This window comes from Glycine max, chromosome 15 (genome assembly GCF_000004515.6).
Source record: "Glycine max cultivar Williams 82 chromosome 15, Glycine_max_v4.0, whole genome shotgun sequence".
In the NCBI taxonomy this organism is placed as follows: domain Eukaryota; kingdom Viridiplantae; phylum Streptophyta; class Magnoliopsida; order Fabales; family Fabaceae; genus Glycine; species Glycine max.
The window spans coordinates 12,361,787-12,423,846 of NC_038251.2; the positions used below are offsets into that span (position 1 = coordinate 12,361,787).

The 62,060-nt window shown below is 31.3% G+C and overlaps 5 protein-coding genes and 2 non-coding genes across 8 annotated transcripts; 4 read left to right on the forward strand and 3 right to left on the reverse strand.

Moving 5' to 3' along the window:
• Positions 1–1,347: 1,347 nt before the first annotated feature.
• Positions 1,348–5,105, reverse strand: SWEET40 (sugar efflux transporter SWEET40). The gene is made up of 6 exons (NM_001254171.2): positions 5,020–5,105; positions 4,881–4,917; positions 4,548–4,758; positions 4,131–4,292; positions 1,864–1,983; positions 1,348–1,710 (listed from the first exon to the last, which is right to left on the reverse strand). The coding sequence occupies exons 1-6, from the start codon at positions 5,051–5,053 to the stop codon at positions 1,537–1,539; spliced, it is 738 nt and encodes a 245-aa protein (NP_001241100.1). The 5' UTR covers positions 5,054–5,105; the 3' UTR covers positions 1,348–1,536.
• A 327-nt stretch (positions 5,106–5,432) lies between these two features.
• LOC102664029 (uncharacterized) lies at positions 5,433–8,141 on the forward strand. The gene is made up of 3 exons (XR_005888833.1): positions 5,433–6,041; positions 6,217–6,431; positions 6,616–8,141. It is a non-coding gene; the product is annotated as an uncharacterized protein (transcript).
• A 368-nt stretch (positions 8,142–8,509) lies between these two features.
• Positions 8,510–14,957, forward strand: LOC100777142 (dynein light chain 2, cytoplasmic). The gene is made up of 3 exons (XM_003546316.5): positions 8,510–8,854; positions 8,975–9,080; positions 14,735–14,957. Exons 1-3 carry the CDS (start codon positions 8,675–8,677, stop codon positions 14,815–14,817), a joined length of 369 nt encoding a protein of 122 aa, XP_003546364.1. The 5' UTR covers positions 8,510–8,674; the 3' UTR covers positions 14,818–14,957.
• Positions 14,958–16,945: 1,988 nt separating this feature from the next.
• LOC100527842 (uncharacterized) lies at positions 16,946–20,499 on the forward strand. Of its 2 annotated transcripts, XM_006596929.3 has the most exons (4): positions 16,946–17,379; positions 17,509–17,614; positions 19,317–19,379; positions 20,063–20,461. In XM_006596929.3, exons 1-4 carry the CDS (start codon positions 17,212–17,214, stop codon positions 20,143–20,145), a joined length of 420 nt encoding a protein of 139 aa, XP_006596992.1. In that variant the 5' UTR covers positions 16,946–17,211; the 3' UTR covers positions 20,146–20,461. The 2 variants fall into 2 exon arrangements, with proteins under 2 accessions (XP_006596992.1, NP_001238295.1); NM_001251366.2 differs by lacking the exon at positions 19,317–19,379 and having other exon boundaries at positions 17,194–17,379; positions 20,063–20,499.
• A 7,201-nt stretch (positions 20,500–27,700) lies between these two features.
• LOC102664284 (FCS-Like Zinc finger 15) lies at positions 27,701–28,837 on the reverse strand. The gene is made up of 2 exons (XM_006597669.4): positions 28,463–28,837; positions 27,701–28,152 (listed from the first exon to the last, which is right to left on the reverse strand). The coding sequence occupies exons 1-2, from the start codon at positions 28,720–28,722 to the stop codon at positions 28,029–28,031; spliced, it is 384 nt and encodes a 127-aa protein (XP_006597732.1). The 5' UTR covers positions 28,723–28,837; the 3' UTR covers positions 27,701–28,028.
• Positions 28,838–40,104: 11,267 nt separating this feature from the next.
• LOC112999708 (small nucleolar RNA R71) lies at positions 40,105–40,211 on the forward strand. Its single transcript, XR_003264916.1, has one exon. It is a non-coding gene; the product is annotated as a small nucleolar RNA R71 (small nucleolar RNA).
• A 5,354-nt stretch (positions 40,212–45,565) lies between these two features.
• LOC100785533 (protein DETOXIFICATION 55) lies at positions 45,566–48,083 on the reverse strand. Its single transcript, XM_003547336.5, has 2 exons — positions 47,700–48,083; positions 45,566–47,443 (listed from the first exon to the last, which is right to left on the reverse strand). Exons 1-2 carry the CDS (start codon positions 47,745–47,747, stop codon positions 45,941–45,943), a joined length of 1,551 nt encoding a protein of 516 aa, XP_003547384.1. The 5' UTR covers positions 47,748–48,083; the 3' UTR covers positions 45,566–45,940.
• Between the last annotated feature and the right edge of the window lie 13,977 nt (positions 48,084–62,060).

The following is a 62,060-nucleotide window of genomic DNA, read 5'->3' on the forward strand; positions in this document are numbered from 1 at the left end:
TTTAAAGGTTTGTCCGCAAATAATTTCTATATTTCTTATTTAAATATGATTGTTAGCTTTTTAATTAGTGAAGTGTGACCTCGTTCTTATTCATAATATATAGTCCCGTACATAATTTGTTCCCATTTTCTACTTTTACGTTATATTTTTAATTTATTCGAATATTTGGATAAGATAATTCATGATATGACAATTATATCTTATATTAAATTATAATATCTTTAAGGTTTGTCCGAAAATAAAATGAAAGTAACTTTTACTGCTACTGCAATTGAGACTCTATGATATTGTTATTTTGAGACTTAGCTGAGCAGAAACTTGTGACTTTTGAATAATAAATAGAGCCTTCAGCATCTTTCAGTAAGGAATTGAACATAAGTCTTACCAAGAATAAAAAACTCCTTGAAAAATTATTAAACCCAGACATAACAAATTAAGGCACACAGAAATGTGGACTTTGATACTCATATTGTCAATTAGATAATTGTAAACCATTTTTACCATCAAGGCTTATTTGATCTTGGATATAGCATGATAAATGAGGCAAAGAGTGCACTTAGATCTCAATTTTAGGAAATGCATCAGATTATCGGAGCTCTCACATGGGTCTCTACTCTCTACTAATCAAGATAAGCTTGTACAAATTTGTTCAATACAACATTTGGAGCTTTCTGGTTTTATATAAATATTCTGAAATATGTTTTAGATTTGACAAGACCAATGATTGAATAAAAATTGAAAGAACGTGTCTATATTCTATAAAAGGGGAGCTTTATCTACTCGACTCTTTTCTCTGTTTGAACAATTATACACAGGTGGTGCTTGTGCTTTCATGCGAGAACGATTTAAAAATAAAATAACTAAAATTTAAATTTTAGGCCGATTAACAAAAAATATTTGCCTTTAATTATTATAAAACAAAAAAGTCCTATTTATTAAAAAAAAAGGTCGATAAAAATGTCTAATATATAGTTCCATCAAAATCTATTTTAAGTTTCACTGTTGAGTCGATCCTACTTTCATGATCTCATTGTTATAAACTTGTATGATATGATGAATGATTGTTACGGCTATATTGGCTCTAATTTATAGTCTTCAATCCATTCAGTAAATTACTATAGGCGCCTATGAGGAACAAGAGCATATAATGTAGAGTAGATGTCCATATTTTTGACAGATTCGAAAAGCAATAACATCCATCATCAATTTATCATGAATATTTGAAGCATACTCTAATATTTATATATATCACAAGTATATTTTACAAGAAATAATCATACTTAAACCACATAATTAAAATTACTATAAACAACAAAACTTTTCTTATAAATATTTAATATAATTGTATGTCAAAATATAAACTTAAGATTTTTTATTAAGTTTAAACAATCTCACATCCATGTGCTCAAAATATACTATAATAATTGAATAAAGCAATCATTTGAGCTTCTAATTTACCTTTTCTTACATTGAAAATATGAAACAATGATGGTGGAGCTAGCATGCATATATGGAGCTTTAAAACATGAAGACAAACTAGATGGGCCTGTCTTCCCTTATCTGATGTGACTCCTTATTAGGCTGTGAGATGAGAGGCTCATGTTGCAATCCTTCTTCTAATCTGTTATTTGAACTAGGCTTCCCATTTCTGTAGATTGCGTATAGCACTAATTGCATCGCTCCCAGTAAAAATCCAGTACCGTTTGGCACCTTTTGTTTCAGTAATAAAATACTGATTTAAAATTCTATTTCAACTTTAATTCATGTATATAGATTTAAAATATATATGTATATATATTAATATATTAAAAATAGATATTAATGAACAAATACTATTAGGATTAGAGCAGAATGCAAACTTACCCCGAGGATAACATCACGAACAAGAACAGCATACAACAACCAAACGCCACCGTTTAAAAAGAAGAAAAAAGAAAGCAAGAATGGCATATACTCCACGCTTTTTGTCTTCACCACTGTTTTCTGAAAATTACGAGAATGTATATCAAGAATGTCAAAAAAAAAAAAAAAAAGTTGTAACTTAGAAATAAAAAGAATGAGAAGTAGGTTAACAACACATTTTTGAAGTTGTTTAAAAAAAAAAACACATTTTTTGAAGTATACTTCCTCCGGTCGTTTTTATTTTTTTAAAAAATAGTATAAAAAGGACCGCAGATAATACCATATTTCAATCATTTTTCACTTGATATATTTAGGGATGGACAACAAGTGTATTAAAGGGAGGATCAAAATGTTTTATTACATAATTATTTAAATATTTAACTTTTAATAAATAATAAGTTTAACAAAAATATTTATTATTAATTTTTTTTTGTAAAATTAGATATATAATCTATTACTAGAAGAAAATTAAACATATATCAATTTAAAAATCTATTTTTCTTATACATTTTTCTTTGTTTGTATTGTTATTTTTTTTAATTAAAAGTGTATTTACATTCTACGCAAAATGGATCTAAACCACATGATTTCAAGTCATGTAATCATTTCTCTAATTGAACACTTTTTTCAGCATGATAATGACGGGTATTCACATTATAGCCACAGGCTCCAGGGGATATTTGTTTGCATTGTGAGGTTAAGAAGGAAAAGAAGAATAAATTATTAGGTAGGACATACTACTTAATTTATGATTCCGATCGATCTCAACATATCATATAATTAATTAATATTATTAAAATTATTATTTTTAAATATATTTAAAAATTAAAATATGTATCATATAAAAATTTATTGAAACCATAAACGAATGAAGGTTCAAAGCCACCCAATAATTTTTTCAAAAGAAAAGAATTAATTTAATTTTGAGTTATAAAATAATGTATAAAATTAAATACTATTTTTTTCTTTTAATAATAATGTCTTGCTAATGATGGAAAGTTGCATAATAATTAGTGTCTTATTTTAAATTTTTTAAATAACATTATATATTTACTTAAGATAAAAATAAAAATTACACTCCCTTTTATCTTCTTCGAATTGTTGCTCCCAATAAATATTAAAAGATGGAGTTATTTTTTCTTGTTTTGAGATTTTTTTAAAATAAAAAAAATAACAAAAATCTTTATGGGTGTGCTTGGCTGGAGCTTAAGTTGTTACATGTAAGGTGTAAACAGGGATAAGTTAACTAAAAGACAATATATGTTAACTAAAAGGCCACATATTTTAATAAAAAAAGTTTAACATATAATTCTCGTATTTAAATAAAAAAAAATTCTTAAAATTTATTTTAAATCTTATTTATGGTTGACATAAATACAAATGTCCTGAATATAGACTTAATTTACGCACGTGCTGGATCTAATTCAACAACCCTATTATTGATGGACAAGTCGTCAAGCATGTCAACATGAAAGGACAAATACTTGAGAAAAAACCGTAGCCCCTGTGGGACACTAGTTCAGTGCCATAAAGATGAAAATGCAACAAAGAAATATGAGAACTACATATTTGAAACGACGTTTTGGAGGTTCAATTCCTTCCAAAAAAGATTGAAAAATTCATCTAAATAATTGAATCCGGGAATCAAATATGCAACACGAGGCTGCATTTATGCAACATCTTTGTTGCCTTTTTTTTTGTTATATTATATATCGGCTTAATTACTGCTCTCTTTTATAGTTTGTATTTATGTAGTTTAAAGAGACTGTACAGTGTTAGTTGGGTTTCGGGAGCACCTTAAACTTACCAAAAAACATATTAGGAGCACCTGATTTTTATCCACATCAATTTTTTATACCAACATTTATATCCTAATGTTTATGTTTAAAGTAGTAAAATTACATATCTAAGTTTAAATTTGTGTGTAAACTTATGGATATTAATTACTATCTATCTATAAATTCAATTGTATAAATATTATCAACAATGCTATATAGCACAAAAGTTTTATGCACGAACACTATAAGAAAATAAAAGCTGAAATGTGATTGGTTGAGTTTAGATGAACAATTTTGTAATCAAATCCTTTGACACAAATTAACGGTGGTGAGCGGTGGTAAAGCATTTTGTGCCAGAACGAATTCGTACTGATAAACATTTTCCAAATATTATATAGTGAGATAAAGGAACTTTGGAAATTAATGATAGCAAGCTATAGTGAAACTTACCATGGCAGAGAGAGGTGAGAAATACATAACAATGTTCAAGCCTGCTCCCATAACACCAACAGCACCACTACGAGCTTTTCCTTGAAATGCTAATTGAGTAATAACTACTGCTGCTGCCAAGATTGCCACATCCAAAATCACAGCCAAAATGGCAGTTCTACCCTGAAATCAGATTCAAATTAATCTATCACCACTTAATAATAATAATAAAGGAGATTTTGTAAGGTGAATTAATTAGAAACTGGCCTATATAGTTATAATATAATTAATTCATTAATATAATACATACAAGGTAAGTTGGATGGTTAAAAAAAAAAGAAGACAGGAAAAACAAATTTGATTTTCTCTTGCTAATAAAAACTATGAATACAAGTAATTAACATTTGTTGCTAAAAAAATGAAATATATACTACATACCCTTCTCCCTTTTGGAGCATATATGAGGAATAGAATAACATAGATTGTCTCCACCACAATGCCAAAGCCATTAACAGTAGCCACCAGATACTCTCTAGCGTTTATGATTCCATAGTAAGTCCACAGGGAACAATTAAGCAATGTGCAAATGTAAGGAAGGCTTGAGAAATCTTCGGTAGATCCTTGCTTCTTTATTTTCCAAAACGTAGGTCTGCATCGTTTTGTTTAATTTATGTATCATCTAATAGCAATAAATATGAGATATATTATAATCTAGAAAGCAAATTAAGCAATGAAAAGTGAACTTGAGTAGAGTGGATTAGGAGCGCTTACACAGGAGAAAGAAACATGAGAATTGAGATGATGTTGCCTGCATCAAATTAACAAAGAACAGTCATTATTTATATATGAAGCACCCCTTTTTGGGGCATTATTGGTCACCAACTTGGAAAAACCGTGAAAGAATGATCACCTATGACTCCAACAAAGAAACTTGCATCTGCCATGATATTTTGCAGACCAAGAAGCAATAAGGTTATTTTCCAAATGGGTTGGTTTAAAATTCCCTTTCTAGTGCATATATATTTATGGAGCAAGAGAGAGGTGAGAAAAGAGGGGAAACAATTTCTTGTATGTTGGACAGGAATTGAAACTTGACAACGAAAATATCAGTCCACAGTTGAGGTTAAAACAGTAAAATTTATACTTTATTATTAGTAGCAGGTGGTGTAGATAGGTTATCAGTTGAAAAAAAAAGGCTTTTTTATATAAAAAATAAAATAGAAAAGCTTTCTTATATCACGACTTCTCGCACCATGCTTGTTATGTGAGGTGTGCATTACTAAAAAAAATATAGATTTAACATCCACTAGTGAAAACTAATGTTAACAAAAATACATCGGTTGTTCTTATAACTGATGTTATAATTTTCCCTCAACATCTGTTAATTGATGTTATGAATGTGTTTCTAATTTAAGAACTTGATTCTATTTCTCCCTCATTAGGAACAAAAGAGTGGGGCTGCAATTCTTCTACTTGTTCTCCTGGACTCTTCATCTACTCCTTTTTGCCTTTTGGTGTCTCTCTTATTCACTACTTGCATTCTTCAGTCTCTTTTATTCTATTATAAATTTCGCATTGGACATGACATTCACATAGCTTATCCTTTCACCTTTTTCCTCCTCCTTAAACCCTATCACACTCTCCCTAAACCCTAAATCCCTAACCTCTTCGCCACAACAGCATTTCAATCTCAACATTCTCCAGCATTGGCGCCGAAGGCCTAATTCCACTCTGTGGTGCTCCACCTCCTCGTTCTCGGAGAAGCACCACACGAACTCCTCAAACTTTGATGTTCCCTCTCCCTTTGGTCCTCTTCTCGGGCACCATCCTCCCCTGATGCGCATGCTCCTCTACACCACCGGTGGAATCCTAAACTGTGGCCTCACTCACATGGTTGTCACTCCTCTTGACCTAGTCAAGTGTAATATGCAGGTCCTCTATCTCTCTCTCTCTCTGTATAGTTAAAAACCACAATACCTCGCAGCATTGCATGGTATATATTTTATCTCGGATGATGTTGAATAACTTATTTTGTTAACAAGTGATATTTATATCACTACAAAAATTTTCTAATAAACTGATTGGGTTGTTCTCCTGTTTGATGTAGAAAATGTTGGTTTATCTCTCTCTTATGGGTTGTCCTTAAATGGTCTCTTGTTCTGGCTTGTCTACATGAGTTGTTTAATCAAAAACAAAATGGTGTTTGTGGAAAAGATACAACAGCTCACAAATATTCCATCTGAACCAACATGGAATATCAGGCATCATCTTCCTCCTTCAAATTGGCCAGTTGAAGGCAATGTAGATATCAAAGACTTGCAGGTAACTTGAGTATGAACAAATTGATTATTTTACATTTGAAATCCACCTATATATGTGCACAATAATTCATTGATTTCTGTTGGTTTAAGCTACTATCCTTAGCATTATTTCCTAATGTCTAGTTTTCCATTATCAATATGCATTGAACATCAATGTTCTGATTATTTGAGCTTCTTGTGAATAGGTTAGATATCATCTAAACACTCCTCTGGTTCTTAAAGGCATTAGCATTAGTGGAGGTGAAAAGGTTGGTGTTGTTGGTCGAACTGGGAGCGAAAAGTCAACTTTAATTCAAGTATTCTTTAGGCTGGTGGAACCTTCAAGAGGGAAAATAACAATTGATGGTATTGAAATATTCGCTTTGGGGCTTCATGATCTTAGATCACGGTTTGGTATCATTCCTCAGGAGCTGATCCTTTTTGTGTATGGATGATTGTTTATCTTAATTCTGTAGGTCTTATAATATTGCATATATTTAAACACTCTACACAAAAATTCACTTGAATAGTCGAATGCTAAAGCTTACTTTTGTGCTTTATACAATACTTGAAAAATATGTTATTTTTGGTATAAATTAATGTTTTAAGCAACAATTGTTTATATAAACAACAATATTTTTCAAGCAATTCCATATCGTATATTCCAGCAAGAAAAAAGTTTAAACAATGTTACTTAAAATTAAGAAACTCATATAAGTACTTTCCATTAGAGGGACAAAAATCACCTATTCTGAACTCATGTCTCCAACTTTGTCCCCTAAATAAAAGGTGACATGTGTATTAAAAAATCTACCTCATCCATGATTAAATTTCACAAAAAACAAATTATGTTTATTCCTTTCTCTCTTCACCTTCTCTATTTTCCAATTCTTCCTCATGGTCTCCAGCCCATTCAGAGTTTTTGGTGGAAGCAAACGTCTTCTCTGGGTTATGTCAGCGTCGATCATTTTTGAGTTCTTAATTGAGGATCAATTGAGTGCAATATAATCTAGGTCAACAACAACGATTTCATAACAGCCCGCGTCAAGAGTTTTTTGTCAGAAAAGTGTCATTGATGAAGACATCAAGGCAGGGGAAGAACAACCAAGGGTTATGCTAATCGCCTTTGGAATCAGAACCCTATCCTTCTTGATCATGTACTCCTTCTTGAGCATGTTGATGCGATTCTTGCATTGCACATCAGTGTGATGGCATGGATGACCTCTTGGCAATGCTTCAAGTGAAGGTTGTTGCAATTGACTTTGTGATAACACTCTCCTTGTGTGTGATGAGTGTGAACTTGACTTAAACTTTGTTAGCTTTTTGTGAATCTTAATTAAAGATGAGGTGGATTTTTTAATACATGTGTCACATTTTTATTGGAGGGATAGGATTGCGACACAAGACTATAACAAAACAACTTAATATTAGAATTTAAAATTAATATTTTTTTTCTTTTAAATTTTGAGACCTTGTGGGAGCTACGAGAACCCAAGGGAATGGGGACATGAAAAAAAAATCCCCCATGATGGGATTTGGGAACACGAAGGGATGATGGGGATAGAAGATGCGAAGGGAAAGGTAGTTGGTGGATGGGGAGCGAGGGAGTAATTCCGGCTTCTGTCTTGCCCCATTGATATTCATAACAAGAAAAAGGTGATCTTCATCTCCAATGAAGATGCTTTTAAAAGTCCCAATAACCATGATTTTAATTGGATTGATAATGTAAAATTATTATGTAACCATTAAGCTCATAAAATATTTTGTGAAAAAAACTCATAAAATATTATTATTACTTTTTAGGTTTAAATATATTTTGTTTATACTTGTAATATAATATATTTCAATTTTACTACTCCTATTTCACTTTTTCTTTTTATCTTATTACCTAAAATTTATTTTATATTTGATGACATGATAACTAATAAAGTATTACTGACTAAATAATGATATGATATGCTAATAGAAAATATGTTATCACTTAACAAATTATAACTTAAAACAGAAACTAAAATTAAACATACAAAATATTTCAGTAAAATAAAAAAGTGAATTCTAACTAATAAAATCAAAATGAGATATATAAAAACATGTTTATACAATTTATTTATCAGCAAATATTATTATTCAAAATTCGATTTAAGCCTAAAAAAATGCTACTCAGACGCCGTCGCTTTGATAAAGCCACGCCACCTGCCACCGTCACTTCCCCAAAAGCTAACATCACAAAAGCTCATTCCGAGATAGAGAGATTAGAGAGAGAAAATGAGTGAAGACGCGAAAAAGAACATTGCCGGAGCTCTAACGGCGAGGCCCAACTCCGATGACCAGAAACTATCGCCGTTACCGTCACCGGCGCCGGCCGTTCCTCCGAAGAAGGTCATCATCAAGAGCGCCGACATGATCCCCGACATGCAGAAGGAGGCCGTCGATATCGCCGTCGCCGTTAGTTTCGACAACTTTCTCCTTTTTTTTTGTGGTTCCTCGTTTTGGATTCTGTTTCTGGGTTTGGTTGTGCTTGCTGCGTTGTGTCATAAAGTCTTGACCATTTTGCGGATTATTCAGGCGTTTGAGAAGTACAATGTGGAGAAAGATGTTGCGGAGCAGATAAAGAAGGAGTTCGATAAGAGGCATGGCCCCACTTGGCATTGCATCGTTGGTCGTAATTTTGGTAAGTCTCTCTTTTTTTTTTAATTACTTGTCAATCATTTTGGTACTTGGGTTCACTAGGATTTGGGGTTTATGTGATTGTTCTTTAGTAGAAATTGAGTAGATATAGATCTAAGCTAGTCCTTGTTTGCTTCTTTGCATGATTGGAATTTAGAAGTGATGCTGAAACCTAGGTTTTTGTTGTTCTTGTTGTTGTTGTTGTTGTTGTTGGTTACTTATGGTTGATTCTCTAGTTATGGAATAAGATTTAGAGGCTTTCTGCTTATCTCTATTCTCCAGCGGAAAATTCTGAGCTGAATGGTATATGATTATGTAGTTTAGTTGGTGTGGTTTGTTTTGTATTGATGAGTCACCATTACTTATGTATCGTGGTATGTGGTGGTGACTGACATTTTGTTCCACTATGCCCTGAACTCAACTCTTTGATTGTACCGCATAAGCTTCAGTGGATGAGTTTTCCCTTCTTTGTTGATTTGGGAAGTCTTTTTCTTGAATTAATGGTCACTGGAGGAGAACATGGTTGAATGTAACATTGATTATTTACATGTTGACATGAGGACAAATGCTCCATTATATTCCATGGGGGGCCTGTCATGTGGGATGAAATATTATTCACTGTGTTCTGTATTCATACAGAGAAAATATATGGTCTATTGTTGGATTAATGAGTTAATGACTATAGGGAGTGATGGAATATTCAAGTTATATCTAGTTGGAGATTATGAATTCAGGCTTGAAGAAATCATGACTGGATAAGTTATTTTGCTGTGAAAGAAGGGGCTATTTCTATTATATCTTCTTCCCCACAGTATGTGTCTGTCTTTCTTTTTCTGTAGATATCTCAATGTCAAGCCCTCCGCTTGTTAACAAGAACCTTTTGAAGATTAAAACATATTTACAATTGATGCTCTTTATTGAATCTTTGAAAATTATCTTGTGCAATTAATCTTTCAAGCATCATTCACAGTCTATAATCTCGGGGCTTTTGCTTGAATATGTATGTGATTGCACGATATTATGATTCAAGTTCAAGTTAATGAAACTTGTAATTTTTTTAATCCGGAAAAGTAGTTAATCTGTCAGTATGACAAAGCTTTAAGGTTTTGAGTAAGGCTATGAATTGGTCTCTTTGTTATAAAGCTTTAAGGTTACAAAAATGATGGTGAAAAGGGGTCTGTAAGCATCCCCGGGGAAGGGATTCCAGGGGGAGCCATGGTAAGAACTAAGAAGGGAGGAGAGGATGAAGAGGTGAAGAGGCTTGAGGTTCCCTATTTTAAAGGGGAAGATCCTTACATTGGATCTATAGGGTTGAAAAGTATTTTGAAATTAATCAAGTGCTCAAGAGAAGGTTCTGGTTGTGCCAATCTGCTTAGAGCGTAAGGCACTTAATTGGTTTCAGTGGTGGGAGGTGTGGACAGAGCGCATCGCATGGTTCATGTTCAAACGGGCATTGATGGGAGTTTGGATGATTCCAAAACACTTCATTGGAGAACCCACATCAGGCTCTTATAAGCCTTTGTCAGATCTCAGAAGCAATCACCAGAGGATTATAAAGAGATATCGCCCGCAAAGGGTGGAGGGCAGGAATCAACTATTGGAGATAGGGAAGATGGGCTTATTATGTGAAGAGGGTTGGTCCCGTCAACAATAGAACCACATTGGGAAACAAGTGGATAAGCCCCAATGACCTGAAAGAAATGAGCGGGACTAGATCATGTGGGTTGGTTATAGATCAATGAGTCAAACAGAGGGATCAGGGAGTGTGGGCTAGGGAAATAAAAAATTGGAAGGGAATTCTAATACAGGCAACTGCAGGAATTCATCATTTAAGAAGACGACTGACAAAGAATTAGAGGTCAAGAGGAGGAGAAGAGTGTGCTTTAGATTCAATGACCCTTTTTACCCAGGACATGTCTGCATAAACTAGCATCTGCATGTCTATGGAGGGGTAGATGTGGTTTTTGGATGAGTTGTTGGAGGGGTTGGGAGATATAAAGGCTAGTTTTAAGGTTCATGTAATAAGGATTAATGTGAATGGAGAAGAGGTAGAAATAAAGGGGGATCCATCATTATCTAGAACTGTGGCAAAGGCAACATTAAAGGAGCTGAAAAGAGGAAATGAGTCATACTATGTGGTGTTAGGAATGTTAACACTTTATGACTTGGATTTGCTAAGAACAGTGGAAGGACTGGAGGGAGTGAGTTGGAGGAATATGCAGAGCTTTTTCAAGAAGCCATTGAACTACCTCCTACTAGAAGATGTGATCATGCAATAGAGACAAAGGCTGGATCTCAAATACCATATATCAGGCCCTACAGGTATCCTCACCACCAAAAGGATGAATAGAGAAGTTTGTGAAGGACATGTTGACTGCAGGGCTGATCAAATCTGAGTGTAAGTTCCACTGCAGTCCTCTGCTTTTAGTTTAAAAAAAATACGAGTTGGAGACTTTGTACTGATTATAGAGCCATTAATAGCATTACTGCCCCCAATAAATTCCCAACCCAGGTTATAGAGAAGCTCCAAGATGAATTTTGTATGGTGCTGTCAAATTTTCAAAATTGGATTTAAATTTTGGATATCGCCAAATTAGAATGAGGGATAGTGACATTCATAAAATGACATTTAGAATACATGAGGTACATTATGAATACTTGGTTATGCTCTTTGGGCTAACCTATGCCCCAGCTCCCAACTACTTTTGAAGCCCTCATGAATGATATTTTCCATCTCTATTTGAGGAAGTTGGTGTGGGCATTATTTGACGATATTCTGATAAATAGTGCCACTCATGAGTCATGAAACTCATTTGGATCATCTGCGAATAGTGTTAGATGTATTGTGAACTCATGCCTTGAAGGTGAACTTCAAGAAGATGGAGCAATAGTCAGTTTCTAAATATATTTGGGGACTGAGGGTATTTTTAGGTTTGACTGTCCATTATAGGAGATTTGTCAAGGATTATGGAACTATTACAAGGCCTTTAACACAATTGCTAAAATGGAATAATTTTCAATGGGGAGAAGCTATGGAGGCTTTTCAGGTTCTCAAAAAAGCCATGACTGGACTGCTCACATTGAGCATGCCTAATTTTAGTATGCCATTTGAGATAGAAACCAATGCATTGGGATTTGGAATTGGTGCAGTTCTAATGCAACAGGGAAGATCCTTGGTTTTCTCTAGCCAAGCTGTATCGGAAAGGATGCAAATGAAATCTATGTATGAAAAGAAATTCATGGCTATTGTGTTTGCAGTGCAAAAATGGAGGCACTATTTGTTGGGGGGTGGGCCATTTTGTCATTAATAGTGATTAAAGAAGCTTAAAATATTTGTTGGAGCAGCGCATTTTAGATGTGGGAATCAACAGAAGGGGGTGTTCTCCTAATATAAATATTCATTCCAGTTTTGTTTCAATTTGATTTCTATCAGAATTCATATTATTGTGGAAGAGTCCAGGCCCCTCTAAAGTTGCTATAAGCGCTGCTTATACTTTCTCCATAATATTCATTCCCGGTCTTTTCTATTTGTGCAAGTCCATTCCTCTATCGCAACATTATCATTTTTTCGATACTTGTGTTCTTGGTACCTCGCTTTTCAACATTAATCACCATAAAGCATTGCTAATTGTATTAGTTTACAATGAAATTTTCCTTTAAGCTTGAGTGACACCTTTAAATCACAAAAAACACCTAATGTATTTCTCCATTTCATCCATATAGCTTGAATCCTATAATTTACATCTCCCTCTATCTCTTCACTATGTATGACAGATTCAAGTTACCCAAACTAGGTGCCCTGTTGTATGGATTATGGAATTGTAGCCATATTTGCATTACTTTGCCTATCCATATAATACAGGCTCTACAAAGTTTGTTGTTTACTGAATACTGTTTGAGTGCATGGCATAACTTCGTCTTTTATCTAGACTTAGGATTGGCTATGTAATGATTTGGAATAAGCACAACATAGGCAGAGTTAATTCTGAATTTAACTTCTTTAGTAAAATGGTGTCTAAACACACTGCACTCAATGGTAAACTAAGGGAATTCTTCTCCCATAATTTTTTAACTTTAAATACCTGCATAGGTGGTTCTTCTCCCATCATTTTAATTAAATCAGTTTCATGGTTAAGAACTACATTTAAAGAGAGAACACTGTGTTTGACTACATTTACATGGGAGTATCAAAGGGTTGAATTATTTATAAACTTTCCTGACTCTCCTGAGTTCGGCTGACAGATCCTTTCACAATACCAGGCTTTTATTAAGCTTAAATTGTCACTCATGCTATTGCATGCTTAAACATAGTCTCAGCCATGAACAGAATAAAAGAACAGATATACCATTCATACAACAATTTCCTACAATGTTACTTTTTCACTCTCTCTCTCTCAATCACTCATCTTATTTCACACTTCTCTTATCATATTTCTCTCATTATTAAAAAATTATAGGAAGTTGTATAAAATAAATTTCTCTAAGAAGAATCACTTTTTGAGTTTTCAAACTTGATGCATACCTACACACACAAACAAATACACATGCATAAGGAAGTACAAACACTTAAAAATAGTAGTAGACATACCTGTGTCAAATATGTATCAGTGGACACTTATTAAACACTGGATAATCCTAGTTGCAGTTTACTTGTTTTATTTTTAAATTTTTTTCAGCGACTAATGATAACATTTTAATTTTTTACAGTGACTAATGGAATGCCACTATAATTACATTAATTTTACAGTGACTAACTTCTGAATGCTTGTTTAGATGTCAGTTGGGAGATCACAAAAGTAATATTACTCTCAAAGAACAAATTCTTCCTTCTTCATTTTGTGCCTTAAAATTTGGGAATGACATTGGAATCCCCAAAAACACATTCCCAACTTTTATCCAAACATACCCTAAAACCTTGATTTCCTCTTTTGATTTAAAAATTGTGCTTTTATGTTAATTATATATGTTGTACCATGTTTGTGTCATGTTCTATAATTTTTAAAATTTGTCGTGTTTAGTATATCATCCATGTTCCGTGATGCTTTTTTTTATTATCAAAAACGTGTTAATGTAGGTCATAACCATAAAATTGAGTTACAATATGGTACATTTATGTTTGTTAAGTTAATTTTCTTGTCATTAACTATGGTCCTGGTTGTTTCATTTATGAGATTGTGCTTGACAAGATGTCTGGATCTGGACAGCTAAAACAGAAAGTAGAAATTGAATCTCATGACGTGGAAATTTATGCATATTAGTTGGGGTAAAATGGGATGGGGAAACCACAATGATTAGAACAAGAAAAGCTTAGTTTCAACTTTCAAATAAAATTTCCGTGATGTATTGTTACTGGCTTAGTTTATGATCTACTTCATTACATTTTCCTGTCATCACATCTCATAATGTTCTTGATGATGAGATCCAAAATTTTGGATACCGTGTGGAGTTCTTGATGCATTTACATTTTATGTGGTACAATCTAACCCCATCTTGTACCCAACACTATTCATTCTCTTTTTCAATGAAATTCAGACAATTAAAGCAAATAAGGACAAATTTGCTTGTTCTTGACTAGCCTACTTATATTCTTGCGGTAATGTTTAGAACGACACATTTTATTATTAAAGTGCATTTATGGATTTGTCTTCCTTTTTGCAGGCTCATATGTGACTCATGAAACAAACCACTTTGTTTATTTCTATTTGGATCAGAAAGCAGTTTTACTCTTTAAATCTGGCTAGAGAAGTTGACAACCATGGGAACTGTCTTGTGATTATGCCGATGTATTCCGTCCTCCATGTATTATTGTGCTTGTATATTTGATGTCATGTAAACTAGTTCTCGGTTTGGATATGAATTTAAGGATTACTTCATTCTGAAATCAGTTTTTTTTTTTCTTTTTCTTCTTAGGTGATTTTGAAAAAGAATATTATTTCTTAAAAAAAAAAAAGCTTTCTGATGCATGCAATAAAATTGTTAGGGTCTGTTTGCTTTTGAAAATATTTTCTTATGTTGATTGTCTTATTTTAAAAAAAATAACTTTAATTTACAACTTTTCATATTTTTAAGAAACATGTTTTCCCCTAAAAAAAAAAAGAAACGTGTTCGGTTTAAAAAGCTGAAAATCGTTTTGCAGCAAATGGAAACAATAAAGTATGTTTTAAAGTTGATTTTTTATTTGCTTAATATAATTATTATTTTTATTAAACAAACTTAAAAAAGAAAAGGTTAATTATGTTGTTTGTGTCAACTTTTTGCAAAATTTACTTTGTCTTTTAATAAAACTTTTAGCATTTTTTGTTTTCTTGACCTTTCTTTTGTTTATCATTTTAACTTTTGCTGTCAAGTATAACATTAATGAAGTGTCAACTACATTGGCAATTTCTTAGTTATTTCAAGTGCCTATCACGTCTTAAAAGTTGATGATGTGAGAATTCATGTGATTATCTTGATGGTAAATCATTCATCACATCATTATGTTGATTGAGAAGTTTTAGTAGAGGGACGATAGTCGCCAAATTTCAATAATGTGATGACTAACATGTTAGAGTTGTAAGCACCATTACAAACATACACATCAGCAGTGCAATGGGGCATTAACAATTTCACACTTCATGTGTGAGGGATTGTATTACCACTGTAATCATCTAATATCCTAATCGTTAAAGACACCACAATAAATAGGTGGCGTCCTTGTTATAACGAAGTCTACAATTGCTGAGATTTCTTGAGTTCCTCTGTAGCTATAGAACTCTTCACCGTGTGGTGTTTTGTAACATAAATGAACATATTAATATCTAATTTTTAGATAATAAAGATGAATATTTCTATCAATTGTGAATATTTTTTTTATAAAAGCATAATATATATTGGATAAGAATAGAAAATTTGTTCATAGCATTAATGCATAAAGTGTAAAGACATATTTAATACACTTTTTTTTTAGATGAAGAAAAGTTTAGGAGAGTTGGATTGTAAGAATTTACTACATCAGTTTATGTTTCGAGACTCAAATGTATACATAAATATTTGCAGACTGTCTACTAATATGATTTTCATATCGACAATAATAGATTTAAACCTGCATCTTCGTGAAATATGAAATCAATCTTTAACAGCTGAATTAATAACTGAATTAATCTTTGCTCTTTGCTGACATATTAAATATATGTATTTTTTTAGTTTAAATATGTTTTTCATACTTATAATATACTTCTTTTTTAGTTTATTACCTTAATTTTTTATTTTAACCATTTTACTTTTAGTATGTATCATTAGTCAAGTTTATTAAATATGACATCACATTTTATTAACTTGTTAAATCATTATTTAATTGATGATATGTATGATCTTTTAATTTGTTATATTATCACTTAATAAACTAAGACTAATAACAACAATTAAAAATAAAATTTTGAAAATATCAAGTACTAGAATAAAAAAAATTTAGATAATAAATTTTATATATATATATATATATATATATATATATATATATATATATATATATATTATGTATGAAGAACATATTTGAATTTATTTTATTTTAGCCATAAACGTTGTAATAATCAGTCTGACCATGCATGACACGCACGGGTACCAAAAGACTGAAAGCAAAGTCCAGGCTCAGAAGTCAGAAGCATCATTGAATCACAGCCAATGGTCCACCTAATTTCTGTCATGCAAGTATTCTCGGCCAGTGCGGCAAGCAAGCATAGTCCTTTTGCATATTCTTCAGAAATTAACATATTCATCAAACTCCCACTACCTTATATTTTTCTAATAACAAAATTCTTAAATTCAAAAACACCAACCAATTTGATTTTTATTTATTTATTATTCCATAAACAAATAACATATTCTCCAAAACAGTGCCTATGGTGGGCCTCTTGCCAAACTCGGAAGCATTCCCTCCTCGAGTGTGTGGTGTGGTGTTGCAGTTGCAAATTGCAACACTCAGCACAACACTGCACCACTTTTGTTTCTGCATTGTGTTTCCCAGCTTAGCTACAACTACAAACAAGCCCACGTCGCTTTCATAAAACCACACCCACCTGCCACCATCACTTTCCCCAAAACCCAACTCATCAAAACTTAAACTCAGAGAGAGAGAGAGAGAGAGAGAGAGTAAAGAAATGAGTGAAGAAGCTAAAAAGAACTTCGTCGGAGCTCTAACGGCGAGGCCCACCTCCGATGACCAGAAACAAGCGCCGGCGCTGAATGTCCCTCCGAAGAAGGTCATCATCAAGAGCGCTGATATGATCCCCGACATGCAGAAGGAGGCCGTTGATATCGCTGTCGCTGTTAGTTTCAACAACTTTCTTCTCTCTCTCTCTTTTTTTTATGGTTCCTTGGTTTGGATTCTGTTTCTGGGTTTTGTTGTGCTTGCTGTGTTGTGTCATAAAGTCTTGACCTTTTTGCGGATTATTCAGGCGTTTGAGAGGTACAATGTGGAGAAAGACGTCGCGGAACAGATAAAGAAGGAGTTCGATAAGAGGCATGGCCCCACTTGGCATTGCATCGTTGGTCGTAATTTTGGTAACTCCCTTTTTGTTTTTTTTCCTTGCATTTGTCAATGATTTTGGTATTTGGGTATACTTGGATTTGTGGTTTGTGTGCTTCTTTTATAGTAGAAATTGGGTAGACATAAGGTTATGTAGGTTGGTCCTTGTTTGCTTTCAAAAGTGTGTTTATTTCTGTTCATGGTTGGAGTTTAGAAGCGATGCTGAAACCTAGGTTTTTGTTGTTGTTGGCTGCATACGATTGATTTTCTAGTTTTTGAATTAGATTTAGAGGTTTTCTGCTTATCTATATTTTCCAGGGGAAATTTGTCAGCTGAATGGTATATGAATATGTAGTTTAGTTTAGTTGGTGTGGTTTGTGTAGATGAGTCAGTATTACTTATGTACTGTGGTGACAGACATTTTTGTTCCATTATGCCCTGAACTCTGTTCATTAATTGTACCACATAAGCTGCAGTGGATGAGTTTCTACGTTGTTGTTTTGAGAAGTCTTTTCTTGCATTAATGGTTACTGGAGGAGAAAACAGTTAACCCACTAGGGTTGGCCTAATGGTGGGGGGTTTGGTTAGTATGTATGAGGTTTTCGGTTTGATCCTTATTATTGTCTTTTTGTACACAAAAAAAAAAAAAGAGGAAGAGGGAAACAATTAACCCACTAGGGTTGACCTAGTGGTGGGGATTTGGGTAGTATGAGGACTTAGGTTCGATCCTCATTGTTTTCTTTGTACACAAAAAAAAAAAAAACACAGAGAAACCGGTTGAATGTAACATCTAGTACTCTCATGTCTGTGTCCTGTGATTCCAGGCCCTTGAATTTGATAATAATTACCTTGGCTACTCAAATGTGAACTTGATACATGGAGGGCCACCTGGGCCAGCATTGTTGGATATACAGCACATGAGTGAACAATTTTCATCCAACATGACTTTCATACAGAGGGAAAAATATTGGTCTAATTAATAATGAGCTAATGACTATAGGGGCTGATAGAATTTTCAAGTTACATATAGTTGGAGCTTAGGAATACAGGTTGAAGAAATCATGACTGGATGAGTTCTTTTGCTGAGAATGAAGGGGCCATTTCTATTATATCTTCTTCCCTACAGTATGTGTCTGTCTTTCATTTTCTGTGGATATCTCAATGACAGCACTCCATTCTGAAAGCCTGCTGCTTGTTAACAAGATCCTTATGAAGATCGAAAGAGTGTTTACATTTGATGTTTTTTCTTGTATCTTAAATATTATCTATCAGTGCAATTAATCTTTCAAGAATCATTCACAGTCCATAATCTCTGGGGCTTTTGCTTAAATATGTTGTGCAATTGCACAATATTATGATTCAAGTTCATATTAATGCAACTTTTGTAATTTTACTTATTTATTAGTTTATATTAATATCAAAGCAAAAGAGCTCTTTCTTTCATGAATTATCTTTTCCATTTGTTTTAATCTTCTATATCAAGGAAATATGCCTTTCTTTAATTTTACTGTCTGGGGAGTCATCTCTCTTAAACACAAGAATAATATACCATTCATAGTGCTCTTTTGATATTGCATACCTAGGTAAGCTTGCATACTGTTCTGTTTGATAAATTTTTGGTGTATGTATGAGTAGAAGTTTAAAGTTTTCAGCTTTTTATTTATTTGCTTAGAAAGATTTTTGTAATGTTCACTATTATCCAATATCCTTGTTGAATTTTTGCCAATGCGCTTGAAGCTCAATACAGTCAATTGGCTCCAGCTCAATATTATAAAGTAGGGTGTGATGTTGATATCCAAGGTAAGCTACTAGTATTTTATGATAATGAGTGTTTACATGGAAAAGGAGTTCAATTTTGAATCTTTTTACAACAAAAACCACTTTCTACCAGGTTGGGTTGGCTATATGGACCAAATGATGTCATAATGTCATGTCAAAAACCAACTCGTTGGAGATAAGGGTGTTCATAAATTGATTTAGTCTATTGCAATTGATAAAACTAAACCAACAATAAAAAAAACAAAAACAAAAAAATTATTTTGGGAGGCCTGCACATGAGAGAGTTCTGCAAAGTATGCAGTGTCAACTCACGGCCAGTCTATATCATTAACTGTATCTTGGAAGTTATGAATATTAGTTGGGGCTAAAATAGGATGGGGAAACATCAAGGACTAGGCTATCGGCACAAGGAAACCTTGGTTTCAAATCAAGTTTCAGTGATGTACTATTACTGTTTATGAGATTCGGAATTCTGGATACCAAGGAGTTTGTAATGCACTTCCATATTATCATTTTAAGTTGTACAATCTAACCACATGATGTTCCAAATCTTGTATCATATTATGCCCTTAAAGACGATTTATTCTTTTTTTTTCCTGACATTCAGACAATTAAACCAAATGAAGATAACATTTCTTGTTCTTGCTTAGCTTACTTATAGTTATCATTGAAGTGCATTCATGTACTTCTCTTGCTTTTTGCAGGTTCATATGTGACTCATGAAACAAACCACTTTGTTTATTTCTACTTGGATCAGAAAGCGGTTTTACTCTTTAAATCTGGCTAGCCTTATTGTGGTAGCAAAGAAGTTGAGAGCAATGGGCATTGTCTTGTGATTATGCAGTCCTCCATGTATTGATTCCACTGACACTCAAAATCTTTGCAAGACATTCTTGTCCTTGTATATTTGATGTCATGTAATCTAGTTATCGGTTTGGATATGAATCTAAGGATTACCTTAGAAGAGTTTTCTAAAAAGGAAATATTATATCTTTTAAAAAAAAACCTTTCTGAAGCATGCACTGAAATTCTTAGGGGCTGTTGGCTTTTGAAAAAATTCTTATTTTCATTGTCTATTTTTTTAACATTGGCTACTTCCTCTATTTCACTGGTATTCGTGATTAGATCCTTCATTTTATCAAGGTTTAGGATCAAGTAATGATCTCTCCTTACTCTTTGGCATGTATGGGATGGATTGAAATAGCCACGAATCACGCATATAAGGAGTATTAAAGGGTTCATGCTATTATAAAGCCTCTATTCTCTACATTGTTGGAGAGTGCAAGAACTGGCTCAATTGTAATTCTTCTTTTTCTTAAGTGGTCATTTGGTTAAATGGTAAAGTCCACCGTATGGTATGGTGGCTCTGAACATTTCAAGGCACCAAGGTAATGTTGGCTTTGGGGTCTTCTTCGGGACTATATTAGTTTTAACTTTTGTGGGTTTCATGGGAATTTTGGAGTAGCTGATAACATTATGTAGATCTCCTTGCCATTTGCTAATGCCTGGAATTAGGGGTGCAGGAAAGTTGGATGTTCTTCACATTTCTTGAAGTTAATCTATTCGTTATCATTGTTTTGAAAACCGGATTGGACCAGCCGGTTCAATTGGGAACCACACCCAAAAAAATGGGGGCATTTTGGAACAAGTAAAGAACTAGTTGAATCGACATTAAACTGATGCAAAGAACCAATTTGAACCGGTCTCCATTATAACTTCGAAGAGCTCAATTAAGGAAGGGAAACAACATACAACATAATAGGGTGTGAGTTAAAAAATTTGTGCTTCTTAAGAAAGAAAAATTTGCTTTCCAGAGAATCTTCCTTTGCTAAACACTCTAGAGTTTATGTTAGATACTTGTTGTTGAAGTACAAGTATGAAGTGAAATCTTATATCATGTAGGAATGAGAAGGTGTAGTACCATATAAGTGAGAAGACGCATAAATTCGAGCCTCAAGGTTTTAGATTAAAGTGTGTTATCAGGTTCACTTATATGATTGTTCATAGTCCATTGGTATAAATTTTCCAGGTGTCCCCCCCCCCCCCTCCCCTCAATTGCACAATAATTGATATTAGAGTCGATGGATTGACTTGGTGAACGACTGAGTCAAGTAAGATGGTGATGATAGATCCGTAGACATGGAGATCTCTTGTATCAAAAGTCTTCCTGACAAGGAGTTTAGGAGGCATGTCCCTTGGGTGGAGCAATGATGCAAATATCTGGAGCATGTTGACTCTAATGTCAACCATGAAAATACTTGTATATAAAAATGGCTTTCGCTCAAGGGAGAGGTTACCATATGGAAAAGCCTCACATTCGAGGGGGAGATTATTGGAGTACAAGTGTGAGGTGAAGTCCTACATCAGATAGAAATAGAAAAGTTGAATACGTGAGGAAAAAACTCAAACCCGAGCCTTAAGGTTTTAAGTTAAGGTATGGTGTCAAGTTTACTTCATGGCCCATTGGTGTAAATCTCTTTGGTGTTTACCCCCTCTCGATTTCTTAACAATTGTGTTTACTCCCTCGGTTTTCCAACACTTGTATTATTATTATGTGATTTGAGAAGTGATAAAAGAGTTTGTTCAATAAATGGAAAACTGAGATAGAGAGAACTTAGAGGATTAGTTAGGGGACTAGTGCTTCTAAAGTGAATTTGTAAACACAATTGAGTCTTATGTGAGTTGGTTTAACTACAAAGTTGTGGGTAAAGTATTGAGAGATTTGTCAAAGAATACTTGAAGTCTTAAAGCCTAAAGAACCTTACGTTTGAAATTGACTTTCATAAAGTAATGTTTGGGATTTTAATACTTCCGTAAATTAATTCTCAGTATTTTTGAAAGAAAAAAAAAATCTATTAAAAGTGGATACATTTAATAAAAAAAAAATATAATTATAAATACCAATTGCTACAAAATGCTGACCCAAAGACTATAAGCCCCAATTATTCATTATTCAACTTTAGCCCAACGTTCCTTATTAGTTATTACTTATTACTCATCTTCCTAGCAAAACATGTACTAGAGCTCATATAGACGTGAGGCACTGGATTGTGACCCTAAACTGTTAGCAACAAGCCTCTACAATCAAGGGATTCAATATAAATGTGGGGACAATGCTATTTGGTGCAAACGGTTATGTGTAGAATGATACAAAAGACACATGTCACTATCTCATTCAACAAAAGTTTAATAAAATATTATAAAGCAAAAATCACGATAAAACTTAGAAAGGGAAATGCTTCTTGTTACGAAGCAACACGAAACTTAAAACAAGTTTATCGTGATCTTTGTTTTATAATATATTTTTTAACTTCTGCTAAATGAAATAGTGACATGTATTTTGTATCATTCGTACACATAACCGTTCGCACCAAATAGTATTGCTCTTCCATAAATGTGCTCCTCGCACACCATCATCATGTGGTAGACATCACCCTAGCTCTAGAGAGCCATGTAAGTAAGCTTAGCAAAACACAAGCTACACACACTCACTCTATTTTTATTTACTTCATCATCTCCTACATATAATAACTTTGTGGGTGATCATATTGGAGTTGGCTCTTGAAAAACCACCGAAAATTCCAAACTTGACCTTAAATTAAATACTCTTAATTGCTGGCTCACGTTGAACAACTATCATTCAATTTACATATCATCGATAATGTTAAATTTAAGTAATTATTCTAATTGTCAATTTTTAGTAACATAATAATACAAATCAGATAATATATATTTTATAAAATATATATTCACAATATAATAAAATTGAGTTTATTAGGTGGGTGGGGACAGAAAGCAAAGACGAGATCCCAGAGTTAATTCTGATAATATGTTAGATTTCATCTTAAAACTATTAAGTAAAGTTATCCAACAAATTACATTTCAAAAAGTGAGACGGCCCATGTGAGACTTGATATTTCTCAATAAAGATATTCAAATCATACCAGAAATTTAAAGATTCTAATTGGTATAATTATAAAAAATAACAAAATTAAATTTATTAACCATGTTAACTTTACCTTAAAAAAAGCTACTGTAACTTTTATATTATTTCATAAAAAAACCTTTTTTTTATAATTAAAACGTGAATATATCATTAATCGGTTAATTGCTCTTGGTTTTACCTTTTTCTTTTGAAGTTGTCAAGACTCATGAAGAGTTTGTCTAGGGGAGTTCTGAAAGAACAGCCAATGAGTGTACTGTAGATAAGAATTCTGAAAAGCGCAGGGATAACTTCCTCTTGTATCCTGGTACGTGTTAAATATATGTTCCATGGTCATTACGTTTTGCAGTTGGTGCCATACATAAAATATTAATATATCTATTACACGTTTAGAAAATCAGACTCATAAATAATATATTTTCATTCCTTTTTATAATAAACAGGTTATACTGTATTAGTATTAAATAGGAATGGAGGTAATATAATTTAAAAATCGCTGTTTTATACATTTTTTTATAAAATAATATTAAAAAAATTATTTAAATAAATTCTTTTCATTTTTTCAATATATTTCATTATTGAATTTACAAATAAGAATGTGATATATTCTTATTAAGTATTTATTCCCTCCATTTCATATTGTATATCTTTTTAAGCGTTTTAGTTTGTCTCTGAATATTTATTAACTGAACAAATATAAAGTATTCATTATTTTTCAGTAATATTTCTTTTATTGATATATCGCCTAAATATTTAAATTTTGATTAGCAATTATATTTTAAATTTTTATTAAGAATGCACTTTTACTAAAAAAATCATTTTATTATTATAATTTGAGTAATTAATTAATATTTTTTAAAATATATTATTTAAAAGACAGATAATATGAATCTCAAAGAATTCTTGCCTCTTCTTTCTTTCAATGATAAATGATTTCTTCAATGCAACTTAAAATGTACTTGTGCATGGATTTCTTTCGACTAGACAATGTGCTCAACAATTGCGAAAATAAAGTAAGGGGAAAAATATCTTACATTTGATAGCAATTTCAGTACCACAAAATTTTACAAGAATCTCTAAACTCCCTGTGAGTGCATTTCAATTTTCAAACTATAAGTCACTATATATAAACTTATGTTTCTTTGAAGTTTCAACCAAATATTTATATACTTACCATAAAAGAACGTTTCTAAAATCCACAATGTGTATGTATAATTCAATTTGAGTTTTTTCATTTTTAAAACAGTAGCGATATTTATTTCCATACATTTATAATCCTGCTATAGCCTTATGTCTGTCCATTGCAGGTACACACATAAAATGATCAATATTCGGATTCATTGATGTGAGATAAAGTAGCTATTTGGTACAAAACATCGAAAACAGTATATATAGTTTACTTTTAGATACAAAAATTTCTTCTTTACATTATACCACCAAAAAATATTGATAGTTTTTTTTTTTTGAGTTCAATGCATAACTATGGCTGGCATATTTCAACTTCAACACATCGCATTCTTTCAAAGGCTTCATATAGTTAAAAACAGAAGGAAATCAACTACTTGTCCTCTTTTTCTAATTACATGAAAATGACTATTAGATTAGGACTGTCATGGTAGTTCTCTACCTTTAATGATTTTTTATAAGAAAAAATTAATTAAAAATAGAGTACAAATTAAGGTACTCTAACCTTTAATGAATGATTAATTTCTCGTAGGTTGAAAAATTATATATTTTCAATATTTTTTTTATTCTGTATATATATTCAACGTTAGTATAATATACTTACCTTTTTCTAAATGCTTGTTTTTTAACTAGTGTGATACACGGGCTAAACAAAAGATTTGAATGCTTTTATTTAGATTAATTTTTTTATTTAACTATAAAAATAAACAGAGACGTTTAATAAAGAATATGATATTTTTTATTTGATTTTTTTGTCATATAATTAAAGTAAATCTCGTATATATGTTATAAAACTATGTGCACATTTGAAATTTTGGGTCTATAAAAAGAATATGTTTAAACAACTTTTATAATTAAAAGAGAAAATTCCTACTTTTGATGAAGGACAAATTATTATTTTCTTATTAAAGAGTACCATCTTAATCTACATCAGGATCATTCACGTTTATATAGAAGAAAATGCATCTTTAAAAAATTTCCAAATTTCGATTTAATGTCACTTAATGTATTCCACTAATCATGCTTGTGACAAAATTTACATATTGACATTAAAAGTAAACTTAATTGATTTCAAATTAATTGTTATTGGTGCACAAAATTAATGTTATTTATATTAAAATCTTTACATTAGACTTATTATAGTATATTGTTATATTAAAATCTTTATATTAGACTAATCAATTCCTTAAAAAAATTAACATAATCAATTTAAAATCTTTAACGGGTAATTAGATGTAATAAATTATTTTTTTAACGTAACTAATATATTTTATTCTGTTCAACTATATTTATTAACAACATTTAATTTGGCAACCAATTAGTATTAAATGTGTGAATATGATTTGTAGGATTTTTACAATTAAATTAAATTAAATGTTATAAATTTAGTTATATGCAGCAAGTGCATATATAAATTTAACCGTAATTTTTTATATTTTTTGAATAAGGTATTCTTTTATTGATTCGTAAATATATTTTTGAGATATTTTGACTCAATCAAACGATCATAATATATTTTTAATTAATTTTTTTATAGAAAAATAAGACCAATGTCTACCATTTTTAAATATAAAATAATTTCTTTCCTTGTAAATGTTCTTTTTTATAATTATTATCTATTTAATTATACTGGAAATTTAAAATACAAAAATATAAAGTTTTACATATCATGTTTATTTATTTAACTTATTATTTATTTCAATTTTATATATCACATTTTAAATTAAAAATATAATATTTTTATATATATATAATTATAATATAAAAAATACTTCTACCGTTACATTTTATCCTTAAAAAGAGGGAGAAATTTAAAATTATTAATGGGAAAATAATTCATTTTAGGATGAAAGATTATACTCTTTTATCCTTAAAAAGAGCCGGAAAATTAAAATTATATGTTTACCCTCACTTCTACTTTTATATATATATATAATTTCATTTGAAACAAATTATTGAGTAAAAATTACTAACCTATAAAATGCTAGGCAACTTTTCAACAAATAATTCATCATAGATATATATTCCGCATTCAAGTCCCCGCGGTTGCTTCAAATATTCAAAATTAATGTATCAAAATGGTATTGGCCATACTTAAGCAAGCTAATTGGACTAGCAAACAAGTCATTGCAAACTTGCCATTCAGGGTTAGGCACTAGCCGACACATATACACATTGAAATATAACATAAAAATGAAAAAGTCTTCAGAAAAAAAAAAATACATATACCTAGAATTCATGCATGTAAAAAAATGCTTCATATCACCTTTGAGAGCTGGAAATTAAACATCAAACGTGCTATTGCCAACCACAAACAGAATCTTGTACGACAATTCCTCTAAATGCGAGTTACAGGAAAGAAAACTCAACCAATAATAACAAGTGGTGTCCATTGTCATTTTGGTTAACAACAAACACAGCAATTCATTACCACAGGACCAAGGTACTCACTAAGTCACTATGCACCAGCTTGCAGTTAGGAACCACCAAGCATCACTACCGCAACCCTATCAAAATTTTAACAATTATAAATAGAAACCACGGCCACAAGTCTTATGCCCTAAACTGGTGGCAAAATGGTTGACATAAATCACATTCCAACAAAGCAAAAAACATGTCACAAATGCCCTTCTAACCGTGACAAAAAATAAGGGGTCAGGCTTCTGCCTCCGGTTTGTGGGTAATAATGAAAGAATAATGTTTTGTGTTAGTCTATATCTATACCACGAGAGAGAAAAACACACCAAGGAGGAGCAATAATCTAATTTAACGAGTTATATAACGTGAGAGTGACAAGATGGGAATGATTAAGAGAAATGGAATGTGGTAAATGAGTGTTTATATTGATCGAGGTATTATCATTGTTGATATACAAAAACCACCACTCTATACATATTATCATATACGAACATTCATTTCATTCTCCTTTTCTTTTATTTCTGTCACATCATATCTCATTACATTTATGAAAAAAAAATTACACATACAACTCATTTTTATAAGTGAAAATAAAAAGAGATATAAAAAATAATGAAAAAACTAACAAATATGAAAAATAATATAATAAAAATGAAGAGAGAAATAAAATAAAATAAGTGAAAATATGATAATAACAAGCTTTATATTTATCATCACTCCCCTTTTCTATTTCCTTGTCTCTAGACATATTGATTAACATTTTAATACATGCGTGTCTAGCTACAAAACAATAATATATTGGAAAAGCATTATCACACATTCACACGTACGGTTTCAACCAAAGAGGTTGGAGAATGGAGCCCCATAAAATAAAAGCTGAAAGGACATTTTGGCTTCATACTAGGAAGCAAAAGGACAAAAACTTTGAAGTTATTACATAACACATAAACCAAACCAGGGGTAAAAGTAAAACCGGAGAACGTAGCTAGAAAACAAAACACAAGAAAAGAAAAAATGAAAATTCCCCCATTTTTGGTCAACCAGTATTTTCTTCTTTTCTTTCTACTCTAGGCTAGGTCATCACTTCATTCATCATGTATAAGCAAAAGTGCAAAACCACCGTGTCAATTTGTTGCTGAGGAAGAAGTAAAAGAACAACACTTGTCTTTCTGGATACTAACAATCTCTTCCTCATCCATGAAAATCTGCTTGCACCTGCACTCCACGCTACAGAAAGCCCTGTCCCCTCTTCAGATGCACATTCATGTTCCAAAACAGACCCCAAAAAACAAACCTTTAATCTATATATATCAATGAATAACCATAAAAGTTTATATATATCTTGTCAGAAAAAAACCACAGTGAAATGAATAATAGGTAACATTATTAACATAGCATTTTTAATATAAGTAGGCTAAAACAAAATCTGGGTTTGAAGGGAAAGTGAGAAAGTGTCAGAAAAAAGAGAACAAACAAAGCATGTGTGTGTGTGTGTATATATATATATATGTAATATATATAGCTAGCTAGGTTTAATGTTCAAGGACTATTGACTCACTTGTACATGTAGATGTCTTTCCCTGGCAAGAGTCTCTTCCTGCAGAGAAAGCATTGGTCTAGAAACTTTGCTGCTTCCTGAAAAGGAGAGTGCTGAGAAAGAGAAACACTACTCACTGCAGCAGCAGCAGAAGAAGAAGAGTGTTTGTTGTTGCTGCTGCTGCTGCAACTACTAAGCATCGTTGTTTTGTTAATCACTTGTGGAGTCTTCTTGCTAACACTGCCTTTCTGTGCTTCTAACACCACACTCAAACCCACCATCTTTCATTCTTTGTTTTACTCTATCACTTTTTTTTCCCCTTTTCTTTGGTCTCTACACTCAAGAAGTTAAAAGGTGTTTAGGTAAGTGAAAAGAAAGGAATGGAATAGACACAATGAAACTAAAGAGAAGAGAAGTAAAGAAAGAAATAGAGAAGGGTCAATGTGGTGGGTCCCCTACAGCTATGGAGCAGTAAAACAAAGATCAATGATTTGACTGCTTTTGCTATTCAACTGCCACGTATCTCTTTTGCAGCTTCCATTTCTTCATTTTCTGAATTTTTTTTGGTTATTTTTGGCTTCAATTACTTTGTTGGTTTTGTCGGCTAGTGTTAATGTTCCTGTGGCAACACTTTTGGCCGATGCATACATCTATCTATCAATCAATTATTCATTAATGAAGAAGGGTTCAGTAGTGCGGAAAAAAGAAAATAAATAACAGAAAAATTTTAAAATTTAATATAAGTACTTTTATACTTTACTTTAATACAAAAATTTTATCTTAATTCTTTTTAATTTCTTTTAACTCCATTTCCACTCTACTAATGGATACTTTAATAATAATGCATGAGTTGTATTATTCATATTATAATTTTTTTAAAACTAATATTTATTATTTTTATATTATGTTAATTAAGTATCTTATTATATATATATATATTCCTTTTTAATATTTATTTTTATATGCAATCATATAAATATAACTGCTCATCATAATCTTTTGATGGTCTACAACGGCAAGAACCAATTTACCCAATATATAATGATGGGCTGTTATCAGTTATTAATTATTAATATACACCTAATTTTTCTTCCACCTTATTTCTCTTCTGGTTCTACCCATTTTTTTTACAGTACACTCTAAAATTATTAACATCAATTAGTTTCTTTCTATTTATACACTCTCTAATGGCAGAAATTGTTAGATGATTCAAAACAATTATAATTTTTATTAATTTTTACATGATATATAATTAAATGTTAGTAATATTTTTGATAAATTAATATATAAATATTTATTTTGATCTTTGAAGATGTTAAGTGGTGATAAATTGATTTCTAAATGATAAAAAATTTGAATTTAATCTCCGAATATAAAAAAGTTCAACATAATTATCCAACTTCACAATTTGATGATAAATTATAATATTTTTAAATTAATTTAACAATAATTACATTTTTTAAGATCAATTTTACATTAAATTGTAAAATTTAACAACTAATATTTTATAATTAACTTATCCGCAAAACTAAGACTAATCTGTCAACTTTCCTCTCATTCCTCACCATTCTGCCACCACACTATAACTATGGTTCACGTACCTCTTTCTTGATTCCTCAATCTATAACCATAGTATTTTAGAGTTCTTACAGTTGCATTGAAACTGTCATATATTTCAAGCTTGTTTCAGCGACATCTTCTCCCATGTGACATCCATACTAAGTTCCCTCGCTCTTCTTGCTTCCATTGTCACCAATGATGACATTTTCATGAGAATGGTAAAAACGGAGAATGTTTGTTAAAGTATTTTGGTTTTGAGAGGAATGAAAAAGATTAAAAAAATGAAATGCCGTGTTAGAAATCGTTTCTGACGACGGAGAATGATGGTAGCTGGGGATAATTGTGGGAGAATAGGTAGTATTATTATGCAGAAAAAGTATACCATAACACTATAAACATGAAATTAATCTAAAGACTATCATTAATGATTCATAATAAACCACCTGTCAAGTGGTCCACCGAAACAATGATACCTACAAAGAGGCAAAGTAATGCTTGGACCATGGAGGAATAATTAATGACTATGCATTATGGCATCATACACCGATATACCTCTGTTTTCTCATAGGATGTTGTGAAGGATATATATTGATCAAGTTTAGCTAGGGAGTTGTTATATATTTTTCAAATTTGAAAAGAGCTAGGGAGTTGTTATATAGATTTGAAATTTGAAAAAATCTTTAGCTTTTAAGAAATTAGACATTGTCTAATAATTTAAAATTATCTATATGCTAAATAAGAGTTAATAACATATATATTAATTAAAGCTGTAAAAAATATTAATTAAATACATTTTAATTATTAGCACGTATATACACACATGATATATACTAGCTTAGCAAATGCCTAATTTCTCTATTAATAATGTTCTTAATTATCATACTTTTTGCATAAGTAGTGATTGGTAGACTAGGTAAAGAAAAACAAAGAAAACAATTTAATTCCAATTTTTTATAGAAGTATAATATAGCGCTTTATATATATATATATATATATATATATATATATATATAATAGTTGCTGCATTGAGAGGGCCTGACTGAACTTCTGCCAGGTGATTCTTTTAATTTATTGCATTTATATTCGTTAGTTGGGTAAGACCGTAAGAGTACTACTGGTAATTAAGAATATAATAGAATTGCTCAAAATTTTGAAATTGATTTTGGTTAAATTCCTCTTGTTTTATCACCCTTTATTTTTATACTACCGAGAGGCAAAAATAACAGTGGCATGATTTTGTAGTACAATATCGGATTTGTATTACTACAGCGCCCATGCACTGAGACTTGACGGGACCAATTAAGTTAAATTGTAATTTTATTCTTTTTATAATTTTAAATTTATAATTTTAATCTTTTTATTTTAAAATTAAAATATTTAATTCTTTTTGTTTTTAAAATAAATAATTTTAATTTTGATCATTTAAAATTAAATATTGACTTTGATATATATTGATTATGATGAATTAGTAATGTGACATTATGACAAGAGATTAAATAAAATAAAAAATAAAAAAATTATATAAGAGTTGAAATCATAATTTTTATTAAAAAATATGATAATATATCACTAAGATATTTTATTTATTCAATTTTATAAATACTATATTTTATAGGTATAATTAGTTAAAAATTATTAATTTATTTTAAATTACAAAAATTTATAAATTAAAAAAATATTTTATATATAAATTTTTTAATTTTATTTTATACCATTTAAAAATAAAAAATTAAAATTAAAATTTAACGTTTATACTATAATCAGCCAGCTGCTGCAATAAATTAGGCAGCAAAAATTCATAGTGCAATAAATTGGGCAACTGCTGCATGTGTGGGGAATGTTCAAATGTTCAATTTTAAAATTATGAAAACTGATAGTAATATAAGTATTTTCTAACATGGTAGTTTTATTTTAAATACATTCTTTTTTATTAGTTAGTTAAAACATATTAAAAATTATAAAATTATAAAAAATATTAATTAAGATGCAATAATATTTACAAATTTTTATAATTTTTAATAAATTTCAACAATAGAAGAAAATATATTCAAAAATTGTGTTAGAGTAATTGTCATCAACATATCTCAGTTACTAAATAGTCGTTTAACTCTAATTTCTTCAGTTCTGAGAAATAAACTTATAAATCCCTTTCTCTTGTTTTGTAATATTGGACCATATGGCCAAAGTTGGGTACCTCTAGTATGGATCGTATGAAGCTTTTCAATGGAAGCAATCTGGTACAAAATCAGAAAGTGCCTTTTGTCTTACTTAGCCCATGAATGGGTCCGTTGAAAAGCTTTAGACGATCAGCTAGACGTTGTTGACTTGATAGATAGCGGTGAAATGCACCATCGAGTTAGAAAAGATGGAGATGCAAAGCCATTCGTAGAAGGCAGACGAGTGGGGAAGAAGAAAACCAGAAAGTGTTAGTGAAGGAATAATAGAATTCGTAGGGAACTAAAACTTTGTTAGCTGGGTTCTCCAAATGTTCCACGTTATAACTACACAATAAATAGAAGCCATAGAAGTGACAAGCTTGAGAAGGGTGGTCGTGCTTTAATTATTGTCAATGTATACCCTACGTGTGATCTTGTGGAAAATATGAGGCTTTGGGAGGAACTTTTGAGACAAAAAGGATCATACAATGACAACATTTGGTGTATGGTGGGTGACTTTAATGTTGTAAGGAGTTTGGAGGAAAGGAGGGGTATTGTAGGGCAAAGGGTAGGGTGCTCAAGGGAGACGGAGGAATTCAACACTTTCTTAGATACAATGGAGCTTGGGGACATCCCAATGATTGGTAGAAAGTTTACATGGTACAAAGCGGGTGGGCTAGCAAGGAGTATATTGGATAGAATGGTTGTCTTGTCGAGTTGGCTTGACTTATGGCCGTCATCCTCACAATTTATCCTTAATAGGGATATATCTGGCCTTTGTCCCTTGGTTCTAAAACACAAAATCATTAATTGGGGCCCTAAACCTTTTAAGGTTCTCAATGCACGACTCAAGGAAAGGGATTTCACTAAATTTGTTCATCAAGTTTATGGTAATACACATATTTATGGATGGGGGGCATTCAAATTGAAGGGAAAACTGAAAGTTGTAAAAAAATAAGAATTAAAAATGTGGGATTCGGAAGTCTTTGGCAACTTGGATGCCTTGTGTGGTAAGTTGTCTAAGGAGATCAAGGAGCTTGATATTAAAGGCAATACGGGTTCATTGTCTCTTGAAGAGGAAGAACATAGAAAGAATCTTATGGAAGAGTTTTGGAAGGTATCTAAGAGGCAGGAATCCCTTCTCCTTCAAAATTCTTCTAGAGCAAGATGGCTAAAGGAAGGAGGTGACAGCACTTGTTATTTCCATAAAGTGGTGAAATGGAGGAGGAGTAATAATATTCAAGGTATTGTAAAAGAAAGGAGATGGGTTGATGATCCCATGGTAGTGAAGGAAGTAGTGAAGGCATTTATTATGGAGAGGTTTAAAGAGCATGGTGACATTTCCCTATAGTTGGATGGTGTTCGATTTGCTAGTATGGGGCGGGAGGAGAGACACAAGCTTGTAGTACCTTTTTATGAAGAGGAAATAAAGTTAGTTATGTGGGATTGTGAAGGTGACAAGAGTCCCATCCCAAATGGTTATAATTTCTCATTCATCAAACACTTCTGGGATTTACTAAAAGGAGACATTGTTGCTATGATGCATGACTTTCACTCTTGTGGGAAACTTCCTAGAGGTGTTAATGCATCTTTCATTGCTTTGATTCGGAAAGTTGACAACCCACAAGGCCTTGGGGAATATAGGCCAATTTCCCTTATAGGATGTATTTATAAGATCATTGCCAAAGAAATATAGAAAAGATTGTCCAAAGTTCTAAACAAGCTTAATCCACTTTTGTGGTGGGGGGATGTTAGATGGAATGGTCATTACTAATGAAACCATTGATGAGGCTTAGAGGAAAAAAAAACCAGTTGATGGTATTCAAAGTAAACTTTGAAAATACATATGATTCCGTTAGATAGGAATTTTTGTACTATATGATGAGAATGTTGTGTTCTTGTGAGAAGTGAATGTTGTAGATCAAATGTTGCTTGGAGTCATCTACTAACTCAATTTTAGTGAACAGAAGCCCGACATCTAAGTTCCAAGTGGAGAAAGGTCTATGACAAGGTGATCCTTTAACACCATTCCTTTTTCTCATTGTGGCGGAAGGACTATGAGGCCTCATAAGGGAAGCAGTGATGAATAATCTTTTTGTACTTATGGAGGTGGGTGATGGTTCTATGAAAGTTGTTTTGTTGCAATTTACAGATGATACTTTGTTTTTTGGTGTTACATTGGTCGGAAATGTTCTCACTTTGAAAAGTATACTAAGGTACTTTGAGATAATGGCGGGGGATGAAAGTCAACTTTTTCAAGAGTAAGTTGGGAGGTGTGGAGGTCGAGGAAAATTGATTGAGAATATATGTAGAAATTCTTAATTTCAAAACAATGTTGATACCGTTTACTTATCTTGGCTTGCCGGTGGGTGCTAATCGTAGAATAGTAGAGGTGTGGGAGCCAATGATAAGGAAGTTGAAGGGGAAGCGCAATTCATGGGGTAATAAACATTTATCTTTTGGAGAAATAGTTTGTTTGCTAAAGTTGGTTCTCTCATCTATTCTCTTGTACTTTTTATGTTTTTTTTTAAATTCCCATGCAAGTACGCAATACCATTGTGAGCTTGCAAAGAAATTTTCTTTGGGGGTGGGTGGAGCGGAAGGGAGGAAGCTAGCTTGGGTAAAGTGGGAAACAATATGTTTACCTAAGAAGCAAGTAGGAAGAATCATTTAATAGAGCTCTCGTAGGAAAGTGGGGTTGGAGATTACTTATGGAGCCTTGTAGTTTGTGGGCCAAAGTCAACATGGCCAAGTACAAAAAAGCCAATAGGACTCTTGTTGAGAATGAAAGTGTGGATAGTTCCTTGTGGTGGAGGGATGTTTGTAGAGTGTGTGTATGGGAGATAAAGGGGGATGGTTTCATAGAGATGTGGCTCAAAAGTTAGCGGATGAAGCTGATATCTTATTTTGGGAGGATGCTTTGTGCGGAAAAGGAAGGTTATGTAAGGAATTCCCTGGAATTTTTTTGAATTCCACACAAAAATGGCTACAATCAAAGACATAGGTGTCTAGGAGGGTGGTAGGATAGGTGGTGTTAGCGGTTTAAGTGGAGGATGGGGCGATTTAGTTGGGAGGAGGAAGTTTTGGGATTGTTGCTAGCATGCATTGGTGAACTAAAAATGAAGGATCATGAAAGAGATGGATGACTTTGGAAGATGAATTTACTGGGATATAAAGTTAAGCAAGTATATGACTTTCTTCATCAACAAAATGATGCTGGAACTCATCCATAAGATTCTAAAATATGGTGTTCTCTCTAGAAACTATTAGTGCCATCAAAAGTCTTAACTTTCGCTTGAAGACTCCTCTTGAAAAAAATCCAAATAGGGGCTAATTTGCTAAAAAAGGATATTTATGTTACAAAAGGTATGTGCCCATTTTGCATTTCATCATAGGAAACATCGGGTCATCTTATGTTTACTTGTAATTTATCTTACAAAGTATGGACGAGTATCTATGATTGGGTGGACTACTACACAACTTTGTCATAGGACTCACAAGATCACTTCCAACAACATGGTGCATTTTTTTCCAAATTCGAGTAGCTAAAATATATGGTGTATGGTATAGTTAGCAATTGTGTGGTGCATTTGCCCACACAAAAAAGAAATCATCTTCAAGAATGCTGAACCTTGTGTGCAAACTGTGGTTGATAGGATTTTTGTGCTATCTTGGAATTGGCTTAGAGCAAAGTTAAATGGCTTTAATGCATCTTCTTATGAATGGTCTTCACAACCAAGGATTAGCATCGAAGCAAGACACAACCAAAGGGCTAGTCACTTGTTTTTTAAAGTTTGCATGTAGGTAGGAAGGTCATAAATATTAGAAGGGGCTGGATTGTGCCTGATTGATGTTGGTCTGTGTAGTTATGCTTTTATTTCAGGAAGGCTCATACACATATAGTCTTGAAGGTGTACCTATTTGGGCGAAGGAATATTTCTTGGTAGGCAATACTGTATCCTTATGATCAATATAACTTTAGTTTCAATTTCCCTTAATCTGTTGTAAATTATCTATACACACCTTGTGTTATGGATTTATCTAATAAAATGTTTTTCCTACCAAAAAAATGGGCTAAGTAATCAACCTAGTTGTTCTTTATTTCCTTGTTCTTTCGATCATTTTGTTAGTTCATCCCCCCCTCCCCAAAAAAAATCCCTTTCTCTTATAAACTTTATTCTGTTTGAAAGCAATTCTCGAAATGCTATTGTATTTCTAAGTCTAAGGAGAGTGAAGTAGACAAAAAAGAAGTCCAAAAGTAGATTCTCCAAAAAAAAATTATTTAATTTCACTCAAAAAATTATTAAACAAACAATATATCATACTATTTTTGATAAAAAAAAATATATTTAATGCAATGCAAAAATTATGAAGATATACTAAAAAGCATAAAGAAAGGATGACGAAGCAAAAAATGACATAAAAAACTCCTCACGTAGAGTTCCCAAACTCTCTCATTCTCTTAGGGCCTTTATAGTTAACACTAACTAACTAGTATAATATTATATGGCATGCTAGATTAGGCCATTTTTCATATCATGTACTAAAGATTCTAAGTAATATATTGTAGAACATTTTTCTCTTCCTTCTAATTTTAATTCATATACTTGTTCTATCTATCCTTTAGTCAAATTTCGTAGATTGCCATTGGATTCTAATAATCAATAATCCATGAATCTGTGTGATCTCATCCATTGTGATATTTGGGTTCCATTCAAATACTCATGATGGCAAAAGTTATTTTTTTACCCATAGTTGATGACTCTAGTAGGTTCACTTGGTTGTATTTGTTGAAAAAAAAACTAAGGTCACTCAAAAGATTAAACAATAGTTTACATTTGTCAAGACACAATTTGACAAACATATCAAAGGCATTAGATTTACCATCTAACAATATGAAAGAGTTGGCTCTTGTTGAATTTTTGCAGGATCATAGTGATTTTCATCAATTTGCATGCCCATATTGACTTAGCAGAATTTAGTGGTTGAAAAGAGGCACCTACATCTTTTAAATGTGGCCTATTCACTTTTGTTTCAATCCAATACCAATCCAGTTTTGGGGAGATTGTGTTTCCACTATTGTTTTTCTAATTAATAGAATTCCATCTCCTAACTTGAAGATGGATAAAGTTGCATAGACACTCATATGCTAGTTGACACCTTGAGAGAGAAAGAGAGAAAATTATATGTATGATAGATGATATGATTTGATTGGAAGAGAAAGATAGAGGAAAAATAAAGGTGTCAAATATGTGTATAATATATGTGGGTGTCATAATTATTTAAGTTGGGAACTTCATCTTCTACCTCCAATTAGGTCAACTTGCTATCCAAATCAGTTTACGTGTAGATTGTAACATCCTGTTTTTCATGAAATAAATTAAAAATGATTTTATTTAAAAATAAATAGAGTTTTAAAAAAATAATGAGATTTTTGTAATTAAATAAATAAGGAGAAATAATTTTATTAATTAAAATAATGTTTTTAAGGTAGATAAAATAAATATATGTTCTTAGAAAATAAAAAGTATGCTTTATTTATTCATTTGTTAGAGAGTAAAATAGAGTTCCTATTTACAAAAAAAATTAAATAAGAAAAAATAGAATAAATAATAGGTTGAAAGTATTGTAACTATTTGATATGATTATGTGAAATTGTTTAAGGACTTTAATCATATGAACATAATATATTAATATTATTATTGTGTGACATATATATAATACATGAGGCGTGATAACATGTTGTCTTGGGATTATGAAAGTGTGATAAACTATGTGTAAGTGACAAGTTGAGTATGTGTTAAATTGTGAGATTACACATGTGTATTGAGATGTTATGTGCATTGAGTTATGAGCTATGAATTGTATAATCACACGACTGTAAGACCCTTTAAGGGCGACGAGTTAATGCAAGACGAGTATTGTGATGGGATCCACTATGGAAACATGATGAGTTTAATCACTTTGAGGCGCGACGAGTTAAAATTATTTAGAGAACAATTGAGGAGTTGTGTATTTTGTACAGTTTATAGATAGAGTCTGTGTGCTAAAATGTTTCTTAGGTTAGACCTAGATCAGGAGGGAGAGACACTGACGAACTCTTCGGAGTGTAGGCCTTGGGGGTAAATACACTCGGTTTGAATGTTCCTTGAAGTCTATGCTGATCCCATATGGTTGGAGTATTATCGCAAAACAGAGTGACCCTAACTGGTCTCTCTATGATTTTACCTAGCGAGAGTGACCCAACTTACCAGTGTATGGTTTGTCTTGTCATGTACTCTTGGGTGCCCGACGAGATTTTTTACTGACATGGTATCACATTGCATATAGGATTGAGTCTTAGTATATTCGTTGCATAATGCTTTTGTATTGATCAATATTGATTGGTTGAGTGATATTGTGTTTCAATCCTTAAGTACGTGAATGATGTGAAAATGTGTAAGACGTGTAGTGTTGAGATGTGATGTTATGCGATAAGTGAGGGAATGACGTGAACTGTGTTTAAGTAAGTTGTATTTCATTTATATGATATGTATATCTATGTTGTCTCGTTTCTCTCTATTAGTTAGAAATGTGATAACTCACTCCCTATGTGATGTTTGTTTTTGTATCCTGTGATGATCTCGAACCTTGTGTTCGTGGGAGCAGACAACTAGGTGAATGACTATAAAGAACCTCATGCTAGAGGGTGCTAGGACATAATGCTCTGATAGGATGTGACATTGGGGCATGGGTTTCTATTTTAATTGCATGATGTTTCGGACATGTATTTTACTTTATTTTATTCCGCTGCTTAATTTGAGTTCTTTTGTAAACTTGGATGACCTTGTTTTGAGTCGGAGATGCTTTTAATAAGTTTTATTGGTAACAGTGAAGCGAATGTGACCCTTTTATCCACTTGAATTTGTTTAAGCGATTTGAATAAAATTGATTTAATAAAATTCCATATTTTTATATCTTTTTCTTAATTATATCTATGTCGGGATAGAGAGTGTCACAAATCTTGGCACCAATTAAGCATATTTTTTGTGTAATCATGGAATGAGTTTTGATCTGTATATGTTTCCTAATTCATCTAACATAAAATCCCTAACTTTTATCTACAAAAAATGTTGGAATTTGAGCTCCAAAATTTGTAGCTCATACATACCCTACCTACCTTGTATTTTTTCAAAATTCCCCCTATATACTTAGCAATAATACCCAAAATTATTTCCTGAATTTGTATAAGCTTGCTCTACTATTAAAAAATGTATAATCTTGCTCTATAAAACCCTATGCTTATGGGTCCTTTTTTTTTTTTTACGAAAATTGATGCTTGAAAAGCACACATAATTTGATCCAAAGTCATATAATATTTGCTCCAATACCTAATTAAAGAAAAATGAGCAAATACAATATAATATTACATAGATATAAGACACATAATTTTTTTCAAAATAAAGCCATGATCATGATATTTGTGCTCTCCCTAGGAAATGTTAGGATGATCCTTCCGTCCTGAATTGAAAGTGTTGGAGTAAGGATAATAACCGTTTTATTGGAGTGTCCTACATAATGCACTTCCTCCATTTCCTTGACAAATGGGCAATCTCCTCCTGTATGACCTATCTCCCTACATTGGTTACAAATAAGGGGTATGGAGCAGGTGTCATCATCTAAATTTGTGCCTTCGTCAAGGTCTCCATTTGCTTAGCTAGAACATCCAACTTTTGATGAATAGCTATGCTAGATGAACTGGCTTCCACCAAGTGCACTCCAGTTGGCCTCTTGAGAATCCTCGTATCTCCAATACCGTTATAGGCATTTGAAACCATGGCCTCAATAATTTCTACTGTTGCATTGGTTAATTTATGCATGAGGTTTTCCTTTGCAGCAACATCGAGGCAGGTCTTGTTATGTTGTGATAGCCCTCCATAGAAAATGTGGACTAGCCTTTGTGATGAGTAGCCATGGTGCGAACAATTCATTTGCAAGCCTTTAAACCATTCACAAGCTTCAGATAAGGACTCTTGCTCATATTGGGTAAAATTTCAAATTCCTTTGATCAGCTGCATAAACTTTGCCACTGGGAAGAATTTTTGCAAGAATTGCATTGAACACTAGTCCTAGGTGGTAATGCTCCAGTTTGGTAAGTCCAAATGCCGGTCTTAAGCTTTTCCCTAACAAAAAAGTAGGCAAACTGATGTAGTCTCGAGTTGTAGTTGGGCTCTTTATTGTGTTTGAGCCTCAGGAATTTCTTCAGATGAAGAACAAGATCTTCAAATGACAAGCCATGCAACTGCATTCTCTCAATCATGTTGATCAATCCATGCCTCAACTCTCAGTTTTGGTCCCCTAAGTTAGGGAGCACAATACTGGTAGTGATTCCCACCATGGGGTGAGATAGTCCTGCAAGGTGCGCTCCGGTGGGTTAACCACATTGCCTTCCTTCCCTCCATTAGCACAATTTCCGTCATTTACATCAGCCATCCTTCTTCTCCTTGTGTTAGCGTTGTTCCTGCAACAAGCTATTTTGATCACAAGATTATGCTCAGGAATTTCACTCTTATGAGATCGAGTTAGCATAAACTATCAACACAAAAAGAAGGATAACAAACACAATTGACATTATATTAAATTCCAATAAAAATTCACAATTTAAACTGAGATAAAATAGAACAAAATAAATATAAAAAATAAAAAATAAAAAATAAAAAATAAACAACACAAACATATTATCCAAAAACTTGATGCATAAAAATATGTTCGCTTATGGTAAGCGTACCTACGTGTAGTAACAGTGAATCTAAGTCCAGATGTGGTACCCATAGGACTAGTTATCTTCCCCCCAATAATTTAATTTGTAATACACTAAACAATTTGGTTTTAATCAATAATTGAGAAATGTGTTCAATTACATTGTCAGAAAATAGTACTCTGAAGCAATAAGAGACAACACAATGAACTTATCAGATAAAAAGCCCTAGAGCTATGATTAAATCTTGTCATTGAATTCCCCCCAATTATAAATTGAATTCTCAATGTTTATCAATTAACCTACTTCTTTTAAGGTTGTTAAAAGGTTTTGACCTCCAACAGGCTTTCTCTTAATTTAGTGCATAGAGAATGACAATTAGAAATCCCTAAAATGTGTTTGGTCATCGTCATTCTAGGATTCAATTGTTCTATAATTCCATTATTCGTACGAAATTGATCAGAAATGCACAAATAACTATAATATAGATTGATAAATTCTTATAAGAAATTAAGCATGATAGAACAACAAAATTGACTTAATAAAGACAATTTCAATTAAGTAAATTAGGATTCATCTGCAGATTAAATCATAACCCTAGAAAAGAGGGATATAGCCAGTCATGGACACACAAACAAGCAGAACAATAACCTCAGATAGATGAGAAAGACCATGAAATTAGAAAAATTACAATCAGAAGCTCCCATTATCTTTCTCGCATTCTTCCCAATCCAAAAGAGCTCTCACATTGTGCCTAAGTCATTCATCGAGTCAAATTTCGTACACAAAGAAAAAGATATTTTTCCCCCTTTTTTTTCCTTCCTATTTATAATTAAAATGTGAAGCTTCTGACATGGAAGGGAGCACAACCGTTCTTGAAAAATAATGACGTTGATTGCCTTTTTATGAAAATTGGAGAACAACCATCATGAGGGGTTGGGGTTTTGAAAGTGTTCTTGGATGAGCACGATCGTGTTGAAAAGAGTATGGTTATTCTCTTCATTAGAGCACTCTTTTGAGCATAGGTGTTTTGGACTCAACATGGGCGTGTTTCAGATTTAGCATGGTGTGCTCTTTTGACCCTTTTTCAGCCCTTTTTATGCTGAATTTTCACATTCTATCACTCTTTCCCCATTTGTATCACACTTTAATAGAATCCTATGAGTTTTGCCAATAAAATGAAATAAATTACATTAAAACAAGGCCAAAAATCATCTACAAAACTACACAATTACCATTTTATCAATTTGTTTTGCAACAAATCATCTTAAAAATGTGACTTAAATACTTTTTTCGTCCTTACAATTTAATGTTTTTTATTTTATTTTCATCCTTATATATTATTTTTTTCATTTTAGTCTTTGCAGAATGTATTTGTTTTGCTTATCGTCCTTAAAGTATTTTATATAATATTTTTTTTCATTGTTCAAAATACTCTTTTAGTGTTGAAAGTGTTATTTAAAATGTTTTAAGGACAAAAAATAAAATAAACATATTTTACAATGACTAAAATGAATATTTGTTTTATAAGGATAAAAATGAAAAAAAATATTAAATTACATGAAAAAAATATATTTAAATCTAAAATTGCAAATCAATTCTCAAAATCTTTCTCTATTTGATCACACTTTTACTCTCAGCTATCAATAAGACAAGTTGATTGAGCAAGCGATCAAAATAGTGACAACATAGGAGACATTGCCGCGAGTATATATATTAACTTAAGATACCACTCATCACGGGCCTAATGGTTAAGCCCAACATTGTCATCCTTACATCAATGCTGAGTTTTCAAAGCTCATTATCAAATGATGATCGCTGTACTAGTGAGCTCGAATATCTCCTAATTGATCATGACTTTAGCCAGTTTTGTTTTTTAAATCCAAAAACTATAACTAATTGAAGCTGGCATAAATTATTAAGAATAATAAAAACTACCATGAAGTCTCTTTTTTAGTATAATCAAAGTATTAACACATGTGTTTCTAATTAACATTTCTTTATTAGTAATAGTTGTCATCCGCTGCTACTTCTCCTAGCCAAAATTTGGATAAACTTAATAACATTCCTTCTTTTGTAAGTTGAGCATTAAATACTTATTTGAAAAGGTCACATAAGTTTGAATATATCCAAACTTGTTGAATACTAAATTTTTATCAAGTACTTTGCAGGATTAGTTGTACATTTAGCTTTACTTCAATAACAAGGACTTATTTTAAGAAAATGAAATTGTATGCTTGGTGCCTCGATCCAGACTACATAGTGTCCTTTAATGCTCATATATGACATTTTTTTACCATTTTGGGTTTTTCCCAAATAAAATATCAAAATAGGTGGTCAAGCAAACTATTCACTTGTCATGTGTTGTTTTCGTCACGTACAATATAGGAAACATCATCAAGTGTGGTACAATGATCTTATACATTGGTTATTTTTACAACCAATGTAAAAGAATGCTTTTTTACATTGATGTAAAAAAAATACTTTTTTATATTTATTGTAAAAATAATCGATTTAAAATATTATTACGCTTGCAAAAGCAACCCTTAATAAGTAAATAGTTTGTTTGATCACCCATTTTGATATTTTATTTGGAAAAAAACTCAAAATGGTAAAAGAAAATACTTTAATGCTCATACATTGTGTTTGAGGTCGGCATGACTCGATCCAATCCATTAAATCAGCCTATTTTAAAATTGATTTAGATAAATTTGAGTTTTAAAATTATATCAATGTTTTTTTTTTAGAATGAATTTGAGTTATGTTTTGGATCATTTAATTTCAACCAAAATTATTTTCCTACATTTTTAAAAAATATATATTATTTTTAAATAATTATGTATTAAGAATAATTTTTTTATTTTATATATAACATTTTATTTAACCTGATATTATTTTTAATAATATTATTTTTAAAAAAAATATATACTTTAATTTAAATTTAGATTTCTTTTATTCTACCATTTAATTATACACAATGTTAATATTCATGTTAAAAGGTCATGCCGATCTTATCTTGTTTCACATATTACGGATTTTTTAGGTTGGATTAGGGTTCAATTAAATAATTAATCAAGCTTTGGGATAAGTTAGGAACAAAGACAATCCTGTCCCAATCCATCTCTTGCTAACTCTTATGCTGCGTCACCATACAATTATATATAGATAAAAAAAAATACCTCTCTATATACAAGTCTTCAATATGTTGTTTGGTGTTTACACTTTGCACAAACCCTTCTCTCCGTTCTTATTTTGTTGGACTTTTCTTCTAAGCAGGAATGTTGGACCGACTTATCCAATAACTTTATGCGTTCATGATCATTATTCTGTCCAAATATCAGTTGAGTAGCAACTAATCAAGGAAAGTGCTCTCATCTATCCCAGAAGCTTTTTTATTTTATTTTTGGGTGGGACATAAAATAGGTGGCAGTTAGCCAGTTAGGTTACCCTTGACAAGTAACAAAAAGTTGCCCCTGCTTTCGGCTGTCCTAAGAGTGGGGCTATTAGTAGCTGAATTATAGATTAATTATCCTTCCATCAAATACTTTCTTTATTTTGTTTTGGCCCTTCTTTATATATTTATTCCTAAACAAAGAAAAAGAGTAACATTTACTAATTGATCCATAAGTTAATTAATATAATACAACTAATACTATACACTGATAGGTAGTTATTCGAGAATATTCCGGTTGCTTACAACTTGGTACATTTCTGCCAAACTTGTTCGCATGTCTAATGTCCTGTCTATTCAAATGGAAGTGATATTGGTGGGGAAGAGGAGACATGTCATTACATTAGGGAGTTAGATTAAAGAATATTTGTTACTTTTTTTTTTCTCCTATAAATTTTTGTCATATAACGTATAGACGAAATTTATACTTTCAATTTTTTTGTGGATATTATAAAAAACGACCCACAATTCACACATCCTTCACTACCCATTCGTTGTGGCTTAGGTAGCTAGGTCTTCAGAAAACAAAAGAAAATATAATACCTCTCTTAAAGTACACATAAATGACATAGGACAACGATTTTTCGTTTGTTCATAAATGAAAGTACCGTAATATTATTCCTTGACATGTGTCCTCCACATGCGTATATACTTCGTCCGAGCTATAACACATGCAAGCACATGCTATTAAACCTTCATAAAATAGACTATCCAGCCCCAACAAGCCACGTATATCCTACTCGTTTTCAACGAGGTCCAAATTTAACATTTCGTATAATGCTTATCGCATATTCAACATTTATGCATGGTATCTTATTTTTAAGATGTATGCAGACTTTCAACTATAAAAAATTTATTTAATTTTACAATATTTAATTGCCTTCTCTTTTATTGATTCCAACACCTGAGCTCAAGATATTTTACATGAGTGACGTATTTAATGAATGTTTGAGTTGACAATGATAATATGTCTGTAATCATTGCGACACAAAATAATAATGTAGATAAACTAACTATTTATATATAACTGATTGTGATAGCTATCTCTTATGATTTTATATGAATCATATTTTGGAATAAGAAATTAATTTGTGGTAAATATATATAAGACTATTAATTAGAACAATCGCCGTTATAATTTTTTTATTTACCGGTGACAAATGTATAATGTATAAAACGTGCACAGTGTTTCCAATTTATACGCCAGTAACTTCTGGTTACAATACAAATTGATCATTATGTTTACTAGTACAAATACGATTGGAAGAAAAATTCAATTACATGAATTATATATCTAATACTAATCATCAGTAATCAGACAACCCTAGTACTATTACAATTTGAAGACAACATTACCAACCACTATAGCTAGAGGTAGAGTTACCAGACCTTGCATGTAATCATCGATCAGCAAGGAAAAAAACTACAAGAAAATATGAGTTATGCAAAAGCATATACAAAAAGCATAATCACAAATAAAAATAATTAATCAAGTGTAGTAATGAGAGATCCTTATCGTCTAGATCTGTCTCTTCCACTAGTGCCACGATTTTCGGTATATGTATATATGTGTAGGCATCACTTTTTTTGGGTCGCTATTCTTTCTCATTGAGAAAGACAACACCTTCTTCACATTTGACTGTTTGGTCTCCATGATGTTGATCATCACATGAACTCTTATAAATTCCCACCAAGCTTTTTGCCTTCAAAGACTCCCTTTCCCAATCTGTGTTGTATACCACAACTAGAATAGAGACCGCGCATGCTATCTGTGCTGCCAATAAGCCATAGCAAAGCCCCACCAACCCTAGTTTCCAAACAAATGCCATCACTATGGCCACTGGTGCCCCCACAAGGTAAAATGAGTAGAAATTTATCCCTGCCCCAACACCAGGCCTAGCACTCCCTCTAAGGATTCCACAGCTTGTGGTTTGAGGGCAATTTGCTAACTCACAAACCCCAATTATGGGCAACACACTCATGGTTAGTTCCAACACCTCACTATCACTTGTGAACACCCTCCCCCATCTATTTCTCCCTATTGTGGTCCACAACAACCCTAATATTGAACTTGCAAGTGACATTCCTATTGCCACAATTGTTGACAACCTTGCCCTCTCAGGTTGACCTGCCCCAAGCTCGTTCCCAACCCTAGTTGACACTGAAGCACTCAGTGCCGTTGGTAAAGTGTACATGAGAGATGTTGTTTGTATCACTATGCCAGCAGTGGCTAAAGCAACTCGCGGGTTATGCAGGTAGCCCGCGAGAATCGTCATGAACTCGTACCACCACCACTCCAAGCACACCCCTAAGCAACTCTGAATGGAAAACCTAATTAGCATGCCCCACTCTTTTCCTAGTGTTGTTGTTGTTTTTAATGAGGTTTGGTCTTGGTGATGATGTTGTCGTGGTGACGACGACAAGGGACGAGATGATATTAGTAAAGGCATGGAAAGTGACCCCTTAGAGACGCGCATGTAGAGCATGTATGATAGGAGGAAGAAAAGGGTGTTGAAGTTGGCAACAAAAGCTGACATAGCAATCCCGGGCACACCAAGGTGGAGTTTGAAGGTCAAAAAAGCCACGATGGGGATGTGTATGAGAATGGAAAGCAAAGTGCACCACAATAGAGGCCAAGTTGTCCCTTTGCTACGTAAATAGATTCGAATCGGGTGAAGGAGGCTGTTAGCAATTAGGTCAGGGATTGAGAAGAAGCAATAAACACTTGCCACTTTGGTTATCTCAGGGTTTTGGTGAAGCCATAACATGAGTGGCTCGAGCTTGAGCCACAAGAGAGAAATGGGTAGTGAAGCTACCAATAACATGATAATTGTCCTTTGTAGAGTGAGAGAGACCAAAGAGAAGTTTCTTGAACCGAAGGCTTGAGTGCAAAGAGGTTCCATTCCCATGGCTAAACCTGAGAGGACTGAGAAACCGGTTATGTTGGTGAAGCCTATGGCCAAAGCACCACCTGCTAGCTCAAGGCTTCCCAACCTTCCCATGCACACAACTAAGACCATGTTTTTTATGTATCCCACAAGGCTCATGGCTGCTATTGGAACTCCTATGTCCCCCATTCTCTTAAGCTCATCCACTACCTATAGCAAACAAATTAAACACAATGAAAATAGTTAATGTTATTGTATAAATGAATGTGCTTATATTACAATATAGACGATAATATATTTGATAGAATCTGGTGCATTAATATTGATATGGTCGCAACTATAATATGTTGATATAAAATAATATGAACTATAGTATAAGTGATAAACAAGTGAGATTAAGAGTGAAAATCATGGACGAGGGTGGAAGGTTCTGAAAGGATGTATGTAAGGTCTCGTTTGTTCGTACCTCAGCAGTTGGCGGGTATGTCTTTTGGGATTTCTCCTCCGCAACCATCTTAAACGTTTTTTTTTTTCCTCTTTCTTGTTTGCGTGTGGTTTGAGGTATGTGATAAAGAGAAACAAAAATTATTGAAATAGTGGGTGTCTTTTTTTTTTTTTCTCCCCAAAACACTCCTCCAAGTACAAAGTGAGAGGGGACCAGAGGAAGAGAAGGGAGGGAACAAGAAAATTGGGGTGTGAGAATCAGGAGTAAGAGGAGAGACCTTTATATAAGGTTTGGAGGTGGTGGGGTAGGTATGGTATATTCTTTAAAAGTTAATGCTATATAGTAGTATATTACGTTATTATTAGAAGACAAAATAATTCCAAAAGCCTAAACTAACACAATTGATTTCCAGAATGGATGGTAAGAATCAAAGAGAAATTATAGTGAAATTTTAATGTACGACATTTTGAGAGAGAAATACACACACGAAAAATTATATATATATATATATATATATATATATATATATATATATATATATAATTTTGACAAACTTGAATAGAGATAATATTAATAATATATAAATATAATTCAATGAATTAATTAAAATCATATTTTATATTAAATTATTAAAATAATATAATAATTATTAAAATTACACCAATATAATTAAATTCTTATTTTTTTTCTCATTTCGTCGCGACCATTTACAAGTGAATTATACACCATTTTTGTCATTGGAGATACATGGAATCGGCGTTATGGAGATTACGTCACCTTAATTAGCAAGTGGCACTTGAACTCAGAATCAAATCAGATGCCCCTCTTTCCTGTTTCATTTTATGTTACTTCAGTTAAAAATGACAGTATGACGACAATATTCAGAATCTAACACGTCTTTAACCATTTATTGCTTTTTAGTTAAGAAATATAGAAGAAGACAAGAATTAGAAACAGGTAATTTTAGTCTTTGAACTCATACTTTAGCATGTTTGAACCATTATTTATTGGAATTGGATAAGTAATTGGGATCATTAACTAAAAAAATTACATGGGATTATATACATAAGTTAATTAACTCTTGTTTCTTGAAAAAAGAAAGAAAAAACTTAAAAAAAACTAATTCATTTGAGTGAAAAAGAATGCGGATAAACATAAAATGAATTGAGTTATAGATTGAAATGTTTAACTGAAAAGATCAATATAAAAAATATACTACGTACATGCATAAGAGTATTGATAGATAGATATGCATACAAAAATCGTCTAGAATATGCGACTAATACAGCAAGAGTAAAAGCATAAAGACCTTATTTAAACCGTGCGATATATGTATTAATCAACTCATACCCGAAACTTTCTTCTTTACTAGTCCTATTTCGTCATTTTCCCAAATAAGTTGAAGCATTGGCACCTTCTCTGCCCGATAAGAAATGCATATATGTTGTGTATATTACCACTTTACCAGAAATTTTATCTCCACGTTTAAAAAGACGCTATTAATTGTGCATGTGAGTCAGACTGGTGCTATTAGCTAGTATTATAGCTCCACTGAGGTCATAGTAGACGTATTCCGATGCTGATGCAATCCATTTTTTGTTTTTGGAAATAACACGTCTGGCTTTCTAGTTATGTATAATTAATAGTGTTTTATTTATTTATTTTTGTTTTTCAGCATTTTTAATTTTCTTTTATGTTTGTAATTATATTTAAAGGGAAAAAAAGAAGCTCGCATCTCATAGCATATTTTAAGTCAGTCTTTAGCTGGTTATCTAAAAAAATCAATGAATTAGTGATGAAAAATTATTATTTTTTTGTTAATTTTATAGTCACTAAATTTTAATGACGAAAATTTAAAAGTTATATAAATAAATTATTTCATCACTGATTTTATTTTTTTAATAATAATATGATGATAATTCAATTATTTGAGAAGCAAATATTGCCAAACTTCCTTTACTTAGTAAATTTTATATGCATTTGTAAATTTTATTAATCTAATCATTGTATAAAAATATTTTATTTAGTATATAATAAGTTCATGAAATTTCATAAATTTAAAAACTTTGATACTCTATATTTATGTTAACTTCATTCAATGTATAATATATTGTTTAAAATGCAAATAAATACCAACTATAAGATTCATTCCGTACTTATAAATATTGAATTTATTTAAAATTTACTGTGTTCACTATGATAATATATATTTTATGATTCTACAATTAGACTTGTTAAATTCATATATAGACTAATAATTTTTGGAAGACGCTTAATATATATCTAGTACTTATGGCATGCATAACTGAATTTATTTTTGTCCATATATATTGAACTTTATGTAACCTAATTTGTATACTCACTTTACATTCTTTTCTCTCTTTTTATCTTCCTTTCTTTATACATCTCGCATCGCATCTATTATTTTCATTTTCTTTGTTTTTTATTTTATTTTTTCTTCACTGAAAGGAAAAATTTTATAGACTAATGTTCAGTGAGGTGTACATTTACACCTAGAGAAAAAAAAAAGAAATAAGAGAAAAATGATATATGAGAGAGAAAGAGAATATGGAAGAGATTGATTAAGAAAAAGTTACATTGAGTTGATCATCTTTTCTAACAACTTTTTTAAATGATCTAATTAAATTATATACGTGTAACAATATTGTGTTTTTATCAAGTTCTTCCTTTTAATTCAAAAGTTTAATGGTGTCTTAGATTTGATGAAGTTTATATCATGAACATGATTTAAGACTAACTCTCTTGTTAGTGGATTGATCATGCAACTTATCATTACTTATCATCTTAATTTAACTTTGTAAAACTAATATACTTTCCTGAACTCAAATATAAACAGACCTCGGGTATTACAAACTTATATATAAAATTAAATATAATCACAAGTTTCATTTTTTTTTAACATTTCTAAAATAAAGACTCATTAAAATAGATTCGCCATCAAATGAAGGGTGTTTTTATAAAGTATTACTTATAAAAGAGAGAGACATAAAGATCTGGAACGAGTGTTTCACTGAGATATTTTTTTTCTCTTTTGTATATATTGAGAGAGGGAGAGGGGGGACGGGCATGCAGCTGGGACTTTCGGAGAATCCGGCTTTGCAAAATGTTAGTATGAGGTCACTTCAATAAGCTATCAGCAGTAGGGCCTTTGAAACTAACAGGATTAGGGTTTTGGGGCCTTCGGTCCACATCAGAAAACAAGTCTAATAAAATTAGATTGTATCGTAAGCAAAAAATTGCCTTTTATCACATGTTGGCACCAAGATATTTTTTATATAGATCCAAAATCTCAGAACTGCTTAATTGGAGCACCTTTCCCATTGGAGCACGCACCTTGTCCACAAAAGCTACTACACCCAGCTTGTAATTCGTATATATATGTGTACACCCCGTCCTCTCTCCCCCTTAGCTCCCATTTACGTGGCATATGCTAGGTAGTGTATACATTTTTTCTCCTTTTGTTCCATGTATATCCTACACACAAACACATTGACATATATAACTGATCCATTATCTTATCTTTTAAGTATGTTATCAAAAGTTTGATTCTAAATTCATATTATAAAAAATATTTGTTGAAAGAAATTAATCCTTTAAATGTATCTCACGAATTAGTTTTTAGTTCCTAATCAATAAATATCCCGAGTTCACCCAAAAACACACACTTCTTACTATTGAATCTAGGACAGGAATAGGTGGTTTTACACCACTGAACCCATTATTATAGAACGTGGGCGGTGACTAGTGGAGTGGTCGAGCTTTTGATACATAAGTATAACCAAAGCATGTCGTGCTTATTTTAAGCTGCATGGCTAGTCAAGCATGCATTATTCTTACCCTTTATGACTACATTGTTGAATCGTGACAAATTCATTCTTGATAAAAATAATAATAATAGTTAATTAGGCGTGTCTATAAAAGTACTTTCAAACGCCATGACCGCCGAATTAGAATGCCCCTTTAGACCATTAATTAACTCCTTTTAATGCATCTAGAACTTCTGTGTATGATTCAATGTTTACCCGTTACCGCCCAAAAAGATGGTGCTCATCTTTTCAAACATCAAAGACTTATACCTATTAGAAACAATAAATTTAACACCCTTTCAAATATTCCTGCCTCCGTTTTCTGAACTAATTTTCTTTAATTATGAGTTCTTTAGCTTCTTTTACATCCCGTGCTAGCTACTACTAGTAGGATCTTTTATAGCATAAAAGATGAAGAAGTTCACATTGTGTATCTTTTTCTTAGATCTGGGTACATCAAGAAATCGCATAATTACTATCTAGATTGCTAGTATTTAACTTTCTACTTATACCTAACCACCCAATTCGGATAGTGGTTTTTGTTTTGGTCTCCGAGCACTTTGCCTAACGTATATAATTCATTTATATTTGTTAATTTTGTATTGAGTTTTACAAAAAAAAAAAAAAAAAGAAAAGAAAAGAAAACACTAACATGAGGTAGTGTGACAGCAAGTAATATCAGTTAGCTAGTCTGATATCATACAAAAGAGAACAAAGTTGTGATGATATTTATAAATGCGAACAAAATAATCAAAGGGTATAAATGTATTGTTTCTAGATTCATTGATCCTATATATGATTTTTATTGATAAAAATATCTTTTCAAATAAACCTTTGTTTTATTTTTTAATTCTTCTTTAATTTGTTTGTACGAGCAATTATTTAAGGACATTCCACTTGTCTAAAGAGTAATAATATTTGGACACCTATCAACTTCAAACACTTGATCACACTTTTAATTTTTCTTTATTTTTATTTTCTTTATCACATTATATATTACCTATGACACTTACATTTCTCTCTCTTTATTTCTCTATAAGTGTCATTTAGAGTTGGGAGTCCATCATTTATTTTACTTTCCAAACACATTATTTATACTAATCATTTTTCTTTATATCTCCTTGTATTATGTTATATTGTATATTATACTTAAATCTTTCTCTCTTTTATGCCTCTCTTGTTTTGGGGTGTAAAAAATAACTTTGCATTGTTTCTCTTCTAAAATATGGTTACTTTAATGGCTCAAAGAGTTGGTTAACGACTCAATTGTTACTTTCATCATATATATACTGTGAATTCCTGCATACAATACCGTATGGGCTTAACTAGGTTTAATTGTTCAAGGACCAAATCAGGCTAAGGTTCTTATTTATTCATCTCTTTCTACTTAACACATATTAATATTCTCTCTCTCTGTACGTGTATGTGTGCTTGTGTTATGTCTGCGTGTGTTGCATGTTGTATAAATTAGTGTGTGCAGTGTACATGTTTATATCGCTGTAATAGCACACCAGAGGAAATATAACACACTAACTGTTATTACTTGTTGTCACACTTGAATGGAACCATGCATGTGCAATGTAGTTGCACCAAATGCCCAAAGGGAACCATCCTCAACAATTATGATCCCCACACAAACCAATCTTGTCAGCAATTTGGCAACTTTTAATCTGTAATATCATGCACTAAGATGGAATTCTATACCTTCCTAAGCCAATCTGATGTTAACATTTATTATATATGCAATGGTTGTTAGGAAGGAATAATGATAACATATCCAAGTGTCACATCCCTCATGGTTTTGAAATATATAATCGTACTGAACAAGATAACCCCCTTCGGTCCCAAAATCTTGGTCATTGTATTGAAAAATTCGAACAACCGACACCTTTTTCTGCTCTCTCCCCGCGCCATGAATGACAAGGAACGCACGTTTAAGCCTCCATCACTACTCCAAAGTCCAATTGAATAATCGCTTAAGGATTTGGTAAAGAGAGATATGCCTATCTCACCTGTAACCAATTACATTATATATGGGGGCCTAGCTAGCCCATTACCTCAGTTCAAAGATAGATATTAATCCCACTAATATCTAGCACCATATTAATTAGTTGTTGTTGCATGTTGGTTATATATAGATGCTATCTATGCTCGATCCACTTGGTAGTTAATTGCTTTTTGAATATTGTCTTCTTGTTGATTGTTTTAAATTAAAGGTGAAGCGTATGTTCATGGTATATAGATCATACATGTGAAAAGCCTGTGTAAAATGCATGTTGTATAACATTATAAGTGAAGAAGAGATTAAATGTAATATAGAACTATTTGTAATTGGTTATAAATTTGATAATTTCATCATAGGAACATGTGTTTTATTAACTAACTGTTATCTTTATAGAGGTTATCATAAGTTTTCTTCATAAGAAGATAATTTTATTTAGATCGAATAAGATCACTGTATATTGACAATAAAATTCTTTCTTGGTTAAGCTGAAACTCGAGTAATTAAATTTTGTTTTGACATGCATATAAAAATATTCATATATTAATGCATGAAAAAATATGCTTTTACCTAATATGTTTTTACTCTTCTAAATTTAGGATAAATTTATTTTTTATCCTTCAAATTTTAATATAATTTTTTAACCCCTGTAATTTGAAAAAAAATTCACTTATGTAACTAATATATTACAAGTGATTTATATGATAATTCACTTAAATTTTACATTTTTATTACCAAACACATGCATGTATCCTTTCCTTACAAAGTACTCATTTTGACAGCGTTTGAATGGTGGGTGCTTAATTAAGAAGAGAGACTAAGACTATTTTTTTAAAAAAAAAATTAATTAAAGAGACTAAACAGATCAATTTTAAATTTAAAGAATAATAAATAAAATAATCTTGAATTTAAGACACCAAAAACATTCTTAATTAAGTTCACACCACTTACCCATCATAAGAATCAAACTCACAAAGTGATTTTGAGGATCTTGTGTTGTGGTAATAATCTCTAGCAAGTCGGGTCCACTTGTTTGACATTTTGTTACTAGATATATTATACATTCTCTTTGTTCCACCAAGTCAAAATGATAATTATTTGTAAGATGGGAAAACATGGTGGATGGAATATCCCGCACATAGATTATCCACATTGTTCGGTCTCTCTCTTCAGGTACCTTAAAACTACAGGAATATTGTTGAGTCAAAATACGAAGATTGGAATGCCATGTACCTTTTGACCATGTGTGCGTTATTGTCTACCTTGAAACCATACTGAGTCATATTAACTTTTGATTTAAATGTAATAGGTACGCATTAATTAGAACACTATAGGCATCACAATTAATTGGTCTACTAGTGTGTTCAATTATGATTAGTTGTTGTAAGTTACAAGTCACATAAAATTACGTTGACTATGAGATTCAATATGTCTAACTAGTTAATAATTTGTTTGGTAATTAATAAACATCCTCGTCTAGCCAAATTATTGATTCAAAACAACAAAAAATGTTAGTTTAGAATAAGAAAAATTGCTTGAGTCAGTTGGGATGTCATCTATAACCAAAAGAAAAGGGAGATCGATTTAGTAATAAAAAAATTAAGTTATTTAATTATTCCTTATTTGGGAACGGCCCCTTTGTAAGACCGAAGTACTCTTGGATTAAAAAACAGTAGGACAATAGCAATAATATTCATTTTGATATCTGCATTGGAGAGAATGTTTGAGATCCTCTTCAACATCTTAAAGTGTAAAAATGCCTTAATGTCAGAAATGGAAGGGAAAAGCTAGGACATATAGAATTGGCAGTTCGGGTGAAGACGTGACTTTTTGAATGGAAAAAGAAATTAAACTTAATTGGAAAAAAGTGCCTCCCTATTTTTTCACTAAATAGGTTTTCTTATTCTTTTAATTCATTAACGAAGTCTCTGTATTCTCAAAATTCATTATCTGAGTTCCTATAGGAAAAATTAAACATTAATTATTAGCTTAGAATATTGATTATCACGTGTTTGTATATAATTGATCGTTTAAGGGATATTTATGTGTTTAGAAAATATCATTATTAGTAATTAAAGTGATTAATTATTTTCGTTATTTTCAATTTACCCTCATCAATAATTAAGTAACTAACAATTATCTCATAAACAATTATTTCAACCCCAAAACGTAAACTTTATTCACTCAAAATCCATAACCTTCATATTACCAAGAATCCCTAATTCCCAAAATCAACAACATGAATCCAAACTGAGTAACGAGAATGTGAGATGTGTAAAATAAGTTAACGGTCAACGTTTAATTTGTCCTCTAGGAACTCAGATAGTGAATTTTGAAAAATAAGAAGACTTCGATAATGAATTAAAGAATAGGAGGACCGATTTAGTGAAATGGAAAAAATATGGAAATTCTTTTTGCAATTAAGCCAAAAAAAATTATTGTTTTCAGAACTAAAAACATGCTTTCTTTGGTCCATATTAAGAGAAATAGTTTGATTATTAGTATCCAATTTAGCATTTTTTAAAAGAAAAAGTTGTGTTTGCTCCTTTTTTGTTGGTGTCATTCTACTTGAATTACTTCCTCCGCTCCAATGCAGTTTTAGCTTTTGAAAAAATTTCAAGTTGATTGATGTTCTTACTTTTGAATGAGATATCCAAACATCTATTTCAAGTTTGCCCTATTATAAATAATGTTATCTAGAAAGATTTAATAATATATTTATTGAAATTAAGAGAAAGAACAAAGATATTTTAGGACAATTATTCCCTAATAAATGCTAATACTCTTAGAATATATTTTTTGTTTTGTTTATGTGAAAAAACTTTAAACATCAGTCATTTTAGGATGAAGAAAGTATGTGTAACTAATTAATGCTATTTTAGGGCGTTTCTTTTAATTTTAATGATGTTTTAGACTTAATAAAAATCACATAATACATATATATTTTAAGGAACTTTGGATAAATTCAGGTTCAAGAGACCATATCCAATGTACTTCAAGGACAAATTTGAATTATAATTTAATTTATCTCAAACGAGTTTAATGTTATATATTATTTTACAAGTATAATTTTAAAAAAATATTATGTACAAATAAAATAACTTCTTAAACGAGTTTAATGTTATATATTATTTTACAAGTATAATTTTAAAAAAATATTATGTACAAATAAAATAACTTCTTAACTAATAAATAATATTCTGTATATTATATTTATTTTTGATATTATTCATCTTAAAATATAATGTTAAAGTTATATACTTCTTTTACTCTCCCACTAAATTAACTTTATATAATATTAAAATTAATATATAGTGCAAAGAAGTATGGTTAGGTCGATTATGTCCCATATTTATTGGGTCGTAATTTTAAGATAACATCTTCACAAAATAGACCTTATTACAATTTGAGATACTACCGGATGATACACATACAATAATTTATATAACAATATTTTTGTGTCTAACTTTTGTTTTCTATGATTATGACACGTAATAAATAATGTGTAAAAGAGACATATACACTAAAGAAATGAGTGGGTAATAATACACAAACTCATGTTTTGAAAATGTTAGAAATAAATGTGTATGTACAAGATCCAATCCATCATGTTATCAATTTTAATAAAGAATTGTTCTTTATTTTATTATCATACTTATTGTTTTATTAAATTGTTAAATTAACAAGTTCTTGATTAAAATTATAGACTTATTCTCATGATAGAGATTATAATAATGAAAAATAAGTTCTTTATAATTTTAATCTAAATTATTTTTTATCGTAGGATTATTGTGAATAGGACATCAATAATCTGGAAAGATCAATGTATATGTAATGGTTTTTATTAGATAAATATTATTATATCTCATTTATTAAATTACATATATAAATGATGTACATGTGGATGTCATTATTGAATTGACTCAACTAAGAACTTCTAATGGTTAATATTACATTAATATGTCAATAGAAAGTTCTTAAGAAAAAATATAATAGTTTCCTTTGACATGAGATTGTCATAGTAATTAATAAGTTATTTGTTATATTTTAATTTCTGACACCTAATGTCTTAGGATACTAGTTGAATGAATATGGATATGATTAAATACGCGTAGAATTAATGATTAATCAAGAAAAAATTCATCAACTCTAGGTAATGAGTTTGAACTCTATGATAGAATTAAGACCTTAGATAGAACAATTGAATGAAAAAAAAAAAGAGTTTCTTAAGTCATTCATTGATTAAATGTAATGTGTTAACTTAATAGAGTTTGATAGTAATACTATACTCTAGAGTTAGGAAATATTATATTATTCTTCTTATTGGTTTTTGAAGGTAAAATATGTTATTTCTTGCTATCCGGGCATAGTGTTGTTAAACGCATACCTTGATTAGGAAATTAATTATGATTAATTTACTACTAGTTTAGTGTTGAACCTACAAGGTCACACACAAACGAGTGTTCTAATCTTTGCAAAAGAAAATAATTTATTTGATAATTAAATTAGAGGATTTAATTTAATCAGATAAATATTTTAGTGAAATATTATTATATTATTTGCTAGCACCGAGAATATAAATAATATAAATAAAGAGTATTATTTTATAAATGTAGAAGTTGTCCATAAAATAAGAATAAGATTATATTGCTGCATATTAAAATCAGATCATCTGATTAATTGTCGTAATTAGTCACATGATTATTTGATAATTATCTTTGTCTTATATCAAGCTTCTTAAGATAAAAAAAATATGAGATAATTTTTTATTTTTAAATATAAAGACAGAGAAATATGAAATTATTTTAAACAAAATCTCTCCCTTTTGAAGAATACTCAAATTCATATATCTTCAACATTATAAAAACATCTACATGAGAGAGTACATCGTACCGGGCTAGAAAAGGTCAAACTTAGCTTTTTTAGACTTGAAAAGTAAAAAAGAAATTTTGTTTTTTAGAATTTCATTCATCAAAGAGTTAAAAAAAAATATTGTTTCAAGAACGTATATCTAGACACACAAATCTATTTTTTCTCTATATATTATTATTATTGTTATATATTTTAAATGTAAAATAGATCCTAATTTTTCATTAAAAGTATTAAGAACGCTTCTTTGTAACAAATCGAACACCCTATTTAAGGTATTATTCAATTTTCTTCTCTTATTGGTATATTAATTGATTTTTAAGCTTATCTCTATCTTTTCCATTAATATGTTCATGTGGGAACATTATATTCATATTAGAGTACTTGTTAATCAATAAATTTTGGCTTAAACTAACTCTTGTTAAGGTGCTTCTTTAAAGAGTTTAAAAAGTGTTTTTTCTTTCTTCTGGAAATTAATTGCTGATTAACTAATAGGCTTCCCACACAATTGAATTGGCAAACGAAGAGGAACGTGTTATCTAATCAGCATCAGTTGCTATGTGAGTGTTCTTTGCCAGGACTTGTAGGAATCATCTTCTCCCTAGCTTGTTCTTCATTTGTTGGTTTGCTTGTTTGTCGGATTTTATAATTATGGTTGATTTGGTTTTGATATATATTGTTATGCACTTATACCACCAAATCTTTTCGAAAGTTTAATTAATTTGTCACTTCTCTAAACTCTACTTTATCACACATGTTAATATCTTCTTAAAACTCATTACTCTTTTAATATTTCGTATATTTACTTTTTGTTAATCTCCGTATGATTTCTGATATTAATAGGAGTCTCCAAAGGATTGATAGTTGTTAATTTCAAGATTTAAATATAATTTTAATTTTCTATTTTATTCAATCCATAATTTTAATTCATTTATTTTAAAATTGAGATATTTAGTTTTTTATTTTAAAAAATCTTTAATTTTAGTCCCATATTCAAGATACAAATATTTAATCCTTGTATTTTAGAAAATTCACAATTTTAATTTTCGTGTTTTAAAAAATTCATAATTTTAGTTTAATATTTAATTTTTTCTATATTCTATTTTGTTTATTTTTTTACTTTGTAATTAATTAAATTATTTTTTGAGATATCTTAAATGAATATGTTAAGTTTAAGATTCAATTAGACTAAAACAAAAAAATAAAATATAAAAAAATTAAGAATTTGATCAAAATTATAATTTTTTTTAAAATAAGAGGATTAAATGTCTTTATTTTAAAATAAAATGATCATAAATCATGGATTTTTAAAAAATAAGAGAATCAAATATCTCATTTTTTAAATGAAGAGACCAAAATGCAGATCAACTAAAATAGAAAGACCATAATTACATTTAACTCCAATTTCAATTTAAAGAAATCAAAGATGGATGATTTGATATTAATCAAAATAATTAACTTTTACAGTTTTCTTAAGCATTATTCGAGACATACATTTTTCTTGAGTTGAAAACATAAAATTGCTACTTGTTCGAATAAAAAAAGTTCACATAAGATCGTTAGATTCTAAGTCCCACAAATAAAAATCTTATTTCTTAGTTAGAATTATTATGAGAATTTATCTTTTCGAAGCTTGACTTATACTTAAGCATGGAAACAAATTTCCACCATCAACAAGAAGTTGACTTTCATAAAAGAATGTCATTAATATCAATGACAAACTTAATTACTTACAAGGAAGTTTGTGCAAATAAACCTCCTCACTCGGATAAAACTACAAGTATAATATCTTATATTTTTTATATTTTCTCTTTTACTTTTATCTATTTGAACCACTTATACTAATTTTCCAATTTGATTCTCCCAACTAAAAATCAAACATGCTCGACACAATTTGGTATCTTAACCCCTAGTTAAAAAGCAACAATAGAATGTGTCAATCGGTTCATAAAAGAATATCATTAATATCAATGACAAACTTATAAGTGAGGGTGTGCAAATGCACCTCCTCACTTGGATAAAGCTACAAGTAAAATATCTTGTATTTTTATATTTTGTCTCTTTTATTTTTATATATTTGAACCCACTTATATTGATTTTCCAATTTGACTCTCCCGACTAAAAATCAAACATGCTCTATTCAATCTGGTATCTTGACCCCCTAAATGAAAGGCAACAACAAAATGTGTCACTCGGTTCATTAACTTCACACCTGTTGAGGGTCCATGGAACACTTCCACATTGGCATTTACACCATTCTCAAGCCCAACTTGAGGCCGTCACCACTGCCAAGATAAGGGAATTATTGTTCCCACTACCATATTTCTATCCACACTACCACTTTTGAAAAGTAGTGAGAATAAACCAAACTGCCATTTTCTCCACCCCCCCTCCCCTCCGCCTTCCCTCTTTTCCATTCTTCTCACTCCACCCTTTCCCCCCCATTCCTCTGAAACATCTCACTCTCTCCTTCTCCCTCTTATTTTTCTCTTCCTTTGAGCCCTAAACTCCTTCCTCTCACACGTCTCTGTCTTCCTCTCTCTCTCATGCATTCCCCTTCAAGTCTCCCTCTCATTTCTCTTCATCGCTACCCGTAAAGGTAGGAACTTTAACATTTTTTTTCATTTTTTGTGTACAATGAAGATATGATTTCATTTTTTTTTTAGGGGATAAAAAAATACACAATGAAATCACGATTTCTTTGTGCAATTGGAGGGGAAAAATAACAACGAAAACATGATTCCATTGTACAGGTGTAAAATGAAATCATGTTTCTGTTTTTATGTTTTTCTCATCCCCATTTCACAATGGAATCATGATTATGTTGTGCAATTTTTCAAGGGCAATTTCGGAATATGCTTAAAAGGCACCCACGTGGGTAGTGCTGTTAGTAAAAGTAGTAGTGCTAGTAGTAATACTTCCCGGATAAATATATGCATTGGGCTAGCTTTGAAGGCCGACACTTGCACAAGCACTCAGCGTTATGGACCATTTTCAAATTCAAAGAATCTTTCCTCATTGTTAACGTCCAATCATGGCTCATTATGTTCTTTGCCTTCTCAAATAGGCAACCCCTTGTAAACTTACTGTGACCCGATCCATAATTTATGTATGTTGGATAAGCGTTGGTAAATTAATTTTAAATGAAATTGATTTTAAAATTATGTAATTTATGTTTTGATGTTTTTGTTATAAATTAAATTCAGTATAAATTTGATAATCTAATACAAAATTTACTCAAAATTATTCTAATTCAGAATTAATTTTAAACCTAAAATTAATAAAGATGTAAAAATTCATCTAAAATTAATTCTGGACTCTGAATCCTGGTGAAACCATAAGCACTTAATTGCACTGTAGATGAATGAGGAAACCCATCTATATAGTTCAATCTATACCATTCTCTCCAAGCAAATTTCTAACAAGAACATTTACTTTGAAATTTCTTCTGGATAGAAACATAAACCTTACCCTTCACGATCACCATTTTTCTTAGGGATAGGATAGACTTCTCTACCATGCACATTGCACGTTATTATTATTTTTATCTTTTAAGCACCATTCACGTTGTATTAATTGATTAACGTAAATTGAAATCACAAATATTAGAGTTAGTAAAATATTCTTCAATTTCTAGTTATGTTCTATGCAGATAATACTTATCCTGTAAGCAAGGGATTCCAT

Excerpts from the sequence above, each read along its gene's own strand:
- SWEET40 (NM_001254171.2), bottom strand. The coding sequence starts at position 5,053 with ATGGCAGATGCAAGTTTCTTTGTTGGAGTCATAG. Across the intron at positions 4,759-4,880 it reads CTCATGTTTCTTTCTCCTGT|ACCTACGTTTTGGAAAATAA; the intron begins GTAAGCGCTCCT and ends AAAACGATGCAG. Across the intron at positions 1,711-1,863 it reads TTCGTGATGTTATCCTCGGG|GTGCCAAACGGTACTGGATT; the intron begins GTAAGTTTGCAT and ends CTGAAACAAAAG.
- LOC100777142 (XM_003546316.5), top strand. The coding sequence starts at position 8,675 with ATGAGTGAAGACGCGAAAAAGAACATTGCCGGAGCTCTAACGGCGAGG. Across the intron at positions 8,855-8,974 it reads CCGTCGATATCGCCGTCGCC|GCGTTTGAGAAGTACAATGT; the intron begins GTTAGTTTCGAC and ends CGGATTATTCAG. Across the intron at positions 9,081-14,734 it reads CATCGTTGGTCGTAATTTTG|GCTCATATGTGACTCATGAA; the intron begins GTAAGTCTCTCT and ends TCCTTTTTGCAG.
- LOC100527842 (XM_006596929.3), top strand. The coding sequence starts at position 17,212 with ATGAGTGAAGAAGCTAAAAAGAACTTCGTCGGAGCTCTAACGGCGAGG. Across the intron at positions 17,380-17,508 it reads CCGTTGATATCGCTGTCGCT|GCGTTTGAGAGGTACAATGT; the intron begins GTTAGTTTCAAC and ends CGGATTATTCAG. Across the intron at positions 17,615-19,316 it reads CATCGTTGGTCGTAATTTTG|CTCAATACAGTCAATTGGCT; the intron begins GTAACTCCCTTT and ends ATGCGCTTGAAG.
- LOC102664284 (XM_006597669.4), bottom strand. The coding sequence starts at position 28,722 with ATGGTGGGTTTGAGTGTGGTGTTAGAAGCACAGAAAGGCAGTGTTAGC. Across the intron at positions 28,153-28,462 it reads AAAGACATCTACATGTACAA|AGGGGACAGGGCTTTCTGTA; the intron begins GTGAGTCAATAG and ends GTGCATCTGAAG.
- LOC100785533 (XM_003547336.5), bottom strand. The coding sequence starts at position 47,747 with ATGGTTGCGGAGGAGAAATCCCAAAAGACATACCCGCCAACTGCTGAG. Across the intron at positions 47,444-47,699 it reads CATACCCGCCAACTGCTGAG|GTAGTGGATGAGCTTAAGAG; the intron begins GTACGAACAAAC and ends TGTTTGCTATAG.